This window comes from Triticum urartu, chromosome 1A, assembly GCF_056163025.1.
Source record: "Triticum urartu cultivar PI428250 chromosome 1A, HENAU_Tu73, whole genome shotgun sequence".
NCBI lineage: Eukaryota > Viridiplantae > Streptophyta > Magnoliopsida > Poales > Poaceae > Triticum > Triticum urartu.
In genome coordinates, this window is record NC_141873.1 from 31,631,049 (window position 1) to 31,703,137 (window position 72,089).

Sequence of the window (72,089 nt, forward strand, 5' to 3'; positions counted from 1 at the left end):
TCAAACCCAAAGCTAAGCACTTCTCCCATGGAAAGAACTACCAATGTAGTTGGCCAAACCAAACGGATAATTCAAAGAGACTTGCAAAGATAACCAATCATACATAAAAGAATTCAGAGAAGATTCAAATATTATTCATAGATAGACTTGATCATAAACCCACAATTCATCGGTCTCAACAAACACACTGCAAAAAGAAGATTACATCGAATAGATCTCCACAAGAGAGGGGGAGAACTTTCTATTGAGATTCAAAGAGAGAGAAGAAGCCATCTAGCTACTAACTATGGACCCGAAGGTCTAAGGTAAACTACTCACACTTCATCGGAGAGGCTATGATGATGTAGAAGCCCTCCATGATGACGGCCCTCTTCCGGCAGAGCTCCCGAACATGCCCCAAGATGGGATCTCATGGATACGGAAAGTTGCGGCGGTGGAATTAGGTTTTTGGCTCCTGTTCTGATCGTTTGGGTGTACGTGTGTATATATAGGACGAAGAAGTACGCCAGAGTAGCAACGAGGGGCCCACGAGGCTAGGGGGCGCGCCCTGGGGGGCACGCTCCCCACCCTCGTGACCGCCTCTTTTGTTCCTTGGAGCAGGGTCCAAGTCTCCTGGATCACGTTCGGTGAGAAAATCACGTTCCCGAAGATTTTATTCCGTTTGGACTCCGTTTGATATTCCGTTTCTTCAAAACACTGAAATAGGCAAAAAACAACAATTCTGGGCTGGGCCTCCGGTTAATAGGTTAGTCCCAAAAATAATATAAAAGTGGAAAATAAAGCCCAATATAGTCCAAAACTGTAGATAATATAGCATGGAGCAATCAAAAATTATAGATACGTTGGAGACGTATCAAGAAGTAGCGTTGGTTCCGCCCCGGGCGACGCACTGTTGGATAGATACCCTGTGGATGACATCATGAAGAGCACTAACTATGAGGTACACTTCAAAATGAAGAACATATCCATGAAGGTGGCAGACGCCATTGCTTATACAAATTCCCCCGATGCAACCTTCCATTGTAACCTGATTCCAGCCGGCTATGCTCGTGTCCAGGTTGATGAAGTGGTGGACCAATATTCGGGCCTAGAGCTTGACATTCCTGGAGGTGACGAGGAGAACACACTATGAGAGGCCAAACATCGTATCATCCTATGGAGAAAGGATTGCATCATCTTTCCAAGGCCACCAACACCGCATCAGCCGACTCCTCCTCAAAGTCCGTCAACGCGTCAGCAGACTCCCGCTCCTCCAAGTCCGGCAAAGCGTCAGGCCACTCCTCCTCCTCCAAGTCCGGCAAAGCGCCAGGCCACTCCTCCTGCTTCAAGTCCGGCACAGCATCAGCAAACTCCTCTTCGAAGTCCGCCACCACGTCAACAGATTCCCACTCCTCCAAGTCCACCAATGTGTCAGGCCACTCCTCCTCCTCCTCCAAGTTAGGCACAACATCAGGCCACACCTCCTTCTCCAACTCAGCCACGTCAGTCGTCTCCGCCGCCTCAGCAATCACAGAAGAGAGCCGTCGCAGCTATGGTGCATAGCGCTACGAGTCGAGGTAGTACAGGAGGTACAGGCGAAGGCAAGCGATATAAATATGGTCCAAGCCTCGGTCCTCTTCCTGAGAGGCCTTACGACATGACCGAGGAGCAAAACATAGCCATAGTGCAGGCCCAAGTGGACGCCCATTTTGGACCGAAACCGGCACCGCCGCCAAGGGAGAAAGTGCCTGAGGAAAAGATTGACCACTTCATTCGTATGACTAGACCACCAGCTCCCAAGCCTGTTGACTCAGACTATAAGCGCCAAATCAGGAAGGCACATCGAGCACGACTACAGAAGGAGTCGAGCTCGAGCCAAGCAGCTGGCAAAATGCGGGAAAACCGTTCCCCAGCTGGAAGAACAGGCGGCGCAGTCGACCCCCCCCCCCCCCCCGATTGTTGTGCCAACAACACATGAGAGTACCACCGTCCTATATAGATGTGGGCAAACCGTTCCCCAGCTAGGCAATCTGATAATAACCGAGAAGCATATAATGGAGGTTCAAATGCTCAATATCACTGTTGGACAACTCCTCGAGATCGAGCCCATGTCTCCGCTTACAGAGGATGAAATAAAACGGAAATATGTCCGCGGCCAACCTTTGGTCGAGCCCGAGGAGGTCAAGAACCTCCCAACGAGAATGTATGAGTTGCATGATTGCTACATGAAAATTACCAAGAGTTCCAATCGAGAGTCCCTCATGGTGAAGGTCAAAGGAAGAGCATTACTTCCATAAGCTAGCTCTGTGCGTTGAGTATTCAGAACTATTTCAGTTATTCAATCAAGATGCACTCGACAAATCTCTCGTCAGTTGCTTTTGTCTGTAAGTGATTTTTTTTTTTTGTAATTTAAGTCTCAAGCTGGATTTAGTGCTCATTGATCGGTCATTACCTGTAATTATCCTCAGTATATTCTGTGGTATTACGCAGGATGAAGATGTATGAAATGAAAAAAGCTAGACGCTATGGCATTGGGTTCATTGACACAAATACCATTAATGAACAAACATGGACATAAGATTAATGTAAACAAGATGTAATAATATGCTAGAGTTCTTGAAGTGCCTCAATAGCAATGAAAATATACTACTTTCTTACAACTTCAGGTGAGTCACAATGTCTTGTAGTACAAATTCTGTTTTTGCTTACTAGCTAGCTAGATGTTAATAATTAAGTGTATAGAGTTTAGGGTAGTTGATTAGTGTTATGCACATGCCCGCTTAATTAAGACATGCAACCGTGTGCGCATGCAGTTATCACTGGGTCTTTTTAGACATTAAAGTTGAAGAAGGAAAAGTTGAAGTACTGGACTCACTACTTAAGAAAGAAAGTGACTTCACCATCGTGAAGGGGATACTCGACAGGTAATTTCAATCATTATTAACTATATCTCGGCCTATTTAGTTCGTCATTTCCTGATATCAACCATATTTAATAACTCCTTTATTAATTTTCTTTGCCGGTGGCAGGGCTTGGGCTAAGTTCATCAAGGTGACTTCAGGCAAATGGCGAAAAAAATTGTTGTGGTATCGACCCAAGGTCAGTAATTAAGTAGTACTAACTAGCTACCATCTCTTTAATTCTTGTTTCAATACCATTAATTAATTATCATTATAGGGCACACTCAGAATACTTTTAGGATATCCAATGTATTTGAATTATGTGAACTATTTTTTACATTGTATTGACATTTTTCAAACACGTGATGAATGTTTTTTTAAGTTAAGGATTGTTTTCACCTTAGAAATATAAGTAAAAAGTACTAAAACAAAAAAGAAAGAAACATGAGTTGAAGAGCAGCGCTTCTCCCACGTTGGGCAGGCCCATCTATGGGGCGCCAGAAGTGAGCACACCCTCCATCTCGCTACAAGAGGGACACAATCGTTCCCGCCAATTATGGACATCGGGAGTTCCAACGGGCATCCACTGTGGTTTTTGAAAGGGGTGACTGATCATGGAACTGTAGAGGCTCCCCCTTGTCACGATGCTATAGCTCTGAGCGAAGACCTGAGCCTTGAGAACGTGCACATCTCATTTGATAGCCATTGTTTGAGACTCGTCCGGGAGCTTGTGTCGGCGACGAATAGAGGTGGACATTGCATGTTTCTTCACAAAATCAAGGAGGTGCAACTCCTTTGGATCTAGCAAATTCGGTTTTGAGCAGCGCAATAGCAATGGGGAAGCTCACAGGGCTAGCTCGAATGGCGTCCTTGCTTGACCAGGGACGATAGGTTTGGTTAGGTTCTACTCCAGCAAACTATGTATCGCTGTAAACATTGATAACTTGCAATAAAAGTGTGTTGTGATTCTAAAAAAAAAGTCGCTTTGCCAAACTATGTCTGATCCCAATGGATAAGTTTTTTTAGGGGTTAACAAGGCTTTATTGATCTTCTTTTGAGGGGGTGATTCCAATGGATAAGTAGGCGATTACATGGTCCTGTATTAACGTAGGCCTTGTTCGATTAATCCTTCTCTCAAGGTGGGATTGGAGAGGATTTGAGGGGATTTTGGCTTGTAGGAGATTTAATCCACCTCAATCCCTCCCAATCCCCTTCAGATCCATCTCAAACCGAACAAAGCCTAAGATGGGCCACCGACCTTGGGTTTCGGCGTCCCATTCCAATTATTGCAGTGTGGAAGTGGTTAGTCAGTGTTGCCGCTCTCTTTGTCGCTAACAGATTATCATCATGCAACTAAACCTGATGTTATCAAAGATGTGCGGCTGCAGGCTATCCATCTCAGCATGTATATCCAACATAGTCAGCCTATGTTTTTGATTCCTCCCACTCCTATCGACGATTCCCTAAGCATGAATTACATTGCTTTTTATCTTGTATTTCTGCAAGCTAAGGCCTCCTCTATGGAGGATGGGTATGAGAAGTGAAGGAAGGAAAAACAAGCCACCTCCTCTTATATCCTCTGGCCTGAACTCAATACACACGTGAAGTTCACTTGTTGGAAGAAGCACGTAGTACTTTGGGCGTACAATTAAGGCATTTGATGGTACAAGGGCCCTACTAGATTTTGTAGATGGAACAAATCTTGTCCAGTAGTTTCATCTTTACTCATCGCTCACACGCTTCTTGACGTGGCTCCTCCCGAAAAAAGTGGATCGACCTCCTCTGCTGCTCCCGCGGGCGACAGGGGAGGCCTCCCGCCGCCGCCGGTCTCCGCCCCCCTCTTCCTCCAGTCCCCTCGCCGCCGCTCTGGCGCGTCGGCCGGCGAAGCCTGCCTGGCGTGGGCGGTGGCGGGACGCCTCTCCCCTTCGTCGTTTGGTTGGCACGGGACGGCCAGATCGATGGAAGGCGCTGGGCTAGCGTGGGGCATGGCGGAGTGGCAGCGGGCGCTCCTGGCGGCGGCGTGCGGTCGGCACGACGACGCTATGGTGGCGTTCTCGGGGCGCGGTATGCCGCTGCGCCGCCATCGATGTGGCTCGTTGGTTTCGCTCTGGCGGCCAGCGAGGGCTGGATCCTGGGGCGGCGGCCCTGGACGGCGGAGGTTGTGTCGGTGGCTGTGGTCTCGCGACGGGCGATGCAGCGGCCGCGGTGGTGGACGATCCGTGCACAAGACGCTTGATGGAGGCCATTGGAACAGATCTGGGTGAAGACCTGCTCGCGGCTGCTGCCGAGGCCGGCGATGGCGACACTTTTCGGTGTCGTTCCTTTGTTGAAGGCATCGCTGTTGAGAAGTTCCAGGCCACTATCTGCTACCTCCGGGGGAAACCCTAGATCAATAGATCGGATGACGGCGGCATTATTGTGTCGTTTTCCTCTTGTGGCGTCATTCTTGGAGGTGTACACGGGCTCGAGGGACCAGTGGACAGAATAATTGATGGTGCGGTGCTTCATCCTGCACATTAATGGTGGCGTTTCTCGGCGGCGTGGCGCGGTGGAGACTCGGTGCCCGATGTGTGGCGAGGGACTCGCGCAGGAGGGTGTCGTTATCAGGCGCCGTGGTGGCGTCGATGGCAGAGAGGCCGGGCAAGATGGTGCAGCAATACACACTGAAGATGGATTGGTGGCAGGTGGCTACGGCGGCCTCATACCCGGCAGGCGTCCTGATTGAGGAGTGTGCCAAACTGGTAGGTGCCCCATACTCGGCAGGCGTTCTGATTGGGACCTCAGGTCTTAGATGTTTACGTTTGGCTGCGATGTCTATTTGGTCATAGGCCCAGACTATCAGCGCCCCTACATCAATTGGATAGGAATAACGACAGTTGTTGTATAGACGGTGGCTTTAGTCTTACTGTTATATCACTTTGTAAGGTTTTATAAAAATAATTAATAAAGTGGCTGTATACATCGCCCAGATGCAAAGACTATGGTCCGCCTTTAAAAAAAAACACGTTTCTTGACGTACCTTCCACCGTCAGTCCATCTACAGCATGCACTACTGGAAAACCATTATAGGCCGATGCGAAGTAGATCACACATAGCATGACGATCACTTTGAGTCTGCGTGGAAAAAAATCACAAAATCGTCACGTATAGTGAGATCCCCGGTTCGTGGCGGTCGGCCATGCACGCTGGCCACGTATTTTTTAAAAAAAAGGAGGATGACCTTCAGCCTCTGCATTTTGGCGATGTATATAGCCATTTTATTAACTATTTTTATAAGACTTTATAAAGTCATACAATAGTAAGACTAAAGACATCGTCTAAGCAACAAACTGTCGCTACACCTATCCAGTTGATGAAGGACCCAGATAGCCTGGGCCTAATACCAAACAGACATCGCAGCCAAGTCTAACATCTAAGACCTGAGACCCCAACCTAGCCACTTGCCGGGTCTGGGACACACACTGGTCCGGCGTGCTCTTAGAAGCCGCCGCCACCAACTGCCGTCGCTCCATCTTCAGAACTGTACTGATGCATCAACCTTGCTCGGTCTATCTATCGTCGACGCCACCACGGCGCCCAATAGCACATCCTTCCTGCGCGCAAATAGCTGAGCACGTCGCGGTCGCCACTAATACACCTCGGCGCCATGCTGCCAAGTACCACCAAGTCCTTGGAAAATCTGTTGTGCGTAGCACCTGCCGACCAGGCATGACAAAGCGTAGCACCTGTCGGTCAGGCATGACTCGACATCTCCACTGAAGCTCCGTGCAAGACGAAGCCGCTCCACCTCCTGCCTCTGACTTCCAGCGCTGCTCCACAAACGATGCTCCAAAGAGAGAAACGACACCACAGTGCCGCCATCGTCCGATCTGGAACAACAGATCCTAGGGTTTCCCCCGGAGCAGCACGAGTGGGTCGAGAGTAGTTACACGACGATGCCTTTATCAAGATAATGGCGTAGAACGCCGCCATCGCCTGCCGTCTGTTCGGTTTTCACCAGCAACCATGTCTCCCCAACTCGCAGCCGGGACTAGATGATGGATCTCGAGATTCGATCACCAAGCTTCTGGCCGGCCACCGCCGATGAAGAAGATGACCACCATCACTGGCTACACCAGCCAGAACAGATCTGCCATTGGTGCCGCCAAGCAGTCAACCAGGCCCTCGATGCCATCGCCGATCTAAAGCCAGATGACCTGCCGCCGAAGACCGCATCGCGCCGCCGCCCGATCCAGGCCAGCCGCGGCAGCAGCCGCCCGTGGCCCGAGGCAGGGCCGACTACCGCCGTCGTCGAAGCCAACGCCGTCGCTTCTAGATCGGCCGCACCTCTACGCATGTTGGGGCCCCGCGACCCCTGAGACGCGGGAGGGAGGAACAGCCGCCGCCGTCGCCGGCGGCGGGAGGAGGGGAGGAAGATGGGCGAGGCCCCAGCGGCGGCTAGGGTTGGGGAGCCACCCGAGTCGCCCGAGCGGTGGGAGACGCGGGGGCCAACCGCCTGATGCTCGTCGGGGGACGGATGCCCGGGCGACGGTCCCAAGATCGTTTGGCAGTGGCCATGCTGCTTCAAATGTGTGGGCAACCGGCGCTGGCGTTGCCAACACCGTTGCGGCTTGGTTCCTCAGGCCTACGGAGCAGGGCTGTCGGCGGCTTGCGGCGGGATGGTGGTGGCTACCTGCCACTGCTATGTGGTAGCACGGTGGCCAGTCAAGCGGCGGCGGATTTGTCCATGATCTGCTTGCTGCGATGTCATCCGATGGCGGCTCAGGAGTTCGGCATTTGGGACGGCGGCGGCTTCCATGGTGTGTGGATGACACGAAGGCTGGGTCTAGAGGTGGTGACGGCCTCTACGAGACTAGCAGTAGTATGAGACACACCCTCCCCCAATAGATCAGGTACGATGCGGCTTCGCGGGTGACATATGCGTCTTTTTCGGAGACGCCAAGTCATGCCTGTCGCCGGCAAGTGAAGCTATCGGTGGGTGCTACGTTGTCGGGAAGTGCTGCATGATGGCTCTGGCAGAGGTGTCATGTTTTGCTTGAATCAAAGGAGGTGCAAAAGTGACCCGAGGCGAGGCAATATGAGACGTCTTTGTCTTTCTGTTTCTCCTTCTGCAGTGGCTCTATTTGAATCATGGGGTTAGAGCTAGTTTGGGTTAGTTGGAGGCTCAAATAACCCAAAAGTATCCAAATAGGGAGGGTTAGAGTGGGTTAGTTCTATCTAACCCAACTATCCCGATGGAGAGGTACTTATTTTGGTTAAAGTGGGTTAGAAAATAACTCTAACTCTAACTGTGTTAGAGTATCCAAACAGGGCCACTATCTGGCGAGCGATGGACCCCGGGCCAATGATGCTGGTTTCTGTCAACAGCGATTAGATTTTGTCTAATCACGCGATCTCTGGCTAGAGATGTATCGGCGAGAGCATCCCATGTTCAGCCAAACAGTTGGCTGCCTCCAACACATGGTACTATCAAGATGAACGTGGATGGAGCAATAATCAGAGGCAATCGAGGGGGAGCAGTTGCAGCAATTTGTCGTAATAGTGAAGGCACCTATCTGGGATCGTCGGCGGTGGTTTATCGGGGCATCACGGACCCGTTAATTCTTGAGACGTATGCATGCAGAGAAGCGCTATCGTTAACGGAGGACTTGGCCATTCACAGCTTCACGGTGGCCTCAGATTGCCAGGCAGCCATTACTGATATCAACATGGGGACGAGGGGGCCTCATGCAGCTATAGTACATGAAATTATGGCGCGGAGATCCAGTTTTACTTTATGTACTTTTGTTTTTGAGCATGGAAATCATAACTTCGAAGCTCATAATCTTGCCAAGTTTGCTTGTAATTTAGATATAGGTAGACATATTTGGTTGGGCTTGCCTCATGACCCAACTCATGTACCTATGAACATTATCAATCAATAAAGTTGGGCGAGATTTCTCAAAAAAAAAAAACGCGATCTCTGGAAGTTGTTTCGGCCCCACTGTCCCTCGGTGTCAAACGTAATGTTTAGATTGCTCCCGCCTCTCATTCTCATTACTTTGTCCATGGCTTATGTTTCAAAGTTGGATTAATCATTAATGTATGCGTTTAGAACTACAGGATTTGATCTGTAGAAATTACAAAATTAAATTAAGGAATATTCGTGACCCGTGTCCCTTCCTGTTCCTGTAGTAGGAAGATTTAGTTCGTACGTCTGAATTGATTTTCGCATTTTTTTAATGGTAACTGTTGATTAAAATGAAGTGTTCATATTTCTACGCTGAATCAAGATATACTTCAACCTAGGCTACTACGGTACTACCCACCAAAATAAATTAAACTACTGCCACTGCGGGATTTTCTTAGTCTTATACAACGGAAGCAAATTCTCGCCCTCTCTATGTTAGAACCCTGGATCCGACCCTGGGTGTCCGTAGCTGGACAAGTGTTGATAGTAGAGGCGACTTCAACGATGAGTATGCGCACTCTGGTGAAAACGCTAGATCTCTGATCAGGCGATGTCGACGTGAGCTTGTGTCATGCACTTGGTAAAGATGGTGGATCAAATATTGGCTTCTGGGGGTGGGGAGGGGATCCCGATATCGACTTTGGCTTTGACTCGTCATCATTGGCACACCGCACGTGTGATGATTCCATCTTGAAGGCTTAGCCTAGGAGTTGTATATTTTTAATTTTATTTTTGTTTTTTGTTATAGGGTTAGTGGTTGTGTGGAATTACTGTTGTGAGGCATGTAACATCAGTTATTTTTCAGGGTCAATGTTGTTTGGCCACTTGATTTTCAATAACAAATAATATCTGGCTGTGTGCATCACACGATGCAGCTGCCGAGGTTATCCTCCTTTTCTAAAAAATGTGTTGGATGGTAAGCCGGCGAACCATTAATCAGGACGCACGTGCTCCCTGGCGGACATGAGGATGGAAACACACTCCATCCAGCGGGGCCAAAGACAAGGTGCCACAACGTATCGAGAAGGAAGGGCTAGGAAATGGAATCGAAGGCACGGATAGTATCAAGCTTGAGGAGAACCCAGGGTACTTTCACGCTATGCAGTTGTCTGAGTGGTCTGCTGCATCAAAAGAAAATTGTTATGGATGCACCGCCCCACAATAAATGTTGCTTGGTCGGAAGAAACGACCTTGCCAAGCCGAGGTGCTGCATCAAACAACCTTGTTTGGGCAATGCAACAACTGTAAACAAAGTCTTAACATATCACAGTGTTTGGCAGCTGATATAGAATATCGGTCAAAGTTTATAGTATCAGAGTACAACTATATCCAGAAAGCCGCCTTCCAGGATAGCAAGCAAGAAATAAATAAATTACCATATAGGGGTTTCACCTATCGTTTCCTTTGTCAAAATAAAAGAAGATACACCATCAAGAAGTGTCCCGAAAGTATGTGGGAGTAACCATGGAGGCACACACCGTCTATTAGAGCCAAAAATGTGAAAGATAGTCCAGCAACCGCAATAACTTTGATGGAATGATTTGTTGGGTTTCTACTGGGAGGCATGGTACTGGAACTATTTGTTTTCTGCTGCTTGGAATGGTAATGAGATGGCCTCTGGAGCTATTCAAACATACGTTGTTGCTTTTTCAAACATATGCCTTAGTTTACGCAGCACAGAAATCTCACATCGAATTGAATTAATTTCAAAGACATTTTTATTTGTGTGTCATATATCATGCAACACCTGCTCAGAAGCTCGCAATACAAGGGGATGTGGCTTGTTAGCTTTTCCTCTATCACTTCCATACATATCGAGCCATACCATAATACAAGACAAAGAGCAAGGTGGAGATAATTGAGGAGGGCCGCCTACCTACTGAACTACTTCCTCCGCTCCAAAATAGATGACCTAACTTTGTACTAACTTTGGTAAAATAGATGACCTAACTTTGTACTTCCCTCCCCTCCTCCCTCGCCGCCGCCAGAGGGTGTGGCCTGGCGAAGCCTAGTCGATGTTGGTGGCGGCGGGGCTCTCTTGTCCTCTCGTGCGGGGAGACAGGCGTAGGCTGGTGTCAAAGGTTAGGGCGTGGTGTTGGCTGGGCATCATGGCGTGTTGACCCTCTGCCGCACGGCACACGACACGATGACAAGCCACGGGCGATGGCGGCACATCCATGGCTGGCACGCCCGGATCCTCTACCTACAAGCGTGGCTCCTCTAGTTGCATCAGGTTGGACGGATTCCAGCCATCTGCCTGGATTTGTTTTTGCCTGACACGGTCGTTCCTTCTATGTTCGTCGGCATCTCCGGTGAGCTCTTCTACCTCCTACTCTCCTGGTTCGAGGGACTACCGCCAAGGAGAAATCCTTTGCCCGGATTTGTCGGTGTAGATGGTGTGGCGACGTCTATGGATGCTGCTAACCTCCTTGGAGGGCATTGTCATGGTGGCGGTCCTGTCGAGGTCCGAGGAAAACCTCCGGTTTGGCTTGGCGGACCTAATAGTGGTGGCATGTGGCGTCGTCCACCTTCTTGGAGGCACTGATTTGGAGCTCCTATCTCCCGGAGAGATCTTGGAGGCATAGCGGTGTTGGATTGCCGCGTAGACTTGCCAGGAAAGGTTGTTTGCTCCAAGGCAAACCATGTTTCTTGTTCTTCCATATCGGATGATGCCGACGTCTGGCGCACACCCCCTCTTGGGGCATCGTTCTTGGAGCAAGTGTTGTCTAGAGGTGGTCCGGCGGTGGAGTGACGTCGTATCTACTGTGACGACAACAATAGGTCTCGTTTACATGGTGCAGCGGAGCCTCAACGGCGGATGCATCTTGATGGACGTGCGCAGGGCGGTGATGCCATTTGCCACCATGGCAGCGTCGATGACTCACTGGCCTGGAAAGGATGATGCACATCTCTTTCCTAGAGATGGGTCAATGGTTCGATGGTGCCGATGGCTTTTAAAGCATGTGCTGGTGGTGTATGGATCTGCTGCACCGGGTGTTTGTTCCTGGTACGTCATGCGGGTGGATCGCGGGGGTGCCCCGGCTTTAGATGGTGGGATGTGTGGGCCTTCCCCATTGGCGGGGGTTCGAGGCGGAAAGACCAGTTTCCCTAAAATCTCAGAATTTCCTGTTTTTCTCTCCGAATTTTTCGGGCCAAATTTGAATTCAAAAAAATTTATCATCAAAATATATTTAATTTAACTCTGTGTTTGTGCGAACGACTTCCCAGTATAGTGGACAGCACACCTCTTGTTAAGCAGAAGGGCGTTCCCAGTACGAAGCAGCGGTTCCAACCACTAGATAACGAAGCAAGTCCTAAACATGTGAGCATACAAGCACAATTTGACCTCAAACACTTAGTTAAATTCAAAAAAATTAATTTTTCGGACAATATTTTTTCCTTTTCAGGGTTGACCGGAATTTCCAAAAACCACCCGGTTTTGGAAAATCTCATTCAAAAACAAAACATGGTGTGTGTGGTGGCGTCATGTTGTTCTGTCTTTGTGAGGTATTTGTTGAATGATTAATAATATGGCTGAACAGAAACTCACTATGTAGGATGCATATACTGAGATACAGGTGCCACCAGCACCGTGCAGTTCAGTAAATCTTGTACTGAGTCATAATAGTCCTATCTAGATTTTACCAATGCTACCACGCCTAGACAAACAAGTTAAAAGTTCGTGTGTTTTTTGTTGCGAGAGCATCTTCAACAGAAGCGCTATATAAGCGACGCGCGGTATAAAAACTGCTTTTAGCGCGCGCAGACCTGGTTTCCAGTCTCCAGCGGCCGCACAAAAAGCGCGCGCGCGCTGTAACTAATGCAGCACGCGCATCAAAAAGGCATCACGCGTAGCATATTTAGTGCGCCCGATCGCGCGCGCTGCAAACTCTGGGCTGCTGCAGATGGGACCGCTGGACTCGCGCGCAGCATATTTTACAGCGCTTGTTGGAGCAAACGTCTTCTAGCGCCCTAAAAAAAACTACTTGCGCGTTGTAAACCCGTTTTTTGGGCGCCATGCATTAGGCGGCTTTTGGAGATGCTCTTAGCAAAGAACAAGCTAGATTCTCGTTGTGTCCTGCAATATTTCACTTCTGTACTTATAATGTCCAAAAAGGTGAGGAGTGTCTTTGGTCAATACTGTATGGTAGTACCATGGAGCTTCATTGGGTTTCAGTTCCGTTCATACCATTTGGTACATGACTCGCAAATTCTCCCACCAAAAGAAGTTATGATGTGCCTTCGTTGATAGTAGATATGAGCAGGAATCACGCATTGAATTAATGCCATGGAACATTTCCTTTGCATGTTACAGCATGCAACACTTACTCAAATGCTCCTGATATAAGAGGCTGTTGCATCGCTTATTTCCCCCATCTCTTCTCATACCATCCATGGAATACCATAGCTCTTTTTCTTGAAAAGGAGGATCAATCCTGACCTATGCATCTGAATGATGCATGCAACCAAGAGACAAAGCAATGCTAGGAGAAGATAGTTCATGTCTAGAGTCCTGTTATTTGGAAGGAGAGGAATCGGAAATACTTACTAGCTCCGTTGGTTGTATAGGCTGAGAGACAGTATTCTTAGCAGCACGGCTTCCATATGCTGCACTTGTACCATGGCATCTGTGTCAAGGCATGTGGCCTCGGGTTTTTCTTTTCTCTGTCAAGTTTGTTCGCTATTGGATTTTGAATAATAAATAATTTATGGCTGTGTGTCTTGCCCGATGCAGAGGCCGCGGTTATCCTCCTAAAAACATAGTTTAAATATTCATGCCATCCTTTTGAGTGCCACCTTTTCTTTCGCCAACAGTGTTTACAGTTTTATATGTATGGAACTTGCTTCTCCAGTCTCAGTTTTTCTAGATTGCTTACATGGATCACTTTGATCTCTCAATAGGGCGAATTGTATTCTGTTGAATAACTACTCGGTGCCCAGAGTCTGCCATATTTCTAAGGATGATTTTCAGTTTGCGGCAATTGCTGACCTACATGGTCGACATTTCAAGTTTGTCACATTTGGGATACTTCATGTGTGTTATTTTCTCCACCTTCTTCACTCTGCAGTTTGTGTTTGCAGCATACGATGTTTTAACAGTGTTTGATCTTTTTTTCATTCTTATTCTTGTTAGTATTATGCAGTTCCGTGATAGAACACCATGCACTGATAATCCAGTAGCTGAGACAGAAGTAGCAGAAGACGGTCCTCACATTCTCTCGATGGATCAAGTCTTACCAGGGCAGTGGGAACGGATAGAAGTACATTAGGAGAAAATACATGAATGTCTAAAAGAAGCTCAACCTGAAATCCTTGGGTTTGCTGGAGCGAGCATTGATCATTCCCCTTCTAAAAGAACTGATATGGGATCAAATCAAGGTAATGCAGAACAAACAAGTACAAACTATTTTCACATTGCAAGGACCTCCATCATGATCCGACACGATTATTAGGAACTAAATTTCTAGCTGTGGCAGGGGAAGTTCTCGCCATTGTAGGAATACTGCAAAGCTAGCTGCTGTGGCACCTTCTTCATCTGAGAAATCAGGTTATATTGTCAACTTACATGCAGATATGCGCTAAACCATGAATTACATATATTTTTTTACCCGTGAAATTTCATATAGAAGAAGACGGTGCTAGAGAATACGAATCTTCTGAGTCAGATGATCATCCAACACCTCCAGAAGCTGATTATGCGGTAATATTCAGGAGCTGTCTATCTAGAGCACAAATGGAGAGAGTAAACAAGCTTATCCAGAAAATTAAACCTGAAACCACTGTGTTTGTCAGGAACCAAACCCATCCAAATCCGCGCGTCAGCTACCTTGCGCGACACGGGGGGCGCCGCCGCCACTAGCGCTTGGCCCGGCCTCCGGCTACCCTCCCCTCGCCGCCGCCGGTGATGGTGCCGCCAGTTAGGCGGTGGTGGGGCACTTCTCCCGTTCCTCTTCAACCCCCACCCACCCCCTCCCTCCCTCAAGCGGTGCTGATCATCTTGTTCGCCCATCTCCGGCGACGCCAGACGAGCTCTCTGGCACCACCATGACCCTCTCCCTTCGTGGATCCGACGGGCGGAGGCTGGAGTCGACCCTCCCTGGCGCAGCGCTGGACGGGGCATAGTTCACATCTCCGATGCTCTCTGGTTGGACGTCCCATGGCCTGCTCGACCCCTCTCGGACGCTGGTAGGTTGGGTTCCTCCATGCCGCCGCTAGGTGGGTTGCAGCTTTGTTGGCTTCCAGGAGTTGGGCGCTCGCCATTGAAGACCTTGGCCGTCCTCCGGTTGGCCGGTTCTGACCCTAACTACCGTTGGGTTGGTGCGCTTCGTCGGTGACTGTGCCACATGCGGCTCTCCTGGCGACGGCTGCTCGTGAGGTCTGGGCCTGCTCACTCGATCTCCTTTTCTCGTTGGTGGTCGGAACGAACATCTCCGTCGGGTTTTGGATTTGGAAGGGTTTTTTTTTTCTAATCTTACAGTGGCGACCAAAATCTCCAGATTTGGTTGTAGCTGCCAGCGGCTCAAACTGGTAAAAAGTTGCGGGATGCAGCCGAAAGGCTTCATTGTGGGTTTTGGTAGCTCTCGCTCTGACTAGTTTGCCTTTGATGACGAGACACAATCTATAGACGATGACTTGATGCAGATTGTATGGTTGGGCAGCGGGGACAGTGGGATTTTCTAGCCTAGTGAATGTAGCTGCTGGGATCGCGGAAAAGTAGTGGAGCAACACACGATTGACTTTAATACAGTGGTGCTTCTTGAGTACTCAGTCTTGAGTTTTGGGGTGAAAACTTAGGTCTGATCTAAGTTGGTTAGACATGACAATGACAATGTTTTTTTGCATCGTTACCTTGTTGAAGGCATTGCTCAGATATGCTCAGACTTGTTCGTCATGGTGAAAACCTAGAATCTAACCTATGGCGCTTGGATCCAGTGGCGCTTGAGCGTTGTTCCCTTCCTGAAGGCGTTGTTGTTGAAGAACTTCATTGTAGTTGTGTTGTGAAGATATGGTTGGTGCGGATATGGTTGTCGCTATAGTTTTTCGATCGTGGTTTTGATTGCTTCAGGGTTTTATTTTCCTTGCTGAGGAGTATCTTTGGTCTTGTATGACCGCCGTGTTTATTTTTGTGAGTGCGTTTGATGTTGGTTCTGTGCATCTTAGCTATGCAGGAGCAGGGTGTGTACTCATTGTGTTGTATCCGCTTGATGCTTCATTTTGAGTTCATAAAAATCCACCCTTTTCAGAAAAAATAACTACTATATTTGTGGCGACCATGAGAAAGTGTGATGTTCAACTACCTAGTCCTCTTCTGCTAAATTTTTGCTCTTGTATGTTGAATTGGGCAGCTTACTGCTATCAATATGAACTGTTTGTTGCGGTATATGATGTACATTTCTGTTTTCTTCGAGAAAATCTTGTCATCTTCAAGTTCCCATGAACCTAGTGAACAATTGGATAAAAAAAAAATCTTGATTTAGAATTGAAACCATGCCTTCTCCATTCAGCCTGACTTTGCTTTTCTCGTTTGGTTTGTAATGACATCTCATCCTATCCAAATATAAACACATCATTTCAAAGGACCCCGCATTAGCTGCAGCTACTCACTTTCCGCGTGAAAAAATGGCCTACCACACTTGAGATGCCGGGCAGGAGTGAGAAGTGGCGTCCGAGATTCTTCATAACACATGTGCCTGCTTGTAGGTAATCGGCTGAAGTTTGTATGCAACAACCAAGTGCAAGCGGGCGACATCCGCATCCTTGTACCGACAAAAAGGTGGGGAAAGGTACACATTCATGGTCCATATAGTCCGTGCAGAAGAGACTAATCGTAGAGGTGCCAAAAGGGTTCGCTCAAGCCATGATTCTACAGTTTGTGGGGAAGGAATGATAAATTCAGATGTCGTTTAGGAATGGCAACCGACCGATGCACTCCTAAATGTTTAGAAGCAAGTCTGTCCATGTCAACTCTCTGTGTTCTGGGAACATGTACCATGGTTATCCCATATCATTTCGGGAGATCAGCTCTGGTTTGTAGCAGAGCAGAATGATGGCTGCTCTCACCTGTGTGCTCTTCCTGTTGGCACCACCATGGTTGCCTTTGGGTAGTTTTGTACTCTGAAATCAAGCCATGGCCATTTCTCTGATCACGTACTCCTATATATCCATCCTGAATGGCGCTGAAGTCAAAATTTTCTAAGTTTGGTGCCAGCTTTGTGTACCTCACGAATAGCTAGCTTGAGACTTTGTTCGTTTCGCAGGATGAATATTGCAAGATCTTTTATTTTCTAGCTCTGTTGTGCTGGTCTTTATGGGATCTGGGTTCTTTTGTCATCTGGAGGCTTTTGCCAGAGAGATGAGCCAAAAAAAGTTTTTGTGGAGGACTAGTAAATTCTCCCAACGACATCTCAAAAACAAAATAAAACTCCCAACAAGAACTTGGGATATATCTTGAATACACTACAAGAAAATGTAGTATTAGCGACCACACCTATTGTTACCAAGCATTTTGGTGCCTATAGATATACTAATTGCAACCAGTTTAGTACAAACTCGGTTACTATAGTCAGCTGTCACGAATGGGTACTATTCAATCATGTGAGTACTTATAGCAACCAGGGAGGAAATTGAAAAAAAGCCAATCGGTTCCGCTCCAGGGCATCCATCCATCCCCACGCTCGAAGAAAACAGAGGTGAGGCAGAGCTCTTTCCTGGCGGCGGCCGACGGCAAGGCGACTCGCCCCAAATCCCCAAATCAAATCGTCCCTGGCGGCGGCCGACGGCAACGGCGGGTCCTTGCAGAGGGGGCGGCAGAAGGCGGAGAGCCCGTTCCTTCCGGCGGAGGGGGCGGCGGAAGGCAGAGGGCGCGTTCCTTGCGGCAGCGGCGGCCGTGTCCCTTGCGGCGGTGGTGGCAGCGCGGCTGCGTGGGGGAGGGGACGCAGGAGCGGCCGCGATAGCAGACAGGCGCCCGCCGCGTGGTCAACGTACCTAGGCTGCTGCAACAGGCGCCTAGGGCTCCTTCTTCCCCAACCAGCTCTGAAGGAGACGCCCAAGCTCGCGAGATCTCGCTCTCACAGGCTTCAACCCGTAAGAATGATCTCCCCTTTGTCCTTGCCTCCTTCCCAGTGTCTCTCCATTAATTTGCTTGGAGTACTTGATGGCTAAATCATGCACTTCAAGTGTTTGTGGAAATGTGGAAGTAAAATATACATGTAGCATTTACTTTGTAATTTGAAAACTGGCTTGGCCTATGATGTAGAGTTCGGTTTTGTGATTTGAATATAATGTTTATAGCATTAGGACTTGTAGTATAATGTTTTCCAAGGATATACTGTTCTATGAAGGCTGTCTTTGTATAATGTTGTAGTAGAATGTTTGAAGACTGTCCTTGTATACAATTCTAGTACAACATTATACAGTTCCTTGGACTGTTGCTGCTGTGATATTATATTCTAGTACAACATTATACAGTTCCTTGTATATTGTAGGTAATGTGGTTATGTTGTTATATTTTACATTTCTAGTACTATTTTGGTTCACTTGTAGAGTGCTTGTGCAGGAAAAGATAGAGTATGGATAAGAGTTGGATGAGGTTGCCTGATAGGTTTTCAAGCGATTACGTTTCAGGGGTGAATGCATTCATTGATTTTGCTTGTCAACATAACAACGGCAATGATAAGATGCGTTGCCCTTGTGAAACTTTTATGAATATAAGTCAGCAGAGTGTTAGTCAAGTTCGAACCCATTTGTTATTGTATGGTATACAAACTTCGTACACAAAATGGGTATTCCATGGAGAACAAGTTAGCAATGATGAAGACCAAGTTGATGAGTCACTTGAAGATGAGGAAGATGTTGATGATTTTGATGGATTTGATATGGTCCAAGTTCTGCTAGGAGATATCCATAGAGCCACGGTTGGGGTTGACGAGCAAGATAACCATAATCCTGCTGGAGGTAGCATTCCGGAGCCCAATGAGTCATCAACCAGATTTGACGGCTTGCTCAGAAGTGCACAACGTGAGCTGTACCCGGGCTACAAAGGTCACTCGGTGCTATCCTTTGTTTTAAAGCTGGTACACCTCAAAGATCTTAACCATTGGAGCAACAAATCTTTTGACATGTTACTCAAGCTTCAGAAGGAGGCTTTGCCAGCCGGTAACTCGCTTCCAGCCACGTACTACGAAGCAAAGAAGATGCTGAGAGATCTAGGGCTAGGTTATGAAAGTATTGATGCTTTCAAAAATGATTGTGTTCTATTCTGGAAGGAGCATGAGGACAAGGACGAGTGCCCAGTTTGCAAGGAATCGAGGTGGAAGACACAAAAGGGCAAGGGGAAGCGAGTACCTCAGAAAGTGTTGCGCTACTTTCCCTTAATCCCTAGATTACAATGGCTGTTCATGAACAAGGAAATAGCTTCAGATTTGCGTTATCATAGGGATAAGAGAGTTGTCGAACCAAATGTGTTGAGGGGTCCTCCGGATGGCGATGCTTGGAAACATATGGATAAGAAATATCCCTGGCTGGATGAAGACCCTCGCCATTTGCGGCTCGGGGTTGGCACCGATGGTTTCAATCCATTTGGAATTATGAGTAGCTCATATAGTGTGTGGCCTGTCATTGTAGTTGTGTATAACTTGCCTCCATGGATAAGCATGAAAGAGCCCTTCCTGCTCATGACATTATTGATCCCTGGGAAGAAGTCACCAGGAAGGGACATTGATGTGTATTTGAGGCCACTGGTAGAAGAACTAAAGCAATTATTTAATCCAGGAGTTGTTACTTTCGACGCTGTTGAAGGAGGTACTTTCAATATGCGTGCAGTATTGCTATGGACTATTCACGACCTTCCAGCACTAGCTTCAGTATTTGGGTATTCTACAATGGGCTACAAGGCATGCCCTGTTTGCCTAGATGGAACCTATTCGCAACCACTTCGAAGCAAAATCGGTTTCTTAGGTCATAGGAGGTACTTGCCTATTCGCCATAGGTGGCGCAAAAGTAAGGCCTTCAATGGTAAGAATGAGAAAGCGTTGCCACCAAAACAACTATCTGGGAAAGGCATTTTTGAATTGCTGCAGAAGTTAGATCATCTCCAGGGCTTCAAATACGGAAAACATCCTGGAAATAAGAAAAGGAAGGCATCTTCAAAGGACATGCCAGGGAAAAATTTCACAAAGATGAGCATCTTGTTTGAGCTACCATATTGGAAGGATCTGAAATTGCCACACAATCTTGATGTCATGCACATTGAAAAGAACATTTGTGAGAGCTTATTTGTGACTTTATTAAACATAGATGGCAAGTCCAAGGACACACTTAAGGCCCGCAAGGACTTAGAAGACATGAATATCAGAGCAGATCTACACTTGAATGATACGGGAAGTAGCATAGAAAAGCATCATGCATGGTATACATTAACCAGAGATGAGAAACTTGAGTTTCTGCAATTCCTAGAATCTATTTGCTTCCCAGATGGATTTGCTGCAAATATATCAAAAGGTATAAGTAAATATGGGAAAATAACTGGGCTGAAGACACACGACTACCATATTCTTCTTCAGAGAATACTCCCGATTGGAATGCGAGGATTTCTGCACAAAGATATCTGTGATGCACTTCTGCAGCTTGGTAGTTTTTTCCGCCAATTATGCTCCAAGACATTGAAGCTGGATATCTTGGATAAGTTGGAACAACAAATAGTAATTGTATTGTGCAAACTAGAAATGATTCTCCCACCTGCATTCTTTGATATTAGCGTGCACTTAGCAGTGCATCTACCACAGCAAGCAAGGCTTGGAGGTCCTGTACAATACAGATGGATGTTCTTCATTGAAAGGTAGCGTGTTCTTCATCACATTAGTCCTTCCACCCTTCTACAGTTCTATTAGTGTGTAGAAATGTGTTGTAGTAAGAAAATTTGGGCTGTAGGTTCCTTGGTACTTTGAAAGGCATGGTGAGCAATAGGGCACACCCAGAGGGTTCAATTGCTGAAGCTTATGTTATGAAGGAGTGCTCAACATTCTGCTCCATGTATCTACATGGAATTGATACAAGGTTCAATAGACAAGAGCGGAATTTTGATGGGGAGAGACAACCACTTGATCGTTTCTCGGTATTCTCAACTAGTTTCCGTGCTTTTGGCCATAGGGATGACCTTATGTTAACACAAGATCAGTATGATTCTCTGTCTTGGTATGTGCTAAATAATTGTGAGGAACTACAAGAATACCTATAGTAAGTATACATGTTATAAACTTTAAGTTATAATTATACATCCTCAACTAGTTAGAAACTCATCCCTCGACATTTCTTTCTAGTGAGCATGAGGATGCCCTACTGGCTGAAGGTGCGGATAATATTGAAAATAGGCAACGTGAACAGTTTGGTTCATGGCTGCGCCAAAGAGTAAGTCCATGCTATTACTTGAGTTAACTTGCAATGGCTTCGCCAATCATGCTACACCAATCCAGGCAATGGCTTCCATGAGTTAACTTGCATTACTTGTGGAATTTAGGTGATCAATCTGCGCAACCAAGGAGCATCCCTAGTGTCTGACTGTTTGTATGCATTGGCAATTGGACCGCATAAGAGAGTACACAAATTCTCAGGATGCATTGTTGGTGGTGTTAGATTCTTGACAAAGGAGCATGAAGATGGTCGTAAAAGTCAGAATAGTGGTGTGTGCACAGAGGGCCAACATAAGGGGCAAAATATCACATATTATGGTATTCTTAAAAATATATATGTCCTGGATTACCCCAATGATCGACATGTTGCTTTATTTGAGTGTGAATGGTATGATTTAGAGAGTAACAAGCCTGTGAGGATCGATGACGACTTTGTTAGTGTTAATATAGGAAGCAAGTGGTACCAAGATGACTCCTTTGTACTGGCTAGTCAAGTGAGCCAAGTCTTCTATGTACGTGATACAAAATTGAAGGGAGATTGGCTAGTTGTGCAGAAGGCTCCGCATCGCCATCTTTTCGATCCAGAGGTTTGGAATCAAGTCAATGAAGATGATGCTAGCGAAGATATTGCATTTCAAGAGGAGGAAGCTACCAATGTTTCCATCGATGAAACTTTTGAAGGCAATGTCTCGTGTCGACATGATGTTGCACCAGAAATTGTTACTGATCCAAAAGAGTTGGCATCTTTGAAGGAGAGCCATGTCTCTCAGGATAATTTTGAAGAGGAACCAGAGTAGTAGAATAATATGTGTTGTATCGGGTTACATGTCTCCTATTTCAGGTTATGTTAGACTACATGTGTCCCGTTTCAGGTTATATTAGAATAATGGTGTCATGTTTCAGTGTATATCAGACTATATGTATCCTGTTTCAGGTTATTTCGGATTACTATTGATACTTATGATTTATTTCTGTTGCCACAACATATCTAATTACTATGTAACTCGTGGTTTGTTTCTGTTGACGTAGCAAATCTGATTTCCCTATCTTTCTAATATAAACAATCTGGGTATTGTTCCATTCTTTTAATTCTATGGCAGATGGGACCTGGACGAACAGTTCGCCCACCAAGGAATGCCCCACAATCTCAAGGTCAACATTCTGGGAGTACCTCAGCATCAAAATCCAGGAAGGTGCGTGGGATAAATAAGGGAAAGGGCTTGGAGCGTTTGATCAAAAGGGCAGGTCATCCACTAAACTTGACCATCTCCGAAGAGAGAAGACCTATTGGAGAAAATAATGAACTACTTTCCAGAGAGATTGGACTTCTTACACGGTACCATGCACCTATCCAACGTGCCGGGTGGCATAGTCTTACTGAGGATGATAAGGAGCCGTTGTATGAACTTCTAAAGGTATGTAAGATTATCAAACTTTCGAACTTAGAATATGTGTAGTTTTAACTTTGAGTTCTTTCTTCGTAGCTTAAGTTTAATCTTGATTTCACCCAAGATCATATCAAAGGCTGTGTGGATCTGTTATTCTCTTCAAGCTACAAAAGTTTCCGTCACAAGTGTTATGAACATTATGTAAAATCTGGTGATGATGCTAGAAGCAATCCATATCCTCCCCTTATTGATAATAGAGTTGGAGACTGGATTTGGCTCTATGATCATTTTGAAACAGAAGAATTTAAGGTATGGTAGTCTTTGAATGGATGTCAACAGTTTTGCATCTATCTTTATCACTCAACCATGCCTTATTTGTTTACAAAATACTACCATATGCAGAAACGGTCCACAATTGGGAAGGCTAACCGCTCAAACCTACCTTATGTTCACAAGAAGGGAACAAAGTCATTTGTAGCGGTTCAACATGAATTAGTAAGTCACTATTACTTATCTTTATCTTGTGTCACAATTGTGGTGAAAGCAGAATATCGAAACTTGTAGCTATCTTATATTCATGTCTTTTGACTTTGAATCTTGTATTATCAGAATTGTGGCGATATCAGACTATACAAGGAGTGTTACTCTAGTGATAAGAAGGGATGGGCATCAGAAGATGCCAGGAATAAACATGTAAGTACCATGTAACAAATTAATTCCTGTTGAGAGAGATTAAGCAATGAGAATACTTAGATACAAATGAGAACTAGAGAGCAAGAAATGGGAGAAATGACCACTAAAACAGAGAAAAATAATAGCTAGAGCTTTAACCGTTCTTGAAACTGTTTCACCATGTGCATGACATAGGTACAAACTTTGAAGTGCCCTGTTTTCTCATGACCTGTAGTAGATGATGCACTATTATTAGGGAGATGTGCATGAAATCTCCCTGACTCAGCAAAGTAAAATACTTAGTATTTCTGTTTAACTTATGCTGGTCACATTTTCTAAAACTCAAACCATAAAGAAATTCAAAAAGGTCATTCAACTCAAACCATAAAGAAGTTCTAGGTGTAAATATTTCTGTCAGCTGAGCTATGCCTTTCTTTGCATAATTTTCTGCAAACAGCATACTAAAAAAATTAATGGAACTGTTTCCTAATTCTACGAACATGAAAACAATTAAATGAGCAATAGTAGGGTAGAAATACTTGCCTGTTTAATCCTTGAGTAGATATATATTGTTAGATACTCCAAACATATGTACGTCAGTTTAGAGTTTCATTCATATACGTGTTTGAGTTTTAGGCCGTTTGGTCCTAGAAGTACCAGTGCGTATGAGTCGTGGAGTCTTTGTAATCAGCTATATAAAGGAGAAAAGCTACAGGGAAGCCGTGGCGGAGGGGAAAAAAAGATCAATCTGGCGTGTGTGCATGTCGCAAATTTTGAGCTAGTTTTAGCTGTAGGCCGTCGTGTGTTTTGCTTCTAAACAAATTAGCTTCCGGACGTATTTCGGCCGCTTCGTCCTCGTTGTTCCCGGGCGTGCTGCGTCGTCAAGATCGAAGCTGCGCCAACAGATATAACATCTTCCCGTAAAAAATAAATAGATATAACATCTTTCACATCCCCTGGACTACAATATTTTGTGTCAGAAAGAAAGAGATCAGGATGCCAGATAGGTGACAACATATTACAACAATAGAATCTACTGGTATTATGATAATACTGGGATGGATTGTAAATCACCAGAGAGAAAAAGAGGCACTTATCGTGCAACCCAAGAGGTAACTCATCTGAAAACATGTTGCCCATCCAAAACCGGTGCCCGATTCTCCTCCACAGGCTGTTGGGCTTGATGGCCGGACCGGGAATATATGATTTCAATTGCCTGGCAGACAAGGAACATGATCAAGGTGCTCTGATTTAGGTATTATAGGTTCAAAGTTGTTAGTGTTGCATTATACTAATAGTGAATTTGGGTACTTTTAAATACATCATTATGTTGCTGCAATTAAGAATGTAAATGCCTTTCATTTCTTGTATTATTAATGCAGGAAGAAATGTTGTAGAAGCAAAAGGAACCCATAGAGGAGGGTGAAGTACCTTTAACAGAGCAACAGATTTGCGAGTATGTGCTTGGTAAGGCATATGGTTACATCAGAGGTCGGGGTCATGGACCAAAACCAAATAGAAGGGCTTACTCAAGCGCATCAAGGTCAACTCAGCATGTAGTGAAAGAATTGGCCTCTACAAAGGAGATTGTTGCTACACAACAAACTCAAATTGAGGCTCAACAATCTCAACTTGAAAGTCAACAGAAGAAGATCGATTGGCTACAAAGTGTCGTGTCTAACTTGGTTGGCATTTCACCTCCTATGGACGGCACTACTGCAACAGGGCTAGGTTTCACAACTGAGCAACCAATGCCATCTAACGAAATAGGTATGCAACACATCAATCTCAACTATTTTTGTCATTTTTATTCACTGAAAATATATGTAGCATATTGCTTTTGTTAAAGCATTCCAATTTCTGACACAGGTTCGCTGATGTCTAACACTGTACAAAGGATGTCAAGTTTTCCAAGATCATTTGCAAGGTAATGTTATTTTTCCCATGCTCTGGTACTTTAGATGATGCCTCCTACACCTGCAGCTTGCTTAGATATAACAGTGTACTTGGTATCAAGATCTTCTAATCACGATAGTTCTTGCTAATAATTCTGTAACGGAAAATGAAGATACTCATCATGAATATATGGACTTACAAATTCCAATGTATAGCTAGTAATACATGTATACATTTTCAACAGTCATTTGAGGCCAGGATATAGACCTACTCCAACTTCTTCTTCTGATGGAAATGGTATGATCAGTTTGCCTCTGCTTCAAACAATCAAAATACTATGTGATTTGGCAAATTTCTTCATGATCTTAATCTTGATGGTCCAACTTTGTGAATCACAGGCTCTCTGGTGTCGGATGGAGGGTCTAGGTATTCATGATCAGTGCTACCTTCATTTTATGTTGGTTAGTTGCCTTTGTCTACCATCCTTTTCATTTTTCTACTGACATACACAAAGCAATTATAGATTTGGTGGAAAACCAGTAGCTAACAGCAAGTTGATGATTTTCGAGGATCCTTTATAGATTTCTTGTGTTCTCGGTCGTGGCTGATTGTAGATTTTTGTGGTGAAACTTTGGCTGCTGACATGATGGTATTGTGGTTTAGAGACACCACGCCATTATGTCTAGCGTTAAAATGGATACTTTCTTTTTGCGGGTAGAAACAAACAGATTCTACCCAAGTGATCAGTGTATGTGTTAACCTTTAGATTGACTGGATTAAGACTTGAGTCCAGTAGGAAAGTGAAACAAATACGAGTAGATAGCAGAAAATATCTAACGAATGATCTTCAGTGGTGCCATCTCTGACGATTTGGCTGATATTTTTAGGGTTGTGCCACTAGATGAAACTTTGGCTGCAGAAATGGTGGCGTTGTAACCTGAAGAAAATAGCTACATATTTCTATGCCTGTTATCATCCACAAATGAGCTTTCATAACTGAGACTGATAGTAGAAATTAAAAGTAGGTAGGTGGCGCACTTTCCTGTGTATGTGTGTAGTTTTTCTTCCTGTCGATGTTGTTGAGCTTCTGAGCTATGGCAAAACTGATCAAGTGACTGGCAATTTGGTTTCTCCAGCTTAGTTTGTTGGCATGCTTGCAGTCTTTCTAATGTTTCTCATGTCTGATGTTGTTAATGAGATAACATGTGCTCTGGCCACCATTATATAGGAGATGACCTTGGAGGAGCAGCGGAAAGCAATACTCGAGCTAAAGACCGAGAAGAGAAAACTATTGCCTCTGCATTTCTTGCACATCTAGTAGACTATGTTGGATCTAAAGAAAATTCAGTGTACAAATGCTAAATGTAATGTTTGGATCATATTGGGGTTTACTAATTGGATCATATGTTCAGATCAGTACTAAAGATGGTATTGTACTTTGCAAATGCTAGAGTGGTATTTCCTACTTGCGAAACAAAATTCAGATTAGCATGTAATGTTTGGATCTTAAGTGTACAAATGTTGATTATGAACTTCTTATTGTCAAATGTCTAAAATTCTGAGATTTCTTGCATACTGTTAATGTCAGCGTGTGACAATATATTGTACCTATGATATAGTTGCTTTCTCATGCCTGTAGTTACCAAGGTTTACAATCTTTTGGTTACAAAAGATGTCTAGTCTCCAACATGTAGCTGGTCTCTACATTCTTTTAGTCACCAAGCCTTGGCTGGTCACTTGATATCTCTAGCCACTAACCATGTACATGGTGGCTGTACATTTTTAGCAACCAAGTCGTCCATGGTCTCTAGATATCATTAGTCACCAAGTCTCCCTTGGTCGCTAGATGCCATTAGTCACCAGATTTGGTTGGTAGCTATTGGTATGACATTTAGTGACCAGGGTTCTCAATGTTGGTCGCTCAATATCTATAGCGACTAGAGTATAGCCACCGCGAAGCGACCAAGTAGTGTTGGTACCAGTAGACCACCAGCGACCAATTTTGTACTTTTAGCAACCGATCACCTTGGTGGCTAAAACTCATATCTCTAGTAGTGATAGTAGGTAGAGCAGGAATCTTGCATTGAATTAATATCACAGACCATTTTCTCAAAAGCTCATGAAGTCATGTTATAAGATGCAGTAGCATTGCTTTCTTTCTGTGACTTCCCATACCCATCATATAATACAAAAATCTAGGAAGCAGAAATACAAGAGAGAAAGCAAGCTGAAGATTATTCAAGTCTAGAGCCTTGTCCATTGAAATGAGAGGAATCAGAAAAGGCAAATAAAATTGCCTTTGACATTAATTCAATTCAGTGTAAGATTTCTGCTCTGCCTAAACTAAGGCATATGTTTGAAAAATGACTCTCAACATGACACTTATTTTGGATAGAAGGGAGTATCACATACCAACAAGTAACTAACGGTTACACATGCTTTGTTAGGAGTTAGGAATTAATCTCCAACATACATCGACAGCTCAGGCATAACCGTGCACCATGGATTGATATGTCATGGAATGGACGGCACACTATAAATTTTCCTCTTTTTTTTGAAAAGGAGGAAGACCTGCGGCTTCTGCATCTGGACGATGCATACAGCCATTTTATTGATTATTCATGAAGATGTTACAAAGTAGTACATCAGTAAGTCTGAAGCCACCATCTTGGCAACATCTGTCGCTACTTCTATCCACTTGATGAAGGGGTGCCGACAGTCCGAGCCTAATACCAAACCGACCTCGCACCTAAGCCTAACATTTAAAACCGGATGCCCCAGCCAAGCCATATACCTGGTCTGGGGCACACACCAGTCCGACGCACTCTCAGAGGCCGCCGCCTCCGTCTTACACCGATCATGACACACTATAAATGTGCTTTGCAAAGGTTGAAAACAATATCGTGACAGGAACTCATATTCCGAGTTTCATCTAGGGGGGACTCTTCCGATTAACGGATCCCATCATTCGCGACGGTTGGTGCGCTGATCCTTTAAGTTTTAGCATGATGAGTTCCCATCTATCTACTTCAACAAATTCTACTACGACAAGATTTCACCGCCTCCGGTGATGGAGGGTCAGGACGATGACGCGCCTTCGGCTCGCTCTAGTGCTTCTAGTAATTGAAAGTTGGACGTTGTTAAAAGAAACTCTTACAAGATGGAATATTTTGAAAGAGTGTATCATGTGCTTCATTTATTTCTAAGTGGACCATGACAATTGGAGTAGCACAGTGCTTTTGGATCAGAATATTTTCTCCATGACGCTGTAAATGCTGTGTCGGCTGCCAGCGCAAATAGCACGACCCAAAACAGTTGCATGGGGACGACCGAGTGCTTTTTTAAATGGCCTAAGTTCAATCGGTCACCTCAAAACATGAACCAACCAACGCCTAAAAACAACGAGTCCTCCACTGCCCGCGCACCTCAGCAACATGGTGAGCAAGCACCTCAAACCCCTCTACCAGCTGGTCGTGAACAACTTCTTCATCGTCGTCGTGGCACCAGTCACAGCCGTTGTCCTTCTCCGCAAAGCCGCGCAACTCGGCCCCGACGAGCTGCTCTCCCAGCTCCATGGGCTGCGGCAGGTCCATGTCTTCCTCGCCGTCTTCCTACCGTTCGCCATGGCCACCCTCTACTTCATGCGCCGCCCTCGTAGCGTGTACCTCGTGGACTACGCCTGCTGCCGGCCCAAATCCAATTGCCGCGTATCCATAGGCTCCTTCATCGAGAGCGCCCGTCTGTCGCCGTACATCGACGACGGCACCTTCCGTTTCATGACGCGCATGCTGCAGCGCTCGGGCCTGGGCGACCAGACCTACCTCCACCCTTCGCTGCACCACATCCCGCCGCACTGCTGCCTGAGCGAAAGCCGCGACGAGGCGGAGCAGATCATCTTCGCGACCGTCAATGACCTGCTCGCCAAGACGGGCATAAGTCCCGAAGCGATCGACATACTCGTCACCAACTGCAGCGGCTTCACCCCGACGCCGAGCTTCACCGACATCATCGTGAACAAGTACAAGCTCCGAGGAGACATCCGGAATGTGAACATGTCCGGGATGGGATGCAGCGCTGGGGTGATCTCCCTCGATGTGGCGAGGAGCCTCCTGCAGGCGGCGCCGCGGGGCGCGCACGCCCTCGTGGTGTCCATGGAGATCACCTCCTTCATATACTACACCGGACCGGACCGGACGATGCTGCTGCCAGGTGCGCTCTTCCGGATGGGCGCGGCGGCGGTGCTACTGTCCACGTCCAGGGCCAAGTCCCGGCTCCGGCTCAAGCACATTGTGCGAACACTCAACGCCGCCAAGGATAGAGCCTACCTGTGCGCGTCGCTCAAGGAGGACGAGCATGGAGAGACGGGGATATACCTGTCCAAGGACCTCGTGCCCGTTGCCGGAGAAACGCTCAAGGCCAACATCGCCGCGTTAGGGTCCGTCGTCCTCCCGCCATCCGAGAAGCTGCTCTTTGCGCTCTCCTTCATCGCCCGGAAGGCGCTGGGCAGGAGGATCAAGCTGTACATGCCTGATTTCCGCACGGCCTTCGAGCACTTCTGCGTCCATTCCGGCGGCCGGGCAGTGATCGATGCTGTGCAGACCAGCCTGTGCCTGTCGGATGAGAACGTGGAGCCATCGCGGATGACGCTTCACCGGTTCGGGAACACGTCCAGCAGCTCGCTGTGGTATGAGCTGGCGTACATCGAGGCCAAGGGACGGATGCGGAAGGGTGACCGCGTGTGGATGGTCGGCTTCGGCTCTGGCTTCAAGTGCAACAGCGCCGTGTGGGAGTGCATGAGGTCGCCCAGCGACGTCACCACTCTTGGCGCGCCCTGGGCTGATTCCATCCATCAGTACCCTGTGAAGATCTAGAAAGTACTCCCTCTGTAAAGAAATGCGTTTAGATCACTGCTTTAATGATCTAAACGTTCTTATATTTCTTTACGGAGGGAGTAATAAGCAGGCTAAAGCGATGGTGAATGTACAAGAGTATGACTGAGTCCGACCAATCATATCCTTTGATTGTTCATGCTATAATATTTCAAGAATGTATTTTTGCTATACTATTCATGGCATTGTCTGACAAAAGATTTGAGCTCCTTAATGCCGGGAGAGTAGACTTTCATTTGCCTAGGGTTCTTCCCTAGATGTTGTAAACTCTTAACTTTTTATTAATGAAAATGACAAAAAATTTGCCTCATTTAAAAAAAATGAGTATATACCTCCGTCCAGAAATAAGTGACAACGTTTTATATGAATATGAATATACATAGACACATTATAGTGTGTTGATACTTCCGGACTGCGAAGCAATTGGCCCATTTGTAACCCCCCCGCCGTTAGCATTTACTGACCAAACAGCAATCAATTGGCCCATTTGTACCCCCCCCCCCCCCCCCCCTAACCATGTTCTTCTGCCCCATCTAAGCCCATGTATTTCTTACTTTGAGCACCTAGATTTACTGAGATGAACACAATGCATAATTTTTCTAGCTTCGCCCTGTAAAGTATGTAAGAGGATAGAGAGAAGATAATTGGCGTAATGCGTTGGATGTATTATTGAGTCTCAAGGGCGAGTATATATCGAATACAAGACTTGAAGGATAAGACGCCTCCTAGAGATAAGATGGAAACAATTCCTATCTAATCCCGTTCAATCTCTAAATACCAAATATAGAGAAAACATAAAACTTCTAAGCAGATAGCTCACGGTTGATGTAGACCAACACGACCAGCCCGTCGTGCTTCTTCCCCTGCACCCTTGCCTTGCTTCTTCTCGTCACTGTTACTGTCGGGCGTTTACGGTTCTGCCTCTTCTAGGACTCAGATTGTATATAATCAAATCAACGCGAGCATACTCAGCCCCCGCGGGTGCCATACTCTGCCACAGATGCGTGCATTGTTGTGGGGAACGCGTGCTGCGTATCACGATCGCCAGCGAGAACGGCCATGAGCTGCTGGCCAGTGTTGATGTCTGTGACGTTTGTTGGCAAACACAAGACGCAAACTTTTGCTTCTTGGGTGGTACGTAGAACATTGTTCGCAGTAGCCGCTGCCAGCGCAATGGCATCCACGATCACAAGCTCGGCTTCAGCCACACGCCATGAGCTGACACTCGGCTCCGGTCCAGAGGTACTTGCCCAGCATCATGTCAGGCAACAAGGTGACCGACGAGCATGCCGGAGTTATCGATCAGAGGCAGGGGCACAGCCAGGATTTGAGCATTTGGGGGGGGGGGGGGGGGGGGGGGGCACTTAGCTCTACGATTACCAACAGAGTAAATTGCAGAAAACCACCAGTTTGAAGCTTAGGTTTGCGAAAAACACTACAATACTTTTTTTAAGAGAAAACACAATGTCTTCAATAATCTTTTTGCAAAAACCACCGATCAGCGGATTTGGCTTCACCGAGTACGCTTATGACAGTTGGGGCCCTTTTTTGCATACATGGCGTAACATTTCGTGCCAGATCACTTTTATTCTCAATTTACAAACTAGCCCTTAGTTTTTACACAGAAACCCCTGAATAAAAAATAAAAAATGCAATTAGCCCACCACAACCACCGCCCCACTCCCTTCGCTCCCTTCTCTTCCTTCGATCCCCATATCTCCCGCCAGATCCTTCGCTCGGGGGCCGCGGAGCGCAGCCTCCTCTCTCCATCTCCCTCCTCGGAGTGCGGCAGCGGCGGGCAGAGCAGTGCGGCGGCGGCACGGTTGGCAGGGCGGCAATGGGCGCGGGCGGAGCAGGGCGGTGGTGATGCGGCTGACAGGACGGCAGGTGCGGGCGGCGGCGTGGCGCGGCCGAGCAGAGGCGGCTGCGGCGCGGCTGGCAGGGCGGCGGCGGGCGCGCGACCGACCAGAGGCGGGTGCGGTGCAACAGAGGCGGGAGCACGGTAGGGCAGGGAGGTGAGCACGGCGGCGGCTGGCGCATGGTGGTGACCAGCGTCATTGAGAATGAGCACGGCGGCTGCTGGCGCATGGGGAGCTCCTCTCCTCTGGCGCGTGATGGCAGGACAGGGCAAGGGACTGGACAACACAGGAAAAAAACTTGCGGGTGTTTTTGCTTTTTTACCCATCTAGCGCTGTCTTTAGTAAAACGTTGTGCCATGTCAGCGAAAAACAGGGCCCATCTGTCATAATCTTACTTAACAGAGCAAGATCCGCCGATCAGTGGTTTTTGCAAAAAGATTACTAAAGACATGGTGTTTTCTGAAAAAAAAATGTATTGTAGTGTTTTTCGCAAACCTAACCTTCAAATTGGTGGTTTTGTGTAATTTACTCTTACCTACACAATCGGATTATATATACGATTAATCCAAAGAACTCCTGCTTTGAAGCAAGTGACTTGGAAAAAGGTTCTTTGTTCATATTTTTATCTAGGAAGTATAGATAAAATCTAGAAAACTGAATTAATTAGATTAGTTTACGGCGGGAGTAGTAAACACAACAACTGCTACTAACCACAGGATTACTACACACTACTGTATTAGATGAGAGCGGCCGATAATGAATTAATATAGGTATAAACATACGTTTCGAATCAATCTAGTGGTGAGTTCCTTGGAGCATGGCACAGGCTTACGGTGATCAGCGGACAGCGGCAGTCATCGCGGCATCATGGCTTGCCCTTGTTTTGACGCTGGAGAAGGAAACGCAACGTTCGCCACCGGTAACCGCTTCCGAACGCTGGCTGATTGTGGGAATCGAGTGGCAGCGGAGATATTAGGATCGAATCCTCTAGGGCTCAGCCGCTCAGGCCGCGATCACGTAACTGTATAGGTGAAGACGATCGTGCAGCAATTAGCCATTTGTAACTCTCGTGTCTGTTGGGCTTTGGGCCATGTTGTAGTACGGATTTTAAAAATCTAATGGCCGTAAAAAAATTACCATAGCATAAAGCCTGTACTGTACGTAAATTTTGGGAGGCCGATCGTTGGAGGGGGCTTAATGGCCGTGAAAAGAGTGACATGGCATAAAATCTTGGACAGTTGTTAGTTGGGGTGGGGTGGGGTGCTGCACGCACCGACAGCGATGACGGCCCATGTGACCCACTGCGACAGGCGTGTCCGACGTGCTATCCGATGTTGCTGGTGTGGTCATCATCGTGACTGCACCACATAGTAAGTGTTCGATGAAATATATGACCCAAACAAAAATTTACTCCACTAAATTTAGGAGATTGGTTAGAAACGACCATTTTTCAGTGGAGCAAAAGTACTCCTCTAAAGCATACTCGGCCTTTTGCTACTCTAAATTTTAGGGGATCGGCTAGATATGCGCTTAGAGAGATAGCCATTGCTTGATTTCAGAGTACAAAACGCCCCAAAGACAACTATGCATGGTGGTACCAACAGAAAGAGCTGATCTCTGAAAATGATATGAACAACCATGGTACATGTCCCCAAAACAAAGACCATTGCCGTGGACATGCTTGATTCTAACCAATAACAAGCATCCGTCATTTGCCATTCCTAAATGACATCTGTATGTGCCATTCCTTCCCCACCAACTTGAGAATCCTGGCTTGTGTGAACCCTTTTAACACCCGTACGATGAGTAGCTTTTGCACGGACTGTATGGACCATGAATGTGGACCTTTCCCCACCCTTTGCTGGTACCAAGATGCTGATGTCGCCCGCCTGCACTTGGTAGTCGCATACAAAGTCCAACCAGTTACCCGCAAGCATGCACATTTCTTTTCCTACGAAGAATCTCCGCGCCACTTCTAGTTCTTGCCCAGCATCTCAAAGTGTCCAGTTGCAGCTAATGCGGGTTCCTTCGAAATGATCTGGTTAAATGTGCATGAGATGAGTTGTTATTACAAACCAAGCGAGAAAAGGAGAAGGCATGGGAATCGAGAGGCTCTAGATGCTAATTTTCATGAACCAAACCTAATGGTAACTCATCAAATAGGATTTAGGAGCGATTACTATCAGACTCAAGATGAATTGGAGTATCAGTTTAGAGAGAAAGAGAGGAAGAGATAGACAGGAAAGAGGAACAAGGCACTAGGTTCATCTCTGATTGAGTCCACCCCCATTGCTCCTCACAATACAAAGGCCTCAGCCCCTCATCTGGTCGGAGCCAGCAGTTCACTACAGTTCGGGCCCTTCCACTACCAGAATTTGATACGTTGCCGACGGCCCATGACCGTCGGCATAGGGCCAAAAGCCGTCGGCAAAGTGCTACGCCGACGGCCCCGGTCGGCATATCCCCGTCGGCAACTCATACGTCGGCGTACCTCAGGTCGGCCGTCAGCATACAAAAACCGTCGGCATAGTGAGCTAAGCCGACGGGGGCCGTACCACCGTCGACATAAATACCCCGTCGGCAACATTTTCCACCTGACGAACGTTGACGGCGCCACCTGACACGTGGCAGCTTCTGGGCGACCGTGGCCTGGCGATACGCCGACGGTTAGGCCGTCGGCATAGCTCAAAGCTATGCCGACGGCCTAACCGTCGGCGTATCGCCAGGCCACGGTCGCCCAGAAGCTGCCACGTGTCAGGTACGCCGACGGTTGGGCCGTCGGCATAGCTTGTGGGTCTATGCCGACGGCCCAACCGTCGGCGTAGCTCACGCCAGGCTTCCCAGAAACAGCCATGTGTCGCCCGCTGGTAACACGCCGGGGGCTATGCCGACGGTTTAACCGTCGGCGTAGTTATGCACTGTTTTCTTTTTTTCTGTTTTTGTTACATTTCAATTCAAATAACAGCATATATATATATCGTCATCATCACAACAGAAAAGAGAAGATAATTATCACAAGTTCATCATCATCGCAAGTCCAACATGATAAACATCCTCACAAGTCCAACATAAAAGTATCATCATCGCAAGTCCCACATGATAAACATAATAGCAAGTCCAACATAGAAGCATCATCATCGCAAGTCCAACATAGAAGCATCATCATCGCAAGTCCAACATGATCACAATAAAAGGCTTAAGCGGCATCACTTCCACTGCCAAAGCCAAGGCCGCCAAAGCCGAGGTCGTCACCACTACCGCTAGCGCTAGCGCCACCGCCACCGCCGCCGCCAAGCCAGACCGGAGTGACTGGGCTTTGTGACTCAGGAGTGGAACCATCAGTAGCACCACCATCGGTTCCCTGCATGTTTGGAAAGAGATGGTAAGGCAATATATGATTGTATTGAATAAACGAGAAGTTGTGGTTGAATAGGTCGGTGATGTACTAACCGGAGTGACATTGTAGTGGTCTGCCAGAAATTGTTCAAACGTAGGCACCACTGGTTGTGGTCCAGGAGGTGGTGGTGGTGGTTCCATTGTAGGAATCTGCCCGGTTGCCATAGACGCAAACATAAGCTGCGTCATGCGACTGTTGTGCTCCATGACTACTGCAACTCTCTGGTTCCAGTCGTAGAGCTGCTGACGTTGGAACTCCATGTAGGCCTACAATATGACATGATGCAACTCATAATACATAACAAAGCGGAAAATAAAAGTAGAAAGAAAGAAGATAAGAGGGAAAATACTTACAGAGTTGCGCTGCGCTAGGATGGCCTGTGCAGTGGACATGCTCGGGCGCGGGCTCGGCCTCGGGTTGGTAGCTCGCATCCGTCTGTAGGAGATAGAAGGGGTGATCACCGAATCTAGAACCGCCGACCGACCATGACTCCTCGGCCCTATGCTCACCACCGCCCTCTCGTCGGAATCCGCAAACATGGGGTCTTCTTTGTCAGGATTCCACTTCTTAAACTCCTTGTAGGACAGGTTCTCCCCGGCCTTGCCATACTACTCACTCTCGTCATCCTTGCGATTAGGCCGCACACGGGCGAGCCTCCAGGACTCGATGTCTGAGAGCGGCCGCTTCAATTTCTCCTCCTGCACCGCCAAACAAAGGTTAGTCATACATAAGAACATACGGCAAATAGAAGATCAAGAATGTTTCATGTACATAGATATACCTGAATTTTCTTGGTGTGCCAGTGGTTTCGGTTTCCCTGACCGTGTGTTCCGTCACGTCCTCGATTAGCCTTGTTTATGCTGCTCTTGGCAGCAAACTCTGTGTCCGCGCCGACCCACATATCCACCAATCCCGCCCATCCCTCACGGTGGCGATAGCACCAATCAGGAGCCACCTACATAATGAAGCATAATGGCATGTGAACATGAAACAATGAAATTTACCACAAACGTCGGAATGAAAAGTCTGTTATGCTTACCAACATGTACTGCTCCCGTTCCAAGGTAAGGTCCTGTGCCTTAGCTTCTTCCTTGGTCACCTTCACGCCATGTTTGTCGTGATAATGCCGTGAGATGGCCACCCAGCGCACCTCGTACTGTATCTGACGGGTCTGCTTCCTCGCAGCCCGCAGCACATACTCATCGGCCATGGCCTTGTGCTCCTCAAGAACTCTATAGAATTTCTAGAGGCAATCATAAAACCAGAATGGAACAAGCGATGAGTTAAACGATTAGATGATAAACTATGAAAGAAACTCAAGACTAGTGCTTCTGAAGAGGACTTACCCAAAAGTTTGATATCACGGCCTTAGAAGCCGTCTCATGGGCCGGGTGGAATGCTGCTTCGTAGTGATCCCATCACGTGGCCAAAATCTTGCGCTCCGGGTGGTTGACTGGGTCCGGAGTGAACATCCCCGACCAATATTTCTTCAACAGGATAGTGATGATGCCGTTTGGAAGACGGGCACCATTAGGATATTTCCAGGAGCTGCAAAAGAATGAAAAATATTAGTATGTGCACAATAAAAATGATAGTATGTGTTTCAAATATTATTAAGGGGCACTTACTTTTTCCCCATGGGCTCAATGAGCCACTTCATCTCCTCGGTAGCAGGAGGATCCGGGAGTCGTGCACCACCATGCAGCCAAGCCTTCTTCTTGCCACCCACCTCCCCGCCACCACCATCCTCCTCGCCACCACCATCCTCCTTGCCACCACCATCCTCCCCACCACAACCATCCTCCCCGCGTGCCTCCTCCTCATCCTCCTCCTCCTCCCAGACCTCCTCCTCCTCCTCCTGGACCTCCTCCTCCTCCTCCTCCTCCTCCTCGGAGGGTACCTCACTAGAGGAGGGCCGCGAAGACGACCCCCCTATGTTTGTCACAGAGCGCAGTTTTTGGCCCCAAAACCGTCCTTTTGGGCCTCTCCCCCCACCCCCTCCTCCTCTAGGGGCACCTCTCCCTCGACCTCCCTATGAGGACTCATCGTCAATTAGTCGGGGGGGGGGGGAACTACGGGGTCGACCACTCCGACTAACCCTCGCGACGAGTTTGCTTAGCAAACCACTACCATCAGCCTTGCCCTTTCCCATGCTTAGCGAACCTGCATTGAAAAGAGAATAAAAAGTTAGTATATTAACAATGAAGAAAAAGATATAACAAAAATGAATAAAAAAGGACATTCATAAATAAACCATATAAGAAAAGACATGAAACATACATCTACTAGAACCCATACGAATCATCACTATTGTAACCGGTGCCTCGATCGGTCTCATCGTCACTATCACGCATATCATCTTCGTTGTCTGACGTAGGTGGAGGTTCTTCATCATCTTTGACGTCTTCATTTAATTTCTCTAGCATAAGTATGTCTTGGTCATTCACAATGGCCTCGCCATCATTCCGTTCATCATTATCGTTTGGATCCACATCAACAACACCCAACGGGGCAGCGACATTGGATCGGGCCACATCAACATCATCAGGTTGCTCTTGATAGAACACTCCCTCGTATGTCATGGGGTTAATGTAGTAATAATCGTCATCGTTCGGGTCCGGTAGCTTACCATGTGGCGCCACCTTGAACACAACTTCCCAACCCTTTAGGTACTCTTTCTGGCATGGGTAGGGTAGATAATAAACTTGTGTGGCCTGGGTAGCCGCAATAAAGAGATCAGCTCTTTCATAGACAGTGGATGGTCTAACTTCGACCAAACCAAGGGAAGGCGTATGTTTCAGCCCCTCATATGGGTCGAACCATCGGCATTTGAACACAGCTAGCCTTAGGTCCTCGCGCCCAAGGTCGAATGTAAGCTCGTATATTTTTCCTACCCTTCCGTAGTACTCAAGTCCATTTTGTCCTGGGGTGTACACTCTTGTGTTTATAGTTTTGGGATCAGGCCGGCTGTTCTGGTGCTCCTCTGTATGGAAGCGATACCCATTCACATCATACTTTTCACATTTCATGACCCGAGCGTTAAAACCCATGGACACCCATCTCAATTCTCCATCCATAGAGGTGTTCGGATATTTCCCCTACAAGTTTAATTTAAATTCATGGGTGCGTTAGTTCTATTAACTAATAAATGTTGAACTAGAAGTTGAACTAGGGGAATGTGAAAATTTACTTTCTCCATGAACCAAGCAACGAAATTTTTCCTTCCAGGAGCACCGTTCCGGAGAAGAGTAAGTGCCTCCGCTTCAGTAGGAGGAATCATTCCCGTCCACTCCTCCAGTAGGAATTGACTAAAATAAGAAAATCGGTGTTAGACCAAGACTAAGTGAACATAACGAACTGCATAAAGGAATGGTGCAACAGTATTACCTCATCCACTCTTCCTCAACTTCCTTGATGTTGTGCAAGACATAGAACATTATGTCCTCCCACTCTTGTGCTGGCATGTTATAAGGTTTCGAGCCCCCAGCCCTGCCACATTGCCCACCGAATAGATCGAGCTTGGGTTTATACTTGGGCTCTTCTGTATTGTATCGATACACCTTATTATGCAGAGTGGGAATGTGGTCTGGGTAGTATGATGTCCTGAGGTCTGACACCTCCTCTAGGATAACTGCCTCAGCTATGGAAGCTTCAATCTTAGCTTTGTTTTCACATTTGGATCGGAGATGCTTGTTCTGTCTCTCAGGGCCGTACTGCCAACGATTCTGCACAGGCCCCCCCAACAATACCTCCTTCGCAAGGTGCAAAATGAGATGTATCATCGGAGTAAAGAAGCCTGCGGAAAGATCTTCTCTAGATTGCATATCAACTCCGGTGCCTTCTTATGCAATTTTTCAATCACCTCCGGACATACTTCTTTAGCACATAGCGTGCGGAAGAAATAGCTTAGTTCCACAAGCACTCGCCAGACACGCTCTGGAACATAGCCTCGAACCATCACCGGCATTATCCGCTCAATCCATACATGATAGTCATGGCTCTTGAGCCCGGTCACTTTACCCGTTAAAAGATTGACTCCCTTACTTATATTTGATGCATAACCATCAGTGAACTTCACAATGTGTTTGAGCCACATAAGTACTTCCTTCTTGTCTGGCGGTTTAAGGACGAAGTCAGCATCTGGCTTGAACCAGTTTCTTCGACCGCTTGAAGGAGGCCGCATGTTCAGATGTGGTCTATCACAAATTTTCTGTTGATCGACTCTAGCTTTAACGTTATCCTTTGTCTTATCAGGAATGTTGAGGATCGTGGGAAAAAGGGACTCTGCGACATTCTTTTCGGTGTGCATCACATCGATGTTATAAGGAAGTTTGAGGTCCTTGAAATGGGGAAGCTTCGTGAATGGGGTAATGTGAGTCCAGTTGTGCGTCTCACCATATCCCTCAAAGCGTTTGCCTTTGCCTTTGCATTTGTCTTGGCCTTCGCTTTCCCCTTTGCTTTGGCCTTCGCTTTCCCCTTTGCCTTTGCCTTTGCCTTTGCCTTTGTCTTCGCCTTTAGGCTTGAGAGCTTTTAGCTGAGCAAGAACATCTACCCCAGAAAATGTTGGAATCTCGTTTACTTCATGGACAACCCGGCCTTTCGTGAAGTTCTTCTTGTCTTCCCTGTCTGGATGGTCTGGAGGGAGGAACTGTCGATGCAGGTCAAATGCTACATACTTGCCACCCTTTTACAGCCAAATTAAACGTAGAGCCTGCATGCACACTGGGCATGGCATCTTCCCACTTGTACACCATCCGCAGAATAGGGCATAGCTAGGAAATTCATGCATGCAATACATCAGCCAAACTTTCATCAAGAATTTTCTTTGTAGATGTCGATCATATGTCAACCTCGGGAAGTACCAGGAATGGAGCAAATCATCCCCCAGCGGCTGCATAAACACTCCCAAATTCTTTCCCGGGTATTCAGGCCCTGGAATGATCAGCGACAAAAACATTGTCTTGCGTTGCATTAGGACACCGGGAGGGAGATTGAGCGGAATAACAAACACGGGCCAGCAGCTATATGGATTGGTAGACATTCCATATGGATTGAACCCATCACCTGTTATCGCAATTCTGACATTCCCAGCCTCAGCTACTTCCTCGGGGTATTCTTCATCAAATGACTTCCATGCTTCAGCTTCCGATGGATGTACGATTTTTTTATGGTACCTTATCCCTTTCTTGTGCCACTTCATCATTTTGGCAGACTCCTCCGTGATGAAAAGGCGCTGTAGTCTTTCTATGAAATGGAGATACCGAAGAATCTTTGCGGGGATGTCTAGTTGCTTCTTCTCACCATGCTCATCGACCACCTCAAGGTACCGAGAGGAACCGCACTTCCTACAGTACTTGTCATTCGCATACTCGTGCCTAAACAAAAGGCAATTCTTCGGACAAACATCTATTTTCTCATAATTCATTGATAGTGCCTTCATGATTTTCTTCGTAGTGTACATGCTTTTCGGCAGTTCATGACCCTCAGGAAGGCTGTTAGCCCATACTCCCAGAAATGCTTCGAAGCAAGCTTGGGTACAGCCATACTCAGCCTTAACTGCCATCAGTTGCGAGATGGCATCTAGCTGAGATATTTTGGCACCCGCATAAAGAGGTTTCTTTGACGAGGCCAAGACCTCCAAGAAGGCCTTTGCGGTTGCCTCCGGCTCCTCTGGTTCATTCTCTGAAGCTGTTGCATGTGTCGCCTCTGCAGCAAAGACATCATCTAGCATGTCTCTAACCCCGTCGTCCTCAAAACCACCGATGCGTTGTCGCATCACCTCCTCTCTACCACGGTCCCGCTCGGCAAAGTTTATTGGCATGATAAAGTCTTTCATATATCCGTATGTGCGAAGGTGCTCAGTCATTTCTCCCTTATCTCTACTGTGACGTCTGGCACATTTTGCACAGGGGCATGGTGGAATAATTCTCATTGGACGACGGAAAATCTCCTTCAAAAACACATCGGTTTTCTCGACCCACTCTGTTGTTACTCGATTCCGACGGATAAAACCACTGTACATCCACTGATTATCTTCCATCCTCTGCTTTGTTACGAGCCAGGAAACAAGATTAAGGATTCTTTAATTTTAAGTACATACAATTTTTATTTTCTACCGGGTTGACGAGAAACAGCATTGAATCCACCTACATCTCTAATAGGTAAAGATGGGTCCTAATCCCACCCGAGGATGTGTAGATTGGGTACGTTGTCCATGCTCTACCTTGTTCCAAGACAAAATTTCGGCGGCACCTCCCCGCTGTTCTCTAGATACACGTCTCGGCTAATAGCCGAGAGAATGTGCTCCGGAGAACAACAGGGAGGTGCCGCCGAAATCCTGTCTCGGAACAAGGTAGAGCATGGACAACGTACCCAATCTACACATCCTCGGGCTGTCCGTGGAAAACGCTGGACAATCCGAAACAGCTGCGGTGATAAATATGCAATTGAATGCATATTTATTGATGCAACCATTTCGGACGGGAGACGCCTAGGTTACGCGACTTGACGAGAAAAGTAAATCTAGTGACATGATTATTAAGATGGATTCGTAGCTCACCCTCGACTGTAGAGGAAGCAGTCAAACAGCGACGAGATCACGGATCAATGCCTTAGACGACGATGACTCCAAAGATATGCAACACCACCAAAGCCTGTAAATTTTACCGACAAATAAACTTAGATCATAAAGTGTCAAAAACATAGATCACGGACCAATACCTTCATCGCTTTATTTACTAGATGAGCAATACAAAATAAATTCATCCACTTCAAGTTTCACATTCAAAGTATTAGAAATGTTAAATCCTGATGAACAACTTACGAATTTTGCACAAATTACTATTTTTTAGCAAGACCATGAAGTGTCAAAAAATATTTCATCATTATTTTGCAAGACCATCATGAAGAAAAACCACTTTATCATGGAGATGCGACACAACAAAGAATGCTAATTCCACCGTGCAAAAATTATATATATCATCACATCACATACAACTTTGAGACTTAAGAGTTGGAAAAACAATCATAGTGCTAATGTCATCCATTGATCAGTATTTGGCAAACTATCCACCTGCAAACAACATTTTGCAAACTATCCACCTGCATGTGGGACAAAATTCGAATGCTAATTTCGCTGTTTGCAAGCTCTACTAAAACACATAATATACCACACACAATCACATTTGCATCATTTTCTCTTGTTAGGACAGTCAATAATATTGCATTTGCATCTTGCCACTAACTTCTTTCATCAAGAGGTCGTCACTAACTCGATCACAAATCGAACTGGAACACAACAACAATCATAGGGAGGTACAAAACTAAGAAAAAAGAAAAAAAATCCTCACTTTTAGAGAGGGCCGGCTGGTCGGGGTGGGGACGGGGTGAGCTGCTGCTCAAGTTGGGGAGGGGGCGCCGGACCAACAACAGAGGACGGCCGTGGAGGGGGCGCCGGACCAGCAACAGAGGAGGGCCGTGGAGGGGGCGCCGGACCGCCAGAGCAGCGGTCGCGGCCGCGAGCGCGCCCAGCTCACCAGTAGCAGGAGGGGACGAGGACGACGGGGCCGCTGCCGGGACGGGGGCGTTGGCGGGCGAGGACGGACGGCAGCGATGCGCGGTGGGCGGGGACGGCTGGAGGCGGTGCTGGGCGGGGACGGCCGGCGGCGGGGCAGAGCGGGGGCACGCGGTGCGGGGCAGGAAGGGACGGGGGCCGAGTGGGTGCGGGGCGGGGATGGCGTGATGCGGCCAGGGCGGGGGCGGCGCCGGCGCAGAAGAGGGCGGCAGCGGTGCGGGGCGGGGAAGGCTGGCGGCGGCGGGATCGAGGGGCGGAGGGCGGGGATCGAGCGCGCGACGGCGGGGCTGGATCGAAGGTTTTTGTTTTTTTTAGTGTGAGACGCCGGTTGGATAAGATGGGCGGTATGCCGACGGTGTAACCGTCGGCATAGGTGGGGCCTAACTATGCCGACGGTTATACCGTCGGCATACCTGTTTTACATTAAATTTAATTTATTTTAGGAATGTCCTTACTAAATTAATTATTATTTATACATAAACTAGCTATCCATGTGACAAGTTCGGTACCATTCTAAAGTACAGTAAAAAAATTAAAAATATATTCGGTCGTACCTGCACGCCACCCGACCGGACTATATCCTAGCCCCGTTGACGCGGTGATCTAGCCCCCGCGGAGGGGGGCCAAACCCCGAAGCCCCAAGACGGGCGTCCACGCATGCAACATCACTATCACACATGCATCAGGACCCGGTACGGTGTTTCGGTGGCATTGCTACACCCGAAAGGCCACCACGAAACCCAGTTGACCGATGATCTAAGTGATGGCGGTACTGCCGTCCGTGGAGGGAGGCAACACCCCGGTGACCCAAGACGGGCGTCTACGCATGCAACATCACTTTGACACACGCATCAGGACCCGTTACGGTGTTTCAGTGGCATAGCTACACCCGGAAGGCCACCACGAAGCCCAGTTGACCCGATGATCTAGCACTTTGACTTTCACCGGACGGGCATGCCGCCAAATCTTGCGTAGGCGGCCTCTCACAAGTATGGAAGTGTTGTGGCGGTTGCAAACGCCGGCATGCGTCTCCGGGGTGTGCCCCCCATCACGGACGGCGCCGCCGCCGGCACCTGGAGGGGGGAAACGGACGCGTCGGGTATACACGGAGGGGATATTGCTGTGGGTCTGGCCCGGATGTTGCTCCAAAGTGTTCCTATGGGCTGACCTAACACAACCGGGTGGGGAGGTCCACTACTCAAAGCCCATCCATGCAAAGTCAAATGGCTAGATCCCGTGGTCAAACGCTACAGGGTTAGGCGGGACGGGGGCCCTAGGGGGTAGCAATGCCACCGGAGCGTCGCACCGGGCCCTCATACATGCGGGGTGGTGTGGTGGCATGTCCGAAGAGGCGGCACGCATCTCCGGGGTGTGCCCCCCCCACGGATGGCGATGACACGGTAGTAGCCGCTCTGCGGTAACGATGCGGCGTGAATATTATTAAATACTCGGAGCGCGATAAAATCATGAGTTTTTTTGCACGATGTGGGCACATGTACTATAGGAACGATGGTAATTTTTCATATTTTTTGGTGATGCAGAAGTTTCCAAAAAATTCCCTCTACACGGATTGCTCTTCGCGCGTCTACGACTGCGGCCGGCGGCCTCCGGGGGCTAGCATGCCGCCAAATCTTGCGTGGGCGGCCTCTCACAAGTATGGAAGTGTTGTGGCGGTTGCAAATGCCCGGCACGCGTCTCCGGGGTGTGCCCCCCCTCACGGACGGCGCCGCCGCCGGCACCTGGAGGGGGGAAACGGACGCGTCGGGTCTACACGGAGGGGATATTGCTGTGGTACTGGCCCGGATGTTGCTCCAAACTGTTCCTATGGGCTGATCTAACACAACCGGGTAGGGAGGTCCACTGCTCAAAGCCCGTCCGTGCAAAGTCAAAGGGCTAGATGCCGTGGTCAAACGCTACAGGGTTAGGCGAGAAGGGGGCCCTGGGAGGTAGCAATGCCACCGGAGCGTCGCACCGGGCCCTCATACATGCGGGGTGGTGTGGTGACATGTCCGAAGAGGCGGCACGCGTCTCCGGGGTGTGGCCCCCCTCACAGACGGCGATGACACGGTAGTAGACGTTTTGCGGTAACGATGCGGCGTGAATATTATTAAATACTTGGAGCACGATAAAATCATGAGTTTTTTGCACGACGTGGGCACATGTGCTATAGGAACGATGGTAATTTTTCATATTTTTTGGTGATGCAGAAGTTTCCGAAAAATTCCCTCTACGCGGATTGCTCTTCGCGCGTCTATGACTGTGGCCGGCGGCCTCCGGGGGCTAGCATGCCGCCAAATCTTGCGTGGGCAGCCTCTCAAAAGTCTGGAAGTGTTGTGGCGGTTGCAAACGCCCGGCACGCGTCTCCGGGGTGTGCCCCCCCTCACCTACGGCGCCGCCGCCGGCACCCGGAGGGGGGAAACGGATGCGTCGGGTCTACACCGAGGTGATATTGCTGTGGTACTGGCCCGGATGTTGCTCCAAAGTGTTCCTATGAGCTGACCTAACATAACCGGGTGGGGAGGTCCACTGCTCAAAGCCCGTCCGTGCAAAGTCAAAGGGCTAGATCCCGTGGTCAAACGCTACATGGTTAGGAGGGACGGGGGCCCTGGGGGGTAGCAATGCCACCGGAGCGTCGCACCAGGCCCTCATACATGCGGGGTAGTGTGGTGGCATGTCCGAAGAGGCAGCACGCGTCTCCGGGGTGTGGCCCCCCTCACGGACGGCGATGACACGGTAGTAGACGTTCTGCGGTAACGATGCGGCGTGGATATTATTAAATACTCGGAGCGCGATAAAATCATGAGTTTTTTTGCACGATGTGGGCACATGTGCTATAGGAACGATGGTAATTTTTCATAATTTTTGGTGATGGAGAAGTATCCGAAAAATTCCCTCTATGCGGATTGCTCTTCGCGCGTCTACGACTGTGGCCGGCGGCCTCCGGGGGCTAGCATGCTGCCAAATCTTGCGTGGGCGGCCTCTCAAAAGTCTGGAAGTGTTTTGGCGGTTGCAAACGCCCGGCACGCGTCTCCGGGGTGTGCCCCCCTCACGGACGGCGGCGCCGCCGGCACCTGGAGGGGGGAAACGGACGCGTCAGGTCTACACGGAGGGGATATTGCTCTTGTACAGGCCCGGATGTTGCTCCAAAGTGTTCCTATGGGCTGACCAAACACAACCGGGTGCGGAGGTCCACTGCTCAAAGGCCGTCCGTGCAAAGTCAAAGGGCTAGATCCCGTGGTCAAACGCTACAGGGTTAGGTGGGACGGGGCCCCTGGGGGTAGCAATGCCATCGGAGCATCGCACCGGGCCCTCATACATGCGGGGTGGTGTGGTTGCATGTCCGAAGAGGCGGCACGCGTCTCCGGGGTGTGGCCCCCCTCACGGACGGCGATGACACGGTAGTAGACGTTCTACGGTAACGATGCGGCGTGGATATTATTAAATACTCGGAGCGCGATAAAATCATGAGTTTTTTTGCACGGCGTGGGCACATGTGCTATAGGAACGATGGTAATTTTTCATAAATTTTGGTGATGGAGAAGTATCCGAAAAATTCCCTTTACGCGGATTGCTCTTCGCGCGTCTACGACTGTGGCCGGTGGCCTCCGGGGGCTAGCATGCCGCAAAATCTTGCGTGGGCGGCCTCTCACAAGTCTGGAAGTGTTGTGGCAGTTGCAAACGCCCGGCACGTGTCTCCGGGGTGTGCCCCCCCTCACGGACGGCGCCGCCGCCAGCACCTGGAGGGGGGAAACGGACGCGTCGGGTCTACACGGAGGGGATATTGCTGTGGGTCTGGACCGGATGTTGCTCCAAAGTGTTCCTATGGGCTGACCTAACACAACCGGGTGGGGAGGTCCACTGCTCAAAGCCCGTCCGTGCAAAGTCAAAGGGCTAGATCCCGTGGTCAAACGCTACAGGGTTAGGCGGGACGGGGGCCCTGGGGGGTAGCAATGCCACGGAGCGTCGCACCGGGCCCTCATACATGCGGGGTGGTGTGGTGGCATGTTCGAAGAGGTGGCACGCGTCTCCGGGGTGTGGCCCCCCTCACGGACGGCGATGACACGGTAGTAGACGTTTTGTGTTAACGATGCGGCATGAATATTATTAAATACTCGGAGCGCGATAAAATCATGAGTTTTTTTGCACGACGTGGGCACATGTGCTATAGGAACGATGGTAATTTTTCATATTTTTTGGTGATGCAGAAGTTTCCGAAAAATTCCCTCTACGCGGATTGCTCTTCGCGCGTCTACGACTGTGGCCGGCGGCCTCCGGGGGATAGCATGCCGCCAAATCTTGCGTGGGCGGCCTCTCACAAGTCTGGAAGTGTTGTGGTGGTTGCAAACACCCGGCACGCGTCTCCGGGGTGTGCCCCCCCTCACGGACGGCGCCGCCGCCGGCACCTGGAGGGGGGAAACGGACGCGTCGGGTCTACGCGTCGGCACGATGATCTAACCTTTGACTTTCACCGGACGGTCTTTGACCAGTGTACTCTTCCACCTGGTTGCGATTGGTCAGCCCATAGGAACAACCCCGAACATGGTCTGGACCCAACCAACCAATATATTCCCTCCGGTTCTACCCGACGCGCATGATTCCCCCCTCCAAGTGACGGCGGCTCTGCCGTTCGTAGAGGGGGGCACACCTCGGAGCCCAAGAAGGGCGTCTACACATGTCACAACACATTCACACACGCATCAGGACCTGGTACGGTGTTTCGATGGCATTGCTACAAGGCGGTGCGAGATTATGATAAAAAAGTCATTTAAAAGTTGTCAAAATCTATGGAAGTATGAATTATTTGTGATTTTTACTAAGTATAAGGACCTATATGCAAAATTACATGAGGTTACATTTTAACATACTCAAAAGTAAAAACAAACCGAATATTCATAATATAGGGAAAATTCCGCCTGAAATCCATATATAATTTATGTATGTTTAAGTCTATATAAATTAGATTTAAACTAATCAAGTCTAAATTTTAAAAATATAAAATAAGAAATAAAAAACATATATAGACCACAGAAATAAAAAACATAATTTCTGTATGTTTAAGTCTATATAAATTAGATTTAAACATATATGCCGACAGTTTGGCCGTCGGCATATATAGAAGACAGATATGCCGACGGCCAGGCCGTCGGCGTAGACAGCACACGTGTTTTCTGACAACTAAAAGTGTACTAACTATGCCGACGGCCTCCGTCAGGGCCGTCGGCATAGTGGAGACGGCGTCAACTCCCCATCCGGTCCTGGGTCGGCGGGCCCATGTGTATGCCGACGGTGTATATATGCCGACGGTCCCCGTAGGTATAGTGGGTGAGATGCCGGCGGCTAATCTACGCCGACGGTGCCCGTCGGCATAGACAAAGTTTTGCTGACGGCTTCTGTACGCCTACGGCTTTTCCCCGGCCATCGGCGTATCTCCATCTATGCCGACGGGGGCCGTCGGCATAGCTAACACCGTCGGCAGCGTCATTTATTCTGGTAGTGTTCACTTCGGTGGACGTTTACTGGGCCATTGTCGATGTGGAGGTCTGGCATCGAAGCTACCCGTGGGCTGCAACAGTCCCGCCGACGCACTCATGCCAAGTGCTAGAGAAGAGGACACGACCATCGATGCCTCGGTCGAGGGCTGCTCACATAATCGTGCGGTGGGAGAAGTTGCACTGAATCAGGTAGTACATATGTAGCAGGAGTCAGGACAAAATAGGCACGTAACGAGGCACAACGGTCTGTGGTTATCCATCGGCAGAGTAGTGTCCGGCAGTCCCGCAAAGGAGTTACAATTTGTGTCTTCGGACCAACATGGTCATCCATGATGGGTGGAGCAGCCGTACAGGAGAATCCCTTCGGTGAGTGGCGCAAGTCATACAATAGCCTGCTCCCATGAAGTGTCTCGATCGCGCTCTATCGACGGTTGCGACGGTTGTGCGCACATCCCCGGCTGCCCCTAGGAGGTAGTCATTGTCGGCCATGTTGGACGCAACCTCCTGGCCTGCTGCTGCTGCTGGTCATATGGTGCTGATAGGATCGTCGTTGGTGTGAGCGACGTCGCATGCACGCGGTCGTGTACCTTCTTGTGTTTCTGATTCCTCTCATTCCAATGGATGAGACTCTAGACATGAATTATCTTCTTCAAGCTTGGTTTCTCTCTCTTGTATTTATGTTAGCTATCTATGGTATTGCATGGATGGTATGAGAAGAGATGTTGAAAACAAGCAATGCTACAACCTCTTATATCATGAGCGTTTGAGTCAGCATTGCATGCTCTAACATGCAAAGGAAAACGTTCTATGACATTAATTCAATATAAGATTCCTACTCTATCTACTATCATTGAAGGCATATCATAAGTTCATTTGCTGAGGGAATTTACGAGTCATGTATCAAACCGTGTGAATGGAACTGCACCCCCATGATGCTCTCATCGATGATGCCGCATGTATGTAGTTGGAGGTAATTAATATCATATATTGTCCATCAAAGACACTCCCCACCTTTTTGGACAACCAGGTGATTACCTGCGCGTTGCAGCGGGATTTTAAAGATTATTTTCAGATGTATTATGTATGAAGAAAATGATCTTAATCCAGAGCTACTATTTTAATGAAGAAATGTTTCATACTTGCAGTATGTGTGAACAAAGAGTATGCATATGGTTTGCATGCCATTGCAAAATAGTGTTAGTGGATGCTGACATAGCACACTTGACGAAGTGAAAAGCCGCATGTTGAGAGAATTAGGTTTAGTGGGGATATGATTTAAGAATAACAGATATAAGAGCATCTTTCCAATAGATGATGTAAAATAGGACATCAAATTGTGCTACTACCTCTGTAAACAAATTCTATATACCTAAGAGAACCACCCAACTAACCTATCATATATACCTATAAGAGAACCACCCCACTAACATATTTATCTAAGCATGCAACATATCCAAATCATCAAATGGCCCCACATCTAAAAACGCTTCCCCACTTAACTCTTCTCATGCATGCACAGCCTGCCATGTCATCGCTTTTTTTTTTTGAATTTCCTCACACCATCCCGCGCATTAAAATCTCACCACATCCCCGATTCACAATGCCAGGACAACACCGTGCACAAACCCAATGTCTTGACATGGTCTATCGAAGGAAAGTTTTGGGCTCTTTAGGTCATTAGGTGGCCACTTTGGTTCAGAAATGGGCTCAGCTAGCTGCATCAGTTTGGTGGTGGGAGCAAATGCCGTTTTTGATGCTCCAAGCCCATGAGGGAAAATAGCTCATGACAATCGACATTGCTCTTCTCAAAAAAAAAAAAAAGAAGTCAATCGACATTGCTTGGAGTTTATTTTCACCATGGCGTACGTTCTGGCCAACACTACCTGTGCTTCCTAGGGAGCCGCCGCCACTACCATTTCGGTGCGACGACCCAAACTCCCCCGGCCAGTAGCCATCGTTCCCCTTCTGCTGCCACGACGGATTATCCCACTGCCGGTCGCAGCTGCTAACCCCTAGGCTGCAGTGGCCAACCGCCACCGCTGACCTTTTGGTCGACACAACCAACGCTCCCCTGGCCAGACACCACTGCTAGCCTTTCCGCTGAACCACAAATGTGGATTAACTCTAACTTATTTGTCATGTACTCCCTTCCTCTATAACCGTCTCCACTACCCCTTCCACAAATCCACCATTCCACCTTGACGACTGCATGCTCTCCCGGCCACACTGCACATGAAACGGAAGCGTGCACCACAACGTTCATGATTAGTCGACCCCTCATTATCTCTCCCACACTACAAAAGTCTTGGCATCTAATGTCCTCTCTCCTCCCCGGTCATGAATCCAACTCTGATGGTCTAGATCCCAACTTCACCTTCTACCCTCGACGGCCTCATTCGCCATCCACCCATCACTCTATCCCTACTGTATGATGACGTTTAGCTCCATGCAGAATCCTCGGGAACGACTGTGGGTCTGCCGTTGTTGCGCTGGAACATGCTGCATTGACCCAGAGTCCCAGATCCAGTCAAAGTCATTAGATGCACCATACATGCTCTGTTCTAGACAATCTCAACATCAAGTGAGTATGGTGCATCTCATGCATGCACGTTTGCAATATCACAGCTACATATGATTAGTTGATACATTCCTGCATTATACCATTAATTAGAATTTTGTTGTTGTTGTTGTTGTTTGTTTTTTCTATATCTATATGTTCTCGATCTGAAGTTAGCTAGTCTTATCCGGTTACCCCATATTGCAGCTTTCATCTGAATTAGCAGACTTAGAGCAGGTAAGGTGCTCTTACTACGTTGAATCATCTCTATGAATTTGGTTGGATGGGATTGAGTACCACCTCTATTTATTTATTTTTTGCAAAGCTGATACCCATGGTCCTATGTATTCATGTTGTATGGGTATTATACTATTATATTTACAGTTCTTTTGGATCTCTGTGTGTGCGTCCAGGTTGATTTCCCCCACGAATGTGTGCTCCCCCTAGTGGATAACATAATGTAGCTGCAGCTGAGAGGATTATCAAGCTCTTTTAGTTATGTTATGCAATCACATGAAAAAGTTATTTCTTTACTCTTCCTAGAGAATATGGCGACTCATGTTTGATGGTGCAATTGGTCAAGTTTTGCACAGTTTACATACGAGTCGTGTGAATGGATATGAGAAACCTTACCATGAATAGATAGTATTCTACTATCTTCATTCTGTAACACTTGAAAGCACTGCATGTCTGGCTATACGTCTACAGGGAATAGCCTAGACTACGAGCTTCCCAGTTCTTCTCCCTTTTCTCATGATTAGCAAGACAATCTTCGAACTCTCTCATTTTCACCTTAATATCCTCAACTGCATCAGCTCTTGTTTCCATGCATGTATTGCATCTTCAGGTGTTGAACAGTTGCCAAACAATCAGTAGACACCTGAATCCTTCTAAGGTTTAGGTCTGAAGCAAGCACAAGTGCCTTGTTGAAAGCCAAGGCTTCATGTATCTCTGGCTTCACTTGATCTGGTATGAAGTCGTCGTTGAAATGTTCATACTATGAACTATGTTTATGTTTGAAATGAACTTGGTATCTTTGCACTTTTTTTGTGTGGTTGAACTATTTTTACATCATCTATTGGAGCCAAGGAAAAAATAGTGCACGATACAAAATAGGCCGCCCTTTAAATTACACTATTAGCGTGCTATAGCATGCTATAGTGTGCTATTAGCTAGACAATGTGCATTGATTTATTTAGAGATAATTCTCTACACGCTATAACATGCTATTAGCGGCGCTATAGGGCGCTAACATTTTCAGTGATTGGAGCACTAGTGCCATATTTTGCATTATTCGTTGAAGTTGGAGGTTTTTGGTGATGTAAAAAAACACTTTTACATACATATTTTTCTTGAAGCACAACTTGGTGTCCTATTTTACATCATCTATTGGAGATGCTCTTATATTGCCAAAAAGGTGGCAAGTGTCTTTGATCGACAATAATTGATATTAATTACCTCCAACTACATATATGTGGCATCAACCATCAGAACTTCATTGGGGTTCAGTCCTATTCACACGGTTTGATACAGGACTCGAAAATTCCCTCAACAAATCAACTTATGATATGCCTTCAATGATAGTAGATAGAGAAGGAATCTTATGTTGAATTATTAATCGTCATAAAACATTTTCCTTTGCATGTTACAGCATGCAATGCTTTACTCAGGCGCTCATGATATAAGAGGTTGTAGCATTGCTTGTTTTCCCCATCTCTTGTCATACCATCCATGGAATACCATACTTATAGCTAGCTAACAGAAATACAAGAGGGGAAAAAAAGCAAGCTTGGAGAAGATAATTCATGTCTAGAGTCTCATCCATTGGAATGAGAGGAATCAGAAAAACAAGCAGGTACGCGACCGCGTGTAGGCAACGTCACTAACAACGGCGATGACCCAGTCGGCACTATATGGCCAGCAGCAGCAGCAGGCCAGGAGGTTGCGTCCAGCATGACCGACAACGACTACCTGCTAGCCTGCTAGGGGCAGCCGGCGATGCGCGCACAGCCGTGGCAATCGTCGACAAAGCGCGGTCGAGAAACTCCATGTGAGAAGGTTGCAGTACGACTTGCTCACCAGTCACCGGAGGGAGTGCTTCTCCTGTACCGGCCGTCTCCATTGATCGTGCATGACCACGTTGGTGTGAGGACACCAACTGTTTCTCCTTTGCCGGACTGCCGGACACTATCTGCTGATGGGTAACCACATACCGTTGTGCATTTTTTGATAAAGGGAAATTTTATTAACTTAAAATGTAGCATCAAGTGGATACAAAGCATTATAAGCAACATTCGGCCTCTGCATAATTAGGATGCACACGTACCATTGTGCATGGTTACGTGTCTATTTGTTCTGACTCCTGACTCCTGCTAGATACGTACTACCTGATTCAGTTCAACTTTTCTCACTGCGTGATTATGGCAGCAGCCCTCCACCGATGGTCGTGTTCTCTCCTCCAGCACCTAGACTGCGTGCGTCGGCGGGGCGGTCGCAGCCCAGGGGCAGCTTCAAGGCTAGACCTCCACATCGACAATGGCCCAGCAAACGTCCACCGAAGTGAAGGCCCCGAAGTGTTGTGACATGCTGGCAGCGACCAGACGAGGGCCTGAGGCCTTTGTAATGTGAGGAGAGATGGGGGTGAACTCAATCAAAGATGAACCTAGTGCCTTGTTCCTCTTTCCTGTTCTCTTCCTCTCTTTCCCTCTAAACTGATACTCCAATTCGTCTTGAATCTGATAGTGATCGCTCCTAATAAATCCTATTTGATGAGTTGCCATTAGGTTTGGTTCATGACAATTGGTATCTAGAGCCTCATGATCCTCGTGTCTTCTCCTTTCTCGTTTGGTTTGTAATAACATCTCATCTTATGCACATTTAACCAGATCATTTTTAAGGAACCCGCATTAGAGCATCTCTAGCAGATCCCGCAAACCGGGTCATCCGGTTTAATAACCGCCGCTTTGCGGGATGGAGCCCGTAAACCCGTCCCGAACAGAATATCCAAATCCGGCTGTCCCAAAAACTTTTTTGTGTGATCCCGAATCCGCGAGCCCATTTTCTCCATATCTACGGGATTTCACCCGATTTTGTCGGCCTCCCTTTCCTTTGCGCGAACCCACTTTCGCCGGCTTCATTTCCCGCCTCCACTCACTGCCGCCGCCGCCGCACATCCCCGCCCCTTGTTGCTGCCCCTAGCTGCCCCGCACCACCCAAAACTTTCGCCGCCACGTGCCGCATCCATTCCACCAAGTTTCTGCACCGGGGGTGCCCGAAAGCTTCGCCGCCCTACCCCACGCCGCATCCATTCACCCCACCGCCGCCATGGATCTGCCTCGGAGCTTGGCGCGCGGGCTTGGAGCTTGCGAATCCCATTGGTCTCAGTGTCTGTGAGCGGCGCGCGTCAGAGGAAGAGGGTCATGCGGCTTTGGTTCGGCTGGCGGGAAGAAGAAAGGGGCGGCCCGACGTGACTTTGCTTCGGCTGGCGAGGGAGAAGAATGGGGCGGCGCGGCTTTGCTTCGGCCGGCTTCGGGCGAGGTATGTCCAACACCCACGTTTTTGTGCTCGATTTGGCTGGAGTAAAATTCAATGGGTGTTTTGTGTGCATTTTGTAGATGGATTGGAGTTCGTCCTTGTCGTCTTCGTCTGATGATTCGGACATAGAAGAGATGATCCTCGATGACGATGACGAAAACCTAGCATTGTTGCATCTCGTCGATGAAAATCCCTCAGAAACATCATGACTGTTTGTGTAATTTTACACAATAGGATCATCGAGGATGAGAGGGATTTGGACTGGGAGTACAACTATAACAATGTTGGTAGCCGTGTGAAGTCTGTCAGGGACACAGATGAGATCACTGCATTTCTTGAGACCTACTGGAAGATCGAGAACCGTGATTCGCACAACCAACTCCAGCATGATCTTATTGAGCATCGGTGGCAACTCTATGGGGGGAGATAGATTCCTATTTTTTTATTCATTTGTATTCGTGTGAGATTTGAACAATTTGGTGTGTAATAATTATTTGAATTTGAATATCTGTTGTAATGAAAACTATTTTTGTATTGTGAATTGCTTTTCGGTCCATTTATATATTCGTATGTTGAATTTATATTAAGATTCCATTCGATTCATATTATTGCAATGTGTAATTTGTTCGATGGTATGCAAAATTTACGGAGCCGCGATCGCTCCGGCGGAACAAATACCATAAACGCGTCCCGCAATGTTTTACGGGACGCGTTTACAGGATCTATTCCGTCGGAACGCTCGCGGCACCGTAAAAAACTTTTTCTGGCTCCCTTAAACGCGTTGTGCGGGCTGCCTGATTGCGGGATCTGCTAGAGATGCTCTTAGGGCATGTACATTAGTTTAGACAGCTGCAGTATGTAGGTTTCCTACACGTCAGCTTATAGACGATCACACTAGATGCCCTATACACTAGGCTGACTATTTGGCACAACACGGTCTGCTTTTCATTTGCATGCATGCAGAGTTTTGGAGGCAAGGACAAAACAGAATAAGAGATTTTCTAGGGCAACGATAGACGAACTATCCACACAACGGCGAACAAGCTATCGGTGAACAGCTATTCACATGGGATTAGACAATATGTATTTCTACAGACTGACTCGTTCCCTTTCTACCTTCTCTTTCTTGCAAGTCAGGAAAATATCTACGTGCAACCTTTTATAGACAGCTGCGTCAACCCCGTTGTACATGCCCTTGGCTGCAGCTGGGGATTTCTCCCGATCTGAATCCCACCATCAGCTCCATCCGCAATCGTGGTCTAGACCGTAAGAGGAGCCCACAAATCGGGAAAATGGGAGGAAGCGATCTAATTTGGCGCCGCCGGCCTCCATGGCATCCATGCCAGGCCCAGGGCCCTCGGCACCTCGCCGATTGCTTGACCAGGCTATCGGACCCCTGCCTGCACCTCCGCTCGCGGCAGCGGGGGAGCTGCCTTGCTGGACGGAGCCGCCGCTCCCAGTCCAGGGCTCTCAACGCCAAGACGCCAGGGCGGAGTAGCAAGAGCCCCACCGCCACCTTCCTTGGCTACGGCGTGGGCTTGTTCGGTGCGAGCCTCCGGCAGCGGCGAGGGATGGGTGGAGGTTGGGGAGGCCTCCGGTGGCGGCGCTAGGGCTCACCCTCGAGTCGCCAGGGAGGGGACGACCCGGGGCACGTGGGGGTTAGGTGGGAAAGAAGTCTAAGAGCATCTCCAACAGGTGCCCAAAAAGAGCTCCACACGCTAAAAAATCTTCTTTTGGCCCTGAACAGCTCCAACAAATGATGTTAAATATTGCTCGCACTAAAAGGTTTTGGGCACGCGCTGAAAAACGCTATCGCGCATAGCATATTTTGGGCTCCGGATTACCCACGCTTCACAATTTGCACTGCATGTTTTTTTGGATGCGTGTTTTTGGGCGTCTGCTAAAGCAATGTTGGTCCCGGCGCATTAAAAGTGCTATAGTGACGTGCTATAACTTTTACTAGGGGTTGTGGCGTCACCCGGTGGCGCCTCTTGAGAGGAAGTCAGGCGGCGCCAGGTTGGTAAGCGCCCATTCCACTTGCTTTGTTGCTATCTTATAACACATGAACATGGCATGTAAGAAATTTTGAAAGATACAGATCAAGGCCATTCATAGCTGTCTTCAAAGATACAAAATTATCTCTTGCAAAAGAGTGTAGCTTAGGAAATTTGGTATCAAGTGGTTGATCCCACCATTTATTAGACCACAGAAATGTAGAGGCTCCAAAGTTTGCTTTGCAGAGCAAATTGCTTGTAGACTGGCAGGAGCTTGAGAATAGCTTTCCACCAGAAAGATCCTACCAGTCTCTCCCCAGGAAGTGAATTGGAATAGTAGGATTCCCACACAATATTGATCCAAGGAGTATCAACCTTATTCAAAAATTTATGAAGCTGTTTGAGAAGGAGAGCCTTGTTGCGAATCTCAATATCCAAAATCCCAAGTCCTCCATTAGCTTTAGGATGACATGCTATATCCCAAGCTATCAGTGGTGCATCTCTCTCAGTTGTTCCAAATTTCCTCTAGAAGCAGTTCTTGAGATAAATGTTTAATTGCTTAACCACTGTTTTAGGTAAACTGAGAGTGCACGTGAAGAAAATTGGCAAGCTAGAGAAAACTGACTTAATGAGAGTTAATTTGTCTCCCATAGAAAGCAGAGTTGAACAACCAAGCAGTCTGTTTTCAACTCTCTTTAGAAGAGGTAAGTAATTCTCCACTCTAGGTTTGTGTATGCTGAGGGGTAAACCCAAATAAGTATGAGGAAGTTTACCAATCTGACATCCAAAGATAGAAGACAAAAACTGCATCTGTTCCTCAGAAGTGTTGATGGGAATCATGATTGACTTGCTGTAGTTAACTTTCAGACCAGTGAAGGCAGCAAAATGAAGGAGTAGATTTTTGATATGCATCAATTGAGTGGCCTCAGCTTTGACTATGAGGATGGTATCATCAGCATATTGAATGATAGGAAAATTAGGGCTTGATTGGTGAACCAGAGGAGTTCTTATTAAATTGTTGCAAATGATTAGCTATCTATAGCACATACAGATCCATTCTATCAATCAACCCATAAAAGTACACCTTTACCATACAATAACTTAAAAAACAGATTCAAAGCTACTGTGTGCATAGTACTTGTGTGAATAGACATGATTCCAGGAATAAAAGAGAACATAGTACTTGTGCATTGCAGAACGGAACATGACGTGAACGCGCTTACATGAACGCCGTTGCCAAAAACAGAACACACATACATCTTCTCCCAGCAAGGCAGAAAGGGCAAGAGAATCAAAGGGGGGTGAGGGCGCATATCTTTTAGGTGGCGGCGGTGTGATCCAAGGCGTCCACCAGTGCCGAGTCGTCCCACACAGCTTGCCGCCCTACCCCATCTCCTCTCTCACCAAGTTCACATGGCTTCCTCCAATCCGCTTCGCCTTCCCACCAACGAAGAGGACAAAAAACGAAAGGTGCATGCCTCTGCTCTAGTAATATTCGCCGCCACCACAAGTCGAGCTAAAGGTGTGCACACTTGAAATAAGAAGAAATCGGGTGGTTGAGGAGCTCACCAAGATCCGAGCAAAATTCATGGGAGGGACGGGGCAAAAAGAAAGACACAGATTCGTACTCACGTCTTCTCACTTGGAATCGGCGGCGACCAAGGAATAGGCGAGCTGCTGCATCCTACCGCCTCTCCCATCTATGTGTACCGTGTGGCGAGGGGGCTTGGCGATGGCGATGACATCACAGACGCCTAGAAGGTGAGGACGACGGTGACCGCGTCATGGACTGCTCTGTAGTGGAGGAGGAGTTTACCGTGCCGCACTCCCCTCCTCTAGACATCCCATACACTGCCAGGCGGCACTGCCGAGTCAACCCCCCTCTCTCCCTCGCCTCCACCCCTGTCCCATCCCAGCAACAGGCACGGCGGTGATGTGGATTTGGCGGAGAAAGAGGTGGCAGCGGAGAAGCAGGGGAGGGGACAAGGGGCGTGGGCTTCGTAGAACACCTCCTGGAGCTCATCCACTTCTCAGATGAAAATAGGATAAGAAACAATGGTTATGGCAGTAGTATTGAAAGCACCAGTTGAGGTATAAAATTTGTGATGATAATCCACAGCATAGATTTAGCCATACTCTATAACTCCAAAGATTTCTTTGAGAACAAGCGAGCTGTCCCCAGAACGGAACTCTTGGACTTGGATAATTTACACATATTCAGTTATAATGAGGGAAGTAAGGAGCTGAATACATTATAATACAACATCATGACATCTAAAACATTTTCACTTTGTTTTAGAGTCAAGAAATTTTTTAACTGCAACTGAGAGTCAATACCAACAACTTACCTATGATAAGTACATGATTTTTCCGAACAATGTATGCACAACAAGCTTATGCTTCCTGGTTATGTATAAACCCAGATAAGTCCATAACTATTGGACCTGCAATATCATAAAACACAAAATATCCTCGGCGGTCAGCACTCTAGCATTGTGCAACCATAATCTTACACATCAAATTTAATTGTGAATCAAACTAAATTATCACTCCTACCAAATACAAGGAAGACAATAGTTCATAACAAGCAAGATATAATATGTTGAGCACTATCCTGCAAACTAATAGTTCACAATAGAATCTTGAATGTTTAGGAAATACTATGTTTTCTCTAAGAGTACCCGTTCAGAAGAAGAATAAAAATACCTTTTCCCCGAACAATTTGTCGATATCTCATTCAGAATTTCAGCAACTTCATTAATTATCTTCTAACATTGATGCTTTCCTAAGACGTATGAGATCCACAACCACATCAGGATTGAATTGTTTTTTATTCAGTGTGTATCAGATGTATTTTTAGAAGGTTAAAGCATATCTATAGTCCTCACTGTAGCCAGAAAGCTTTGCAGCCAACAATATAATAAGAAAACCATTCCTCACTCAGCAGTAGGAATGGCCAAAATTAAGCTAGACCAGTGACTTTCGTAAGGATAGTAACAAAGACAACAACAAAACAATACGTCATCCTGCTAGAAACAACAAGTTGTGGCAGTAAGAAATATTGAGCCAGATATATGTAAGTTTTAGTAAAAGGCTGCAACACATGTGTTACAAACTGCACTACAAATATGTGTAACAAAACCTTATTTTTACCTTCTTCCTCCTTTTATTCTTGGACCTAGTTGGTTCCATGATGACCTCGTCGCCGACTTGGTGCCCCTTCCGGAGCCCTGCCGGTGCTTTGTCCCTTTTCATTTCCTTTTTTGGACCGTAACGGTTCCCTCTGGAGCTCGCTGACAACCTAGTGCTCCCCCCTCCGACCCATCAAACTTTCCAGCGCGCATGTGCTCCTTAGTCCTCACCAGTCCCATGCTGCTCCTCCCGATCCTCGATGTTGCCTGGAACTTCTTCATATGCCTCTTCCTGGCCATCAGGATCCATCACGACTGGCAGAGGATATATATTCCATCAATATTAGCTAACACCAATAAACAAACCAACCTTCATTTGCAAGTTCCAAGTTCCAGGTACACCAAAATAACACAGAGAAATATGTGTTCCTCACCAAACATAAAGCATCATGTTAGAATCGTGTCGAATATTATTGTACAAGTTAGGTTACAGTTGAACTTGGAGTTGTACGGTGTGTAGACAGGATATGGAGTCGTGTCCTAATAGGACACTTGTATCCTACGCCTCTCATATATATCGGGGGTAGACACACGATGTAACCTATGCCAACATAATAGCACAGGCACGCGGGGGAGCCGGCGGCGTGTGCCGGTGCCCGGGCGGCCGGGGTGCGGTATTGTGATGGTGTCATGGGGAGGAGCGCCCGTAGTCAGACCCCGGGGATGTAGCCATATCGGTGAACCTCGTTAACAAATCTCGGTGTCGTGCCTCGTGTGATTGCTTGGTCCTCGGTAGATCGACGGAGTGCCTCGAATTATTCTAACAAGTAGTATCATGAGCAAGGTTGTAAGGTACAGGAGGTGGTCAAGTTGATCTAGAGGAAGACGACGAAGCCAGAGCGCCCGATAACTCGGCCGTGGTTCCACGTACGTGATCGCGAGCGGTCGGAAGAGTTTTGAACAGGCAGTTGGTGGAAATCATCGCGTGAAAAGCAATTGAAGGAGGCGAGGTGGCAGCCAGATGAAGGCAGCAGGCAGCCACGGACGTGCGGAGCGGCAGAGGCCGGGATTGATCGGCATGCTTGGTGACAGATCAGATCAGCAGCAAGGCGGCGGCGCAGATAGGATTGGCTGAACGAGTCGGCACGCGTGGCTCGGCTAGCGCACCAGACAATGCCGCAGGACAGGCAGGGCGTGCGGCCCAGCTGAGGGGCTGCGGAAGCCCAGACTGCTGTGCGTGGAGGGCTGGAGGCTGAGGCTATGGGCTGGATCGTCTAACTAGAAGCTCGGACGTGTGGGACAAGGCACGTGAACGTGCGTGCTGATGTGTACCGGCGGAGGTCTCAGGTGTGCAGCACGGATACATGAGATTTGTTGTTTTAAAAAGAGGCTACGGAACAGACCTAGATGCTACCCATCGAGAGATTGAAAAAGCTAATTACCTTGCAGCCTACAGGAGCACGTGGTGGACTTTGGAGATTTTGTTTGATCTCTATGGCTAAGTGCAACGGGAAAGCATACATGGTAGAGTTTGGCTTTATTTCTGTGTACACGGGTTGTGTACGGGGATGGTGGCGTGAGGGACTGTTGTGCACGTGGCAGGATCATGCAGATACAGAGCGTCAAGGCAATGCACAGTTGTGCAAGGCGGACACGATGCAGGGTGAAGCATGGTTGCAGTCAGATAATTCGGCTGGGTCGGACTGGACAGACTGATGGATCGACATGGATGTTGGTCAAAAGCAGAAGACGGTGGTGATTTCAGCGGCGACGACATAGGAGTGTGATGCTGATAGTGGCCGACTTCTGGGGCGTGGAAACACGTGGTGCAGGCCTGATGGCTTGTGCGGCTTCGATAGACTATTGCGCATGGTTGATTCAATACGGTGCACATGAGAGCTTGGAGTCGACAGGGCGCGGGAGGGTGGCCCATACAACCATCATGGAGTCATGTTGAAGGTGGAATTGGAGTCTGACGGAGGACTACACTCGGTGTTGATGGAGGGGCTACGACGTAAGAATTCGGAGAGTCGAAGCCTATTTCAGCGGGATAGCGAGAGACACGTGGATCGGACTGGGTACCAGTGGTCTGATGGAGATGTGATACTCGGCATCGGTCAATGATGATTGATGGTTCTCTGTAGTGGGGGTCGAGGCAGTGTGGGCTAGCTACCCGGGAGACTCGACCAGGACCGCAGAGGCTCGACGCGGTGATAGCGGTGAGGCGTGCGGTATGCACGGGACACAGCGACAGGCCAATGCACTGATGGTCAGACATGTGGTCAAACAAATTGTGGAGGGGGTGCTGAAGCAGTGTTGACGAGTACCAGATTCAAGTTGGTGACTGGGTCTATCGGTGCCAGTTGATGGACAGGACGCACGGCCGTCCAGGGCATCACCCTGTACCTGGCCGGCCCGCACGCCACCCCGGCTGCGCCCCCCGCCTACAGCCATCCGGCGCTACACTGGCCGATCCAGAACGCGTCTGGCCCGAGCGGGACGCCCCTGCTGCCGTTCCAGGCGGGACACACCAGCGGGCCCCCATCGCTGCTGCACCTACAGCCGCCCTCAGCCGCGGCCCAGCTCTGGCTGTCGTGGCCGTCCCAGGGCGCGCCTGCAATTGGCGGGACACTGCTGCTGCCGTTCCAGGCGGGGCACCACAGCGGGCTGCCACCGCCGCTGCTGCACCTGCAGCCACCCCCAGCCGCGGCTCCCCTCTGGCCGCAATGGCCCCCTACTGCCACCGCGGCTACTGCCGCGTCCGCCCACTCTCCACAGCAGCCGCTACAACTCCAGGCACCATCTCTGCCCAGCTCCGGACTGCCGTCACCGGCCGGCCTGCCGATACACCAGGTCCGGTTCCCGCCCTCCCCGTCGCTACTACCAGCTTGGGCGGCTGGGTCTTCGCCATCGCCAGTCTACAACATGGCTCCAGAGCAGCCGACCCCGTTTCCGCAGTTCGGCGGGCCATCCGGCTCCGCGGGTCCCTACCCGGAGTACTCCGACCAGGCGCCACCCGCCTCGCTGCTCCGCACCTCCGAGCCAGCTCAACACGGCACTCTGACCCAGACAACGCCGCGGTTCACCAAGATCGACTTCGCCACCTATCACGGCACGAAGGACCCCCTCAACTGGCTCAACCAGTGCGACCAGTTCTTTCGCGGGCAGCGCACCCTCGCCTCGAAGCGCACCTGGCTCGCCTCTTACCACCTCCGTGGCGCGGCACAGACCTGGTACTACGCCCTTGAGCAGGACAAGGGCAGCATGCCCCCTTGGGAGCGCTTCCGAGAGCTCTGCCTCCTTCGTTTTGCGCCCCCGATCCGCGGGAGCCGCCTGGCAGAGCTAGGCCGCCTTCCCTTCACCTCCACGGTTCAGGACTTCACCGACCGTTTCCTGGCCCTGGCATGCCAAGCGTCGGGCGTGATGGCGCAGCAGCGGGCCGACCTCTTTGTCGATGGACTTCTGGATCACATTCGCGTGGACGTGGAGCTTTGGGGACCCCAGGATCTCCAGACGGCCATGTACTACGCCTGCGCGTTCGAGCGCCGCGCGGTGGCCGTCCAGCAGGAGTCACCATCCCGGGCCACTGGGTCGCTACCCTGGCCAGATCCCGCTCAGGGCCGGCCTGCTCAGGCTTCCGCCGCACCCCTCGCCGCGACCGCGGCGCGCCCGTTCCGCCGGCTCACCTCGGTCGAGCTACTCGAGCGTCGCCGCCAAGGGTTGTGCTTCAACTGCGACGAGCCCTACACGCCCGACCATGCCTGCCCACGACTCTTCTACCTGGAGGTTGCAGACTACATTCCGGAGGACGTCGTCACCGCCGACCTTGCCGCCCCAGCTGTCACGAAGGTGTTTGACGCTGGTTGATCACCTCGAGGAGTTCAGCAAGCGCTTCCCCACCTTACAGCTCAAGGATGAGCTGTTTGTGCAAGCGGGGAGAAGTGTTATGACCAGCATATTAGGGGCTTAGCCAAGTGGGTTATGGCCCAAGTATCTTAATCATTATTAGGGGCTTAGCCCAATTATCTTATCGTATTAGGATCATTTGCTTAGGAGTCAAGTAAACCTTTCTATATAAGGAGATGAGATATATCAATCTAATCAAGCAAGAAGCAATCAATATTTGCTCGGCTTCCCTTAGGGAGCCGGGAGACCTAAACCCTGGCCGCCTCTTGCGTCCGCCGCCGTCGCACCAGCCGCAAGGACGGCGCCCAGCCGCCGGCCGCCGTGCAATCTCCTCCTCCCTCCTCCCTCCTTCCCTTAAAGGCTACGCCCTAAACCGGGTAGAACCCTAGTTTCTACCATCACAACAGAATCTTGAATGTTTAGGAAATACTATGTGTTCTCTAAGAGTACCCATTCAGAAGAAGAACAAAAATACCTTTTCCCGGAACAATTTGTCTTGATATCTCATTCAGAATTTCAGCAACTTCATTATCTTCTAACATTGATGCTTTCCTAAGACGTATGAGATCCACAACCACATCAGGATAGAATTGTTTTTTATTCAATGTGTATGAGATGTATTTTTAGAAGGTTAAAGCGTATCTGTAGTCCTCACTGTAGCCAGAAAGCTTTGCAGGCAACAATATAATAAGAAAACCATTCCTCAATCAGCAGTAGGAATGGCCAAAATTAAGCTAGACCAATGACTTCCGTAAGGATAGTAACAAAGACAACAACAAAACAATACGTCATCCTGCTAGAAACAACAAGTTGTGGCAGTAAGAAATATTGAGCCAGATATATGTAAGTTTTAGTAAAAGGCTGCAACACATGTGTTACAAACTACACAACAAATATGTGTAACAAAACCTTATTTTTACCTTCTTCCTCCTTTTGTTCTTGGACCTAGTTGGTTCCATGATGACCTCGTCGCCGACTTGGTGCCCCTTCCGGAGCCCTGCCGGTGCTTTGTCCCTTTTCATTTCCTTTTTTGGACCGTAACGGTTCCCTCTGGAGCTCGCTGACAACCTAGTGCTCCCCCCTCCGACCCATCAAACTTTCCAGCGCGCATGTGCTCCTTAGTCCTCACCAGTCCCATGCTGCTCCTCCCGATCCTCGATGTTGCCTGGAACTTCTTCATATGCCTCTTCCTGGCCATCAGGATCCATCACGACTGGCAGAGGATATATATTCCATCAATATTAGCTAACACCAATAAACAAACCAACCTTCATTTGCAAGTTCCAAGTTCCAGGTACACCAAAATAACACAGAGAAATATGTGTTCCTCACCAAACATAAAGCATCAACATACAAGAGAATGGTTGGAAAGTCTGTAAATGACTTGTTTGGATGCGGGCATTTTTTATAAGAGGAGGCTCAGAGTTGGGACTTAAGTTGACCATGCTTGTTATCAGGATGTCAACCCTGATTTGTCAGTACAAAACCAGTTCTGGGTTCTAATTATTACCTGAGCTAGTGTTGTACATGTAGAGGATATTCACAGATCCTGCCGGATGCCTGCCAAGAAGCTTGTCCTCGGTTCTACACAAGCAGCAAAACTGATCGGATTAGCCATTTCGGGTGTTACCCAGATGCAGAGAATGGTTATAAAACTACGCCAGTTGGCTACATATTTTTTGTAGTTCCATCAAATCTGAAAAACATCGAATGTCTCCCACTGAAATTCAGTATTTGGCTAGTGCAAAAATGCAAATAAAATAATTGCATAAAGAAAGCATACATCATCATTAAAAAGGGGGAAATAGTACTACTACTTCTGCAGACAACAAATTTATGGCCAAACCATTGCGAATCAGTCCAGCCAAGTAAAAAAGAGAGGCAGAGTGAAACTGGAAATGTTCTAAAAAAAGTGAAACTGGAATCGAAATAAAAGAGAGTTCTCATCATGTAATGCAATGCAGCCAAAGGCTAGACATCATTATGTCTTTCTGTTCATGCGACTGTCCATCTGCCTATAAACTGGTGCAGGAGATCGGTCGAGGCAGGGAGATGTTACCTTGCTCCAGGGGCCGTGGTAGTGGGTGAGGGTGTAGGCAAAGGCGTAGGAGACAACAAAGACAAATCGTTGAAGAGTGCCACTGAGCCGCCGGACAGCACCCGAGAACGGGAACGAACAACAAAATTTAGCCAGTCCTTAAATTAACACAGTATAGCAAGCCTAAAAACTACCGAAAAAGGTAGCAATAACGGGACAAAAGTACACTTGGAACTCAGTCGAATCTAGACTAACTACTCTAGAGCTCCATGCTGCAGCAACGGCTGCCTGTTGCAAAATTTATGAGAGGCTAGTGAGGTTACCTAGGTGAAGATTTCCTTTGACAAGAACTTGCCTTTCTGATATATGCCCACCACATTGATGTCACATCTCAAGTTCTCCTGCAGCAGAGAGAGATCTTCACGAATAGAGCAAACCAAATTTGCTGAATCGAACAGGTAATCCTCCACTAAAATGGTCCGCTCATTTTACTTCTTTAATTTTTTTTCCAATTATAATGAACATTTTCTCACTATTGCTTATGAAAATCAAAGCGGTTTTCATATTTCAATTTTCCCGCCTTCGGTTTACATGCTGTTTCCTAAGCTTCCATGTTTGAAAGGTAGCTAGCACTCTGTAATCATATATGAGTTATAACCATATAGGCATATGGCAATGGCAGGAGAAGATATTGTGGAATGTAAACTCTGAAATTCTAAATTGACAGCAGAAAAACAATGACATAAATATAAAAGGCATGCGTCTCCTACAACTGAAGCACGAAGATCTAGCAAATTAAAACACTCGTCAGTGTAATTAGTTTCAGATTAAGATCGCACATTACCATACATCTTTTAGAAGGAAGAAATCATACATCTCCCAAAAACTGCAAAAAGGTTATCTAGGTCACTAGGTGAAGATGGGAAGAAGGTGATGGCGTCCCCTTGCTCTCCTTTTCGGCACATCGGACCCGTGTGACTGAATGCCACCGGTGCCCTCTTCATCCACCACCACCACCATCTTTGCCGCGCAGCTTTAGTTCCCAAACCATCGGTGCCGCCATCCTCCCGACGCAGCTGCAGGTTGCCGAACCCACGACCGGAACCGCGCCAGTCGCCGGCCACGCGGCCCCCAGAGACCACGTCAGCACACCCAACACCGCGGAAGCAGCCCGAGTCTGGGCCTCCTTGCCAGCGGCGCGCTGTGCGGACGGGAGATGGGGGCCGGGAAGGCGACGTAGACGAGCCACTGGAGGCCGCCAGAGCCTCGCAGGATACGAAGGGACGCCGCGTCTGAAACCCTAGCAACAGCAGAGGGTCGGAAGCGAGCGCGGGAGGCCTCTAGCGGGAGGAAGGAGTGGGGCGATGGGAGTTCGTTGGTGCACCGCCCGCCGCTGGGACTCGTCGGAATCAGCCGAGAGAGCTCGTGAGAAAGGAGACCAGAGAAGGTTTGTGTGTGAGAGATAAAGAAAGAGCAGGGATCGATGTGTTTTTAACTTCTTTTTTTTTCCTCCGACAGCCGCACAGTAAAACGGACGCATGGACCACGCGAGCGGGCGCCCTTACCGCAACTGTTAATGGGATTTATTGGACGCGAAATTTTTGTGCGGTTGTTAAAGATGCTCTAAGAAAAGAGAGAATTTCTTATTTGATCTTTTTTTAAAAGGGACAATTATATTTGAGCCCGTAGTTGTGTCACACCCGTGTGTTTTGCCTCTAAATTCAAAAAACCCTCGTTTCTGCCCGAGCTCGTTTGCTCTTCTTATGTTTTTGCCCTTTGACCGTTTGACCGTAACTTTGAAAACTTCATAACGAATTCATTCTAACTCAGAAAAATGCATATAAGATATCAAAATGTCCGGAAAAACATCACCTATATGTGCATGTCATTTGCATTCATGACAAAAAGGGCATTCATGACAAAAGACATCATATGAGCTCAAACTGAGATAGGGACTTTTCAGTACTTTTGTCATGAATGCAAATGGCATGCACATATAGGTGATGTTTTTCCGATCATTTTGATATCTTATTTGCATTTTTCTGAGTTAGTATTAATTCGTTATGAAGTTTTCAAAGTTGCAGTCAGACGATCAAAGGGCAAAAACATAAAAGGAGTAAACGAGCTTGGATAGAAATGACGGTTTTTTGAATTTAGGGGCAAAACACACGGGTGTGACACAACTAGGGGCTCAAATGTAATTGTCCCTTCTTAAAATTTGCTTCTTTTTTGCCCTTTAAATTATTTTCTTCCTTTTTTAACACTTAAACTTTGTTTTGTGCCCTATGTGACTCTTTCATTTATTTTTTTCATCCAATGGTGTCAACTGGCACATGCAATGACAATTTTGCCCTTGATGGTAGTATGTCATCAGAAAAGAGAAGAGAAGGGGCATGAACGAACAGAAAAAAAAGGGAAGAGGGGAGGGATCTGTGTTGGGAGTTTTTGTTTTTTTAGGGGAAAATCTGTGTTGGAAGTTAAAACACAACATAACCTCTTGTACATATGCGTATAGGTTTCTTGCTCTTCCATGTATCCGTGTTGTGGGGCTGAGTTTCCCGGTGCCCGCGCGTGGCTCCCAAGCTGCCGCCTCCCATGCACGGCGGCTCCCAAGCTGTCGGCCGTGTTTGTACATTGTATTACAACTGTAGCTCGTATCCTCTAAAAACAATACGTACGTGCAAGCTAGCAGACGCAAGTAGCTTGATTGATTTTCAAGTACCAGCAGTGTACGTGCATGCCAGTAGGCTGGCAGCTTAATTGATTCTGGCCTAACTCTTGTGTAGACGTACGTACGCGACTAGCTTCTGCTCGATCGATCTGATCGTCTCTCGGAACGTAGCGACTTCTGTAGTTGGAACGAACGCGAAACAAATAGATGAATTACAACACGCTATCTGGTGCGTCGCCGGCCGGCCAGTACATATATACATGCACGGCTATAATGCATGTACGGCTAGCTAGGTACTGCAGATCAATTAAGCTGCTTGTTTGGCTGCTTTGTTGAGCTAGCTTGCAGGTACTTGTTCAGCTCCAACACATCGAGGTGATCAGATGCATGTGTGCATGTAAATAATTTGGTCACATACAACACTAAGGGTAAAATAATCTTTTTGGGTTAAAGTTAACACCGTTACAGGTCAAAACTGACGAAAGTGTCATATAGAAAACAAAATAAAGTTTAAGTGTTAAAAAAAGAAAAATACAAAAAATTGAGCCAAAAGGGAAGCAAATTGTAAGAAAGGGTCAAATAAGGAATTCTCTCCTAAGAAAATGCGCATGCTTGCAGGTAATATTTGGACTTTGTATGCGACTACTAAGTGCAAGCGGGTGACATCTGCATCTTTGTACCGGCAATGGGTGAGAAAGATCCACATTCATAGTCCATATAGTCCGTGTACTCATCGTAGGAGCGTTAAAACGGTTCGCACAAACCATGATTCTTCAGTTGGTGAGGAAGGAACGACAAATTCAGATGTTGTTTAGGAATGGCAAATGACAGATGCTTGTTATTGGTTGGAAGCAAGTTTGTCCAAGGCAATGGTTTGTGTTCTGGGGACATGTACCATGGATGTTCATCATTTTGAGAGATCAGCTCTTTTTATGTTGGTACTACCATGCATAGTTGTTTTTGTTGCGAAAATAACATAGCACGAGTATATTTGTCTACCCTCTAATTCCTCCGCCAAGTCCATGGTGCAGCTCACAATGCGTATATGAGGCTAGAGGGTAGGGACCTATTTATATTCATATTCCTGAAAATTCAAATCCGTATCCGGATAGAATTCAGTTAGACTCCTAATCGAATTAACCAACCACGATCATAACCGATTATTTTCCGAGTCAAATTCCTTCTTATCCCTAAGCACATATATGTGAGATATATGCCACGTTTAAATAGTATATGATTCCTATTTAAACGTGTAGACTTATCAATCTACAGAGCTGAACCTGTAAATAGCCTAGCCAATTCCAAACATATACTGTGCCCAGGCAAAATAATTCCAGCGTACATATACACACCGTATTCCAGTATAGTTTGTACCCAGCTCCTTGAGTAAATTTCCTCAAGTTCAATTGCAAATATTTGTACCAATCATTCATACACCAATTCCGTATGATTTCATTCATCAACCAAATAAATGTAGTATATAATGTTTTGGAAGACACCAAAAATTCCTACAGTTTTGGGGGTGTTTTGTGCTCTGAAATCAAGCAATGGCTATCATTCTGAGGGCATATCTGTTGGAAAATTAGGCAAGTTCATGATTAATTCCAGTAAATAATTCATGACTAGAAGAGATACTAGCATGCAAAAATCTAGCAAACTAGAAGAACAGCAAGACATGCATAACAACAGCAAACACGTAACAGTAGCTGTAGAAACAGACATGAACAGAGGATGTTGGACGTACTGATCGTTAGCTATTATGGGTGCGACAGTGTTGATGACGATGTTGGCGACGATCTGCTGCTGACGGCGATGAATACGACGATGAGTAGCACCGCCCGACTTGGACGGAAGACGACCCGTGATGACGAATTTGAGCAGTCGCGCACAACGCTTCCCAAAAACCTAATTCGTCCTCTCCCGGTGCAGGATCGCAAAGACGAAAGGTTTCGGAGACCTGCTCTCCCACGCGCCGATGCACGCCGGCGTTTGGGATGGAGTAGACTACGATGGCGGCGCAAGTTGTGAGATGAGGCAAAACCCTAGATGTTTTTCGGTGTATCTCTGGCCGCAGCCGGTAGCTGTATATATATTAGGACCAGAGGCGGTATTGTGTCGCGACCACAATCCCAAACCGACTCGGTTTCTAATTCGTATACTTACCGGACAAGAAATCAAAAAACTTGTCTGCCAAGACATAAAAATAAAACGGCAAAAGGAAGCTGCGCTCCTGCAAGGAGACGGACGGGATTTCGGCGGACCATTCACGCGCATGTCGCATGTACGCGCCGCCTCGCCTCGCCACGGCCCGGCCCAGCCAGGCGAGGCGAGGCGAGGTGAGCGAGCGCGCGCGTGTGGTTTTCCCTTTCTCTTCTCACACATCACTTAGAGTGGTAGAGAGAACCCACTATATAAAGAGGTCCAACTCTTCTTCAACTTCCAAGGTGGGACTAAACTTAGCACCACCACTTGCCATTTTACACATGGGCTTTGAGATTTCAGAAATTGCTATGGGCCTAGCCCATTAATTCTAACAATCCCCCACCAGATCTCAAATACCCATTTAGAGATTTGCCTTCTCTCACCACTTGTTTAATATACCAGTGTTTCGGCAGAGACTGTTAAGTTGAACTTCTGCCTAGAACTTTAAGCTACATCCATTCACAACTTGACAATGGACTATGCCTTGAATTGCTAGTTTTGTGTGAACAGGTTTCACTCAAAGTCTTAACCAGTACCTGACCGTCAGTAGGCTACCCCGCGGTTCGGAGCTTATACGTCATACTCCCTGGTCTCTTCGTGAGTTTACTAGAGATCACCCAAATCTCATAGACTGCGACGTTTACAGTCAGAACTCATATAAGTGTGTTCTTTCAAGACTGCTCTGTAGGATAGCATCTTTGCCAATTATATCCAATAGAACCACATTAAGGCATGTTGCCGACCTGCCTTACAGATCTGAGCCTTACAGCTCTGAGAGTTTTGCATCTTCACTTGGAGACGATCATAAGTTATTACTCTCCTCAGTTAACCAATAGCTTGTTCTTCCCAGATCCTAATTCACGGGATCTCCGATCACAAAGGTTGGGTTACTACTATGGTGTAACATCTATGGGTCTCATACCCATCTCCCTCGATGCAATATCTATCACATTTCGTGATAGTCCCTTTGTAAAGGGATCTGCCAGGTTTTTGTCTGTTTGTATATACGTAACAGTTATTACTCCGGAGTTTCTCAACTTCCTGACAGACTTCAAACGTCTTTTCACGTGTCTTGATGACTTTGCATTATCTTTAGAATTGTTCACTTTAGCGATAACCTTTTGGTTATCACAATTCATAAGAATAGCCGGTACAGGTTTTTCAACAACCGGCAAGTCCATCAAGAGCTCACGCAGCCATTCTGCCTCAACAGTAGCTGTGTCCAAAGCAGTTAATTATGCTTCCATAGTTGACCTCGTCAATATGGTTTGCTTGCAAGACCTCCATGACACTGCGCCACCACCATGAGTAAATACATACCCACTTGTTGCGTAAAGTACATCAACATCGGAGATCCAATTTGAATCACTATATCCTTCTAGCACAGCAGGATGCCCTGAATAAGTAATTCCGTAACTCATAGTACCTCTCAGATAGCGCAAGACCCTTTCTAGTGCATGCCAATGATCATCACCCGGGTTGGACATGAACCTACTCAGTTTGCTCACAGCAAAAGAGATATCTGGTCTTGTAGCGCTAGCTAAGTACATGAGTGAACCGACAATTTGAGAGTATCTTAATTGATCTCTCGTTTCTTTCTTGTTCTTTCTGAGTGTCACGCTGGGATCATAAGGTGTTGGAGAAGGCTTGCTAT

The 72,089-nt window shown here is 47.6% G+C and overlaps 2 protein-coding genes and 1 pseudogene across 2 annotated transcripts; all 3 read left to right on the forward strand.

Moving 5' to 3' along the window:
* Nucleotides 1–18,398: 18,398 nt before the first annotated feature.
* LOC147988751 (uncharacterized) lies at nt 18,399–22,033 on the forward strand. Its single transcript, XM_087546450.1, has 4 exons — nt 18,399–20,665; nt 20,758–21,063; nt 21,147–21,234; nt 21,344–22,033. The coding sequence occupies exons 1-4, from the start codon at nt 18,399–18,401 to the stop codon at nt 22,031–22,033; spliced, it is 3,351 nt and encodes a 1,116-aa protein (XP_087402576.1).
* Nucleotides 22,034–24,999: 2,966 nt separating this feature from the next.
* LOC147988752 (uncharacterized) lies at nt 25,000–26,510 on the forward strand. Its single transcript, XM_087546514.1, has 4 exons — nt 25,000–25,066; nt 25,166–25,223; nt 25,437–25,653; nt 26,421–26,510. The coding sequence occupies exons 1-4, from the start codon at nt 25,000–25,002 to the stop codon at nt 26,508–26,510; spliced, it is 432 nt and encodes a 143-aa protein (XP_087402640.1).
* A 2,039-nt stretch (nt 26,511–28,549) lies between these two features.
* Nucleotides 28,550–30,361, forward strand: LOC147988753 (3-ketoacyl-CoA synthase 5 pseudogene; annotated as a pseudogene).
* Nucleotides 30,362–72,089: the final 41,728 nt, after the last annotated feature.

What these genes read in the sequence shown, in the direction of transcription:
- LOC147988752 (XM_087546514.1), top strand. Translation starts at nt 25,000, where the DNA reads ATGGACGGCACTACTGCAACAGGGCTAGGTTTCACAACTGAGCAACCA. An exon ending in AATGCCATCTAACGAAATAG is followed by an intron (nt 25,067 to 25,165) that starts GTATGCAACACA and finishes TTTCTGACACAG; the next exon opens with GTTCGCTGATGTCTAACACT. An exon ending in GCTACCTTCATTTTATGTTG is followed by an intron (nt 25,654 to 26,420) that starts GTTAGTTGCCTT and finishes ACCATTATATAG; the next exon opens with GAGATGACCTTGGAGGAGCA.
- LOC147988751 (XM_087546450.1), top strand. Translation starts at nt 18,399, where the DNA reads ATGGATAAGAGTTGGATGAGGTTGCCTGATAGGTTTTCAAGCGATTAC. An exon ending in GAACTACAAGAATACCTATA is followed by an intron (nt 21,064 to 21,146) that starts GTAAGTATACAT and finishes ATTTCTTTCTAG; the next exon opens with TGAGCATGAGGATGCCCTAC. An exon ending in GTTCATGGCTGCGCCAAAGA is followed by an intron (nt 21,235 to 21,343) that starts GTAAGTCCATGC and finishes TGTGGAATTTAG; the next exon opens with GTGATCAATCTGCGCAACCA.